Genomic DNA, 60,948 nt, shown 5'->3' with positions numbered 1-60,948 from the left:
AACTTCTGACCTTTCTGCCTCCGCCTCCCAGTGCTGAGAATTTGCACCGTACACCACCATGACTACTCTACACCTGCACCATGCTGAGGATTAAACCCAGGGCTCTGTGCATACTGGGCAAGCATTCTACAGACTGAGCTAGCTCTCCAGCCAGAATGCAATAATTGTTTAAAAAGTAATGAATAAGCCAGGCAGGGGTGGCACACACCCTCAATCCCAGAGTTCTCAGAGTCTCTGAGTTCAAGGCCACCCTGGCCTACAAAGGGAGTCCGAGGACAGCCAGAGCTATACATAGAACAAAACACAACAGCATCCCAGCTGTCAGCCAAGACTGCTGCATGGAGATAGAACTAAATTCAGCTCAAATCCAAGTTCAACAGATTTGCCCCGATCATCTCCATGGTTCCTGCAAGTTCTTAGTACTTACCTGAATAGTGTCTTCATCTCCGATCTTCCTTATGAACAGAAACACTTTTTTGTTCTGTTTGTTTTGTTTCACGGGGGGAGGGGGGACTGCCTACCACTCTCTTGGTCTGTCCTATTCAATACAGTGGTCCTAGAAACACATAGCTATTAAAAATGAAGTTTCATGGGCTGGTGATGTAGCTTAGTTGGTAAAGTACTTGACTAGCATATTTGAGGCCAGGGGTTCAATCCCCACAACTGAATAAAACTAGACATGGTGTCGAGTACCTGTGATCCTAACATTTGGGGAATGGAGACAGAAGAATCAGAAGTTCAAGATAATCTTCAGCTACAAATTGAATTTGAGGCCACCTTGGGAGCTTGGGATACATGAGACCCTGTCAGAGGAAGAAGAAGAGGAAGAAGAGGAAGAGAAGAAAGAGGAGGAAGAGGAAGAAGAGAAAGAAGAGGAAGAAAGGAAGAAAAGGAAGAAGAGGAAGAAAGGAAGAAAAGGAAGAAGAGAAAGAGAGGAAGAAAAGAGAAAGAGAGGAAGAAGGAGGAGGAGGGGAGGGGGGGAAGGAGGAGGAGGAGAGGAGGAGGAGGAGGAAGAAGAAGAAGAAGAAGAGGAAGAGGAAGAGGAAGAGGAAGAGGAAGAGGAAGAGGAAGAGGAAGAGGAGGAGGAGGAGAGGAGGAGGAGGAAGAGGAAGAGGAAGAAGAGGAAGGAGGAGGAGGAAGAAGAGGAGGAGGAGGAGGAGGAGGAGGAGGAGGAGGAGGAGGAGGAAGAAGAAGAAGAAGAAGAAGAAGAAGAAGAAGAAGAAGAAGAAGAAGAAGAAGAAGAAGAAGAAGAAGAAGAAGAAGAAGGAGAGAATTCATAGTTTAATATTCAATTTCTTGTTCTCACTAGTCACTCTCCAGCACCTGTATTTGTGGCACCTCATGGACAGCACAGGCTGAAGCATGCCCATGAGCACAGCAAGGCTGGTGGGCGGTCACAATAATATTGCATGAATTGGTGAGAGTTCACTGAGTGTTGGGGCAAAGGAGGAAAGAGTATATTGCTTCATGGATAAATGCACTTTGGTCTAATTTCTCTCCTCCTCCTTTTCTTTCTTCCTCTTCCTCCTCTTCCTCCTCCTTTTTCTTCTGGTGTTGGAGATTAAGCCAGGTTCTTACACATGCTCAGGAAGTGTTCCGACACAGAGCTCAGCCCTCACCCACCTAAGCACAATTAGATCACCCTCCTCTTTTCAGAAGAGCACCCTTCATGATAGTGACGTAACCATGAGTGTGTTTCCATTTAAGGAGAATTTTGGGAAGCCAAATTGAATTACGACATTGACAGAGGTAGGTGGCTTCCAGTGGGTTTTAAGTGTAAGTTCTCCCCAAAGAGGAAACAAACATCTCTCACTAGAAAGTACCAGAGGCCTTCTAAAGAAACATCATTAAGTGACATCTTTCTGTGTGAGTATCACTTAATAAAAGATGAGTGGGGTGGGGAGGGAGGACTGACCTCAGGAGGCAGTTGATTTGCAAGAAGGGCTCTTTCAGGGGTGGTTGGGCCCATTGGTCCACACTCTTTGCTGAGAATGGTCTCATACAGATGAGGGAGGTATGAGTCCCATTGGGAAATGCACCAGGGAAACGGAAAGAGACACATTAAACACAAGCACAGGCATGTGGACCATGTCACCCCCGTCAGAGTGGACAATAGGAACAACTTCCAAAGGAGGCAGTAACTGGGGCTGGGGAGACAGCTCTGTTGGTAAAGAGCTTGCTGTAGGAGCAGAAGAGCTGCATTTGATCCCCACAGATTTAAGGGTGTGGGTGGACAGCTCCTAAGAAATGAGCCCGAGATTGACCTCCGGGCTCTGAGTGTGCATTCACGTACACAGACGCATCTTCCTGTCCTCTTTCACCTGGTACCTACATCCACCCACCCAGACCCTTGCACTTGATCACGTTCAATGCTTATTGAATTAAATAAGTAGTTCATGTATAAACATGACCAAGGAAGGAAAGAGAAGAAGGTACTGCAGACAGGAAAGGTCTGACCACTGGCCTGAGCGCTTGTGGCCCACCACTGACGTGTGGTATTGATGGGTCGGTGTACCAGTGTGGGAAGCATGAATACCAGGGGAACTGAGACATGGAGGGTTTGATTACTGAGGACAAAAGTCTGAGTGATTGTGGGGCTCAAGGGTGCTCATTCTCTTTTCCTTAAATTTTCTTTTAATTAAAAAAAGTATTTTGCATGTGAGTATTTTGCCTACATGCATATATGCATGTATGTGCCTGATGATTACAGAGGTCAGAGGTCAAGTCAGATGCCCTGGAATTGGTACCATGGATAGTTGTGAACCTCCATGTGGATACTGGGACTCAAACCCAGGTCCTCTTCAAGAGCAGCCAGTAGTAGCTCACCTTCTCTCTCTCTCTCTCTCTCTCTCTCTCTCTCTCTCTCTCTCTCTCTTCTCATCCCCCCTTCCTTCCTTCCTTTCTATTAAGTTATTTATCCACTTTACATCCCAATCTCAGTTGTCCCTCCCTCTTCTCCTCCCGCTTCCTCTCTCTCATGTCCCCTCCCCACTAGTCTTCCTCCTCAGAAAAAGGGAGGCCCTGCATGGATATCAAGCAGCCTTGACGTATCAGGTTGCAGTAAGACTAGGCCCATCTCCTTCCACTGAGGCTACACAAGGCAGCCCAGTCAAGGGAAGGGATCCAAAAGCAGGCAACAGAGTCAGACACGGCCCCAGCTCCTGCAGTCAGGGCTTCCACATGAAGACCCAGCTGCACAACTGTCACATGTGTGCAGAGGGCCTAGGTCTGTGCCACATATGCTCCCTGGTTGGCACTTCAATCTCCATGATTCTGTAGGTTTTATTGTGACCTTGACCCCTCTGGCTTCTTAAATCCATCCTTTCCCCCATTTAATTTTTGGCTGTGTGTCTCTGCATTCGTTTCCATCAGTTGCTGGGTGAAGCCTCTCAGATGACAGTTATGCTAGGCTCCTGTCTGAAAGTATAGCAGAATATCATTAATAATGTCCTGTGGGCTTCTTCTCATGGCTTGGATCTCTAGCTGGACTTGTCACTGCTTGGCCCCTCCCTCAAATTTTGCTCCATCCTTTACCCTTGTGTGTCTTGTAGGCAGGACAAATTGTGGGTCTAAGGTTTTATAGCTGAGTTTCCGTTCGAATTCCTCTGTTGGAAGTCTTGCCTGGTTACAGGAGTTGGCCAGTTTAGACTCCATATCCCCGATTGCTAGGAGTCTTAGCTAGGGTCATAGGTAGATAACTGCTAGTTTCCGTTGTCTTCGGTTTCTAGCTCATCCAAGGATGCACCCACAATCCAGTTGTCTCTCCCAGTACTCTCTCCCTTCCTTCATCCTCCTCTGCCACCTCATGCCTCTGTTCCTATCCCCATCCTCCCTCACCTTCCTCCATCCCCCCTCCATATATATCTATTTCCCCTTCTGTGTGAGATTCAAGCATCCCCCTTTGGTTGCTTGGCTTCTGTGGATTGTAGTGTGGTTATCCTGTCCTTCATAACTAATTTCCACTTATAAATGAGTACATATCTTTCTGGGTTTGGGTTACCTCATTCTGGATGATCTTTTCTAGTTCCACCCATTTGCCTGAAAATTTATGATGTCATTGTTTTTAATGACTAAGTAACATTCCATTGTGTAAATGTACCACATTTTCTGCATCTATTTTTCAGCTGAGGGACATCTAGGTTGTTTCCAGTTTCTACAGCCAGTGCTCTTAAAGGCGGAGTCACCTCTCCAGTCTTATCCAGATGGAAGTGTAACATCAGATTTTCATTATCAAGAGTTCTGATAATACGACACTCAAATATTTGTGTGCATGTATTGGGCAGGGCTGGTGTGTGTGTGTGTGTGTGTGTGTGTGTGTGTGTGTGTGTGTGTGTGCGTGTGTGTGTGTGACGGTCACCTGCTGATGTGGAGGTCAGAGATCCAGGTCAGCTGTTGTTCTCAATGATAATCCACCTGACTTTTCTGAGAGCCCTAACTAGCCAGTGAGCCCCTGAGATCCCACTTGTGTTCACCGCCCTATGGGTGAACTGAGCTCAGCTTCTCATGGTGTGAAGTGACCACTTTATCCACTGAGTCGTGGTCACAGCCTTTAAATGATTGTTTTCTAATAAAGTCAAAATTTAACCAACACTAGACCCTGACAAGGTTCATCCTCATGTGTACTCTCTCTAACCTCGGTGGATGCTGCCTGGTACTCTGGCTTCTGTTTGTATTGAAAATAAAGTACTGCAAATCTTTTCAAATGTCAGTATAATTACTCATTAATAATTACTAATAACACTCAACACTTATTCCTTTAGCATACCAAAGTCTTTGCTTATGGATTTTTTGTTTTGTTTTGTTAAAGACATACTTTAATAGTAATTTCAACAATTCTATGATTCCTTTGAAGTTCTCATAATCTAAATGTCATTATCTTGTATTTATCCTTATGACTGTCTGGCCAGGGTTAGGGTTCTACATGGACAACCAATTCCCTTTATACTTTAAAGGTTACTTTCTAACACTGTCTTCCTTTATTTCTCCATCTAGACGTTACTTTAACTCTTATACTCTTTTGGGGTTTTGTTACTTATTTTCTTCTCTCTCTTTTTTAATTAAAACAGATGTCTTAGAGTTCTATTGTTGTGAAGAGACACATTGACCAAGGCAACTCTTGGCTGGCTTACAGTTTCAGAGGTTCAGTCCATTATCATTATGGTGAGAAACACTGCATTACACAGGATGACTTTGTGCTGGAGGAGCCAAGAGTTCTAAAACTTGATCTGAAGGCAGCCAGGAGAAGACTGTCTTCTGCAGATAGCCAGGAGGAGGGTCTCTTCTGCCCTGGGTGGAGCTTAAGCATGGGACTTAAAGCCTGCCCCTACAGTGATGGACTTCCTCCAACAAGGCCACACCTCTTAATTGTGCCACTTCCCATGGGCCAAGCATTTCAAACCACCACAATAGAATCATATCATTTTCCCACTGCCTTTCCATCCTCCAACCCCCTCATATACCTTCCCTTATGCTCTCTTGAAATCATGGCCTTTTTTTTTCAGTCGAGGTTGCTAGTGTGTGTGTGTGTGTGTGTGTGTGTGTGTGTGTGTGTGTGTGTGTGTGTGTACAACTCATTCAGTCTATCTAGTGTTAGTTGTTTGTTACATACAAGTAACAGGTAATCATGACTGACCATTTGGTATCGGATAACCAATTAGAGTCCTGATTCTTGGGAACGATTATGTGTCCATGTACCACATGTGTGAAATACATGTGTGAAGTACACAAAGAGACCGGCAGAAGGTGTCACATATCCTGACCCTGAAGTTGCAGGCAGTTGTGACTCTCTCTGTAAGTGCTGAGAATTGAACCCAGGTCTTGCACAAGAGCAGTCAGTGACTTTAATAGTCAAGCCAGCTCTCCAGTGCTCCACCCTGATTCTTGACAAGTACTTGTGACTGATTTGCACATTTTAGGCTTCACACCTTCTGAATTTCACATATGATGCATTTATCAGCAGAGTTCCTTTTATATCACGATTTGTTGGTAGTAAAAGAAGCTTTAAATCCAGGCATCTTTCTGAGCCCTCATAGTCTCTGGTTTCGAAGCAGAGCCTCGTGCAGCCCAGGCTGGTCTAGAACTCACTTTGTAGCTGAGGCTGACCTAGGACTTATTATAAAGCCTATCTACAAATTCAGTTTTGCATCAGCCTCTGAGTTCTGAGATTCTGCGTGTGTGCCACCCTCTATGTCAGGTGAAGTTCCCTTTTATCTTTATGTCTCAGCATTATATGTGGTTTCTATCAGTGCTTTAGCTTGGTGCTGAGCAATGGCGGTCCTCCTGAGAGACCTCTCATAGTCTAGGCATAGTCTCATCTGTTCTGACAATCCTTTCGTCGTCTGAAGTCTTGGAACAATGGTATCAATGTCAGAGCAGGGTCATGGTGGTCTGGCACCTACTTACAATATTTTGCAAGACCTTTTCTGTGTTCCTGCTGGGTCCGGTCTTTGGGCCGTGGAAGGCTCTGATTGGTTCTCTATCACACAGTGTGGCAGTGACTTTCCCATCCAGTTCTGAAGGGAAAAGGTGCTGAGTATTAAACTGGGTAAGATCACCTAGTGATACCCTCCTTCGTATGCAGATCAGGAGACCGTGGCTCCAAGAGGTTCAACAAGTCCCTGGTGTTTGATAGGGAGAGAGGAACAGAACTCAAGCCTCAATCAGGAGGGTGGGAGCCAGATCGCCTGCCTCTCTCTCGAGTGTCATCAGAGGGTAGGTGGTGCTGGGGGAGGTAAGCTGGGAAGATATTGGTTTCTCAGACCCTGGTATAAATTTATGCAGAGGTGGGAAGACCCAATGACAGAGGCAGAGCAGCATCTAGAAAACAACACTAGGCTTGGAGCAGGGAGCCCTGACTTCCCTAGTCAGTTACAGCAGCCACAGCTCTTCTCTGGAGTGAGCTGAGCATCCTCATGGCTGCTTTCAGACACAAGGGACCTTACAGAGCCTTTTCTACAATGTGCTATGAGCAATGTCTGACGCCCACAACACAAATCAATCCCTTACCCTCTGCACAGACAAGCAAGCCTCGATGTCCTTTTTAAATAGCTCGATTTTTCAAAACGATTGTGAATTCAGCAAACTAACCCAGGTTAGACTGAGGCCGGGGTTTTCTGTATACCGCTGACAAGCCTTGAGAACAGGGCAGGCCACTGCTCTCTTGGTATTGGATTTCTTTGATTTTCCTTTTTAAGGCTTATTTATTCTTTTTTTAAAATTATGTGTAGGTGTGTGTGTCTGTGTGGGAGTGTGCAGATGGGTGCAGAGGCCTTGTGCAGACCAGAGTCATCAGATCCTCTGGAGCTGGAGTCCCAGATGGTTGTGAGCTGCCTGGCATGGGTGCTAAGAACTGAGCCAGGGGGCTGGAGAGATGGCTCAGTGGTTAAGAGCACTGACTGAGGTCTTAATTTTAATTCCCAGCAACCACATGGTGGCTCACAACCATCTGAATGGGATCTGATGCCCTCTTCTGGTGTGGCTGAAGACCGCTGCAGTATACTCATATAAATAAAATAAATAAATCTTAAAAAAGAAAAAGGACTAATCCAGGTCTCTGGAAGAGCAGCCAGGTGTTCTTGGTCTTAACCACTCAGCCATCGATCTAGTCCCCAGCACTGGGCTTCTTAACTGGGCCTGGGAGAAGCCTGCCCTGTGTTGTCCATAGGGCTTTGGTTAGCATCTCGTGTGATGATCTCAGAAAGAATTCCTATAAACTATTCTATCACTATAAGCTATTTTTCCCGAATTTGCCTATGTTAAAACCTGATTTCAGTACCTTCAGTTCCACAGGAGAAAGACAAAGGGGGAGGGGGGGCTCCTTGGTGCATGCTGGGAGGTGGGGATGGCATGCGCTTCGGGGACATGGGTTTATGTGGCCATCGGTTGTGACCTAAATTCAAATCTTTTCTGCAAGGATAGAAATCTAGCATCTTTCCGGAGAGGAGAGGATGGTAGAGGTCATCTACAACACAAAGAGATAAAAAGGAGAGGAAAAACAGAACCAAGCGACTATGAGGACATCGGACAGCAAGTGGCAGTTTGCAGACGACAGGATTCTGTGGATTTTAATAACGTGGACATAAAAGAAGATTTTGTTTGCACACAGGGAGGGGTTCTGCTCTTGCTTTGACAAAGCTCAATGTGGGTCCGTTCTAAAGTTATCACTCGAACAGTTTAGTGCTTTTTTACTATCAATAAGGTTAATTACTGGTAAACAACACTATTGCTTCATGACTTCAACAGGTCATTACGGCTTCAGGCAAGAAGGTATAAGAGCTGCAGGAATCTCGCCTGGGACCACTCAAGCTGAAGAAGGCAGGGTTCTCGGAGTCTTGGTTCCAATCAGGTAATCGTCCCTGTAGCTGGGACAGAGGGCTTTCTGTGAACGCCGGTTACTCTCTGCTACCTAGTGGGTCAGAAACGACAAGTCCGTCGCTCTTGCTGGGGAGTTTGTGACAGTAATGTTTGATTTAAATTGTTTATTTTTTTCCAAATTCATCAATATTAATTGTTGTGCAGGTATGCATGCGTGTGTGTGTGCGCGCGTGCATGCGTGCGCCCTTGCATGCTTGAAGAGCAGACATTAAGGAACAGCTTTCTGGAGTCAGTGCTTGCTTCCCCTCTTTACATGGGTCCCAGGGATGGAACTAGGTCACCAGGCTTGCACAGCAACCCCCCTTTACCCCCTGAGCCCTTTGCTCAGCCCTGGATTATGCATTTTCTTTCTGCTCTATTGAAAGAGAGTTAGTTGGCTTTGGCCGCCAGTAGTGCTGGGTTCTGTGGTGGCTGTGGAACTGGTCGCTGTGAAACTTAGGGAAGGTTGCAGAATCTCTCTCAATGGATGTCAGTTTGTCTGTCTGTAAAACTGTTCTGTTACTGACATTGCAGTGCAGTCAAATGAGATGTCAGGGCCTCACCGATGTCTAAAATCACTTAGAGTAAGGGAAGAGATGCTGACCTCCATTCATCCAGGCACCCAGAAAGACAGTTGAGTTCCACCATTTGCATTCCAAGGGGTTTCAGGTCTTTGAAGTCACAGGGTACTTTTGAAAGGACTCATCAGCAAAGATAGATAGATAGATAGATAGATAGATAGATAGATAGATAGATAGATCAATAAATAAATAAGTCAAGGTTCATGTGGTAATTTAAAAAGCAAATAGAAAAGAAGGGGTCCCCCCTCTGTGAATGTCATACCCAAGTGCTCACAGGGCTTCAAATTGCAGTTCCCAGAAGTCTCCATTTTAGTCCCATCGGCCCTCCTGAGCCATCAGTTATTTGAGATTTTATTTTTTTTTAATCATAGAGCATTGTTAAATAAGAACTTAATAAATTTGTCATTTATCATAGTTATTTTTTTAAGACTACTATTGCTTTGAACTCTGATAAACGTGGCTAAGAATGGCAGGGCCTATGGGTGGCTAAGCTAACCTTATACCATCGTAGTGGCTTCTGTTCCTCACAGCAATTCCAAAGGTTGTAAGGAGAGCATGCGTAGGACAAAGGCAGTTTTAAAACCGGAACATCACTTCTGTGAAGAGGCCGCTAAGAGATCCAACGAGGCCCAGAGCTCAGCACTTGTTGGCAAATGGGCAGGGAATACGTCGAGGAGGCAGAAAGAAGTAGAGCTTTTGGGGGTCCTGTTGGACACCCAAAACTGTAGGGGTACAATTGTCTGTCTCCCCTCAGAATGGGAAAAAAAAACATAAATGAGAGAAAAATATGAACCGAGACACACCATTAGTGACTTCGCTGGGAGGCTTAAATATACAAAAAACAGCCTCACAAATCATCAAAAAGAAGAGAACCCAACAAATAGAAAAATGTACGAAGCTATAAACTGATAAATCACAAAAGAAATGTTAAAAAGTATATAATTTTTACTTATATAACTTATAAGTAGATAAAAATTATATCGTTTGTGCTCCACTTCGTTGGCAGCTTTTAGATAGGGGCAAAAACGTTCTTTTTAAAAACTGAGTCCACAGCACTTTTTGACAAACTTGAGCATCATGGGATAGGAGGGCAATGGTGTTGAGGTCTAGCAAAGGAGTGGGCAGCTAAGTCTTCAGAAGACAGAGGGCTTACTCTGTGAATGCAGCAGGACACGCGAGTTCATACCAAACGGAAGAGCAACCAGACAAAGAGCTGCGGCTGCGGCTGCAAGAGCGCTCTCTGCAGCCAGTCTGTGTCCGAGAAGTGGCCCGGTACAAGGCAGGGTAATCTAGTTTGTGTAAGACCATACCTCAGTACCGAGGACGCTGTCTGCAGCTGCCTGCCCCAAACTGCTTGTCTCTGGGAGATGGATCGCTTCATATCTCCTGGTCTGTCTTGATGTTTGAATGATTTTTAAGTTTTTTGATAATGAAAAGAGAGACTAGCAGAGCTTCTGTCTTTTTTCTTTAAGTGATATAAACAAGGCTAAGCGTCAGATCTGGTGAACAGCTGGTGTGTGAGCTAATGACGCCCAGTCCTTGTAAACCCCACACTTTCTAATCTATAACTGTATTTGGGCCATCTGTTTACCTTCAACGTTAAAAAAGTTATCTCAGTGCTGGAACCACTTCATTTCATTTTCTGGACTTCAGAAGGCCTAGTATCACCTGTGAGGAAATGTGCCCAGGTCGCCCTCTGCTGACGGCCCTGGAGATAGCCGGGAACTCTGGGTAGTTCGGGAACTCTCTGACCACTCAGGACTTCTCCTACTGTCCTTAGGGCTCTGGCATCGGTGTAGAAGAGTTTGCAGGGAAAAGTAAAATCCCATAGTGTCAGTAATCCTTACGTTAAACTTGAGATTGAAAGCTTTGTTGTAAAATGTTCATCTACCTGAAAATAGTTTGATGTGGTAGCTAAGTTCCAGTATCCTTCTCGCTGGTCCAAATTGCAGGTCTAGGAGAATCCAGGGGGAAAAAAAGAAAAAGAAAAAGCTGGAATAGGCCGCAAGGACCTTGAAATCAAAGCGTCGAAGTATCGTCTCCATCAAAAGAGGAAGATGGCTTCCAAATGCGTGAGGCTGCTCCTTCTGCTGAGCTGGGTAGCTGGCCCCGAAGTCCTGAGTGGTAAGTTCAGTCAGTCATTGGAAGACAGCCACAGGCGGTGAGCACACAGCACACGCAGTACGCCGTCCACTCACCCGCTCAGGAATTCCAGGAAAGAATATCAAGATGAAAATGCAAAACCTTGCGACAGTCAGACAAGAGCCAGTCCGAGATGGTTGGAAGCCACACTTAAGTCAAGGATTGCAGAATCAAGTTTTCGAGTTTGTTGTGAGCAGTGGAGAGCCTGTTTAAAGAACCAGACAGGCCTCAGGCTGTCTGTAGCTCATAGCTATAATCACAATGTCCAAACATTTACGCACTGTTGTCTTATTTGAGTGTATTACAAAGTCCTGTTTACCAGGGACCGGCAGAGCTATTTGCAGAGAAAGTACACTCATAGGCCAACATAAGGACAGGGAGCGTGCCAGCGAGCTATGAAATCTCCACAGAGAAAGCAGGGCAAGGAAAGGTTGAGTGTGCTGGGAAAAATCACCAGAGTATGTGGAATGGGAAGATATGAAATGTGAGGCCCTCTGAGGTAACTGCTCTGCTGAATCTGTGAGGAAAGGGAAGGCAGAGAGTGACAGGCTTGCCAAAAGTCACACTGATGCCCCAGCTCCTAGGCTTGGTCGTCTCCCATAGTAGCCTGTAGCCTCACTGGGAGTTAGAGGTAGCAGGACCTCCAAGCAGCCAGCATTGCTTCTTTGAACATTAGTTCTGTTGAGAGAAGAGGCCAGCAAAAGATCCACTGAGGCCTAAAAGTTCTTGAATGGACTTTGCCAAGAGGATGAATTAATTCGAGGAAGCTTGGAGACAGGTGGAGACAGGTGGAAATTTTGGGGCATTGGCTGAAGGCTGTGGTCCCCATAGCCTACCCTCCACTTGGCCTTGTATGATACTCACTGCCCCTAACCCCACTCCTGCCCCCAGCCATCAGTTCTCTCTCCACGTATGGCTGCTCGGGACCCAGGGGATTCAACCACTGCTCTGCACACTGCTCCCAGTCCCTGCTGCCTTACGGTCATATCTGTATGCTCCTGGGGGAGGGGGGCTGCCCTGACCACTGGCTTCCCTGAAGGACTTGACACTCACCCTGGCTGTATTCTGGAGAATGAGATAAGAGTCTCCAACCCCTTCCCAGGGCTTCACTAATCTCTTTGGGTCTCTCCCCAGGAGGAGAATAGAGCCAAAACATATAGCACAGGCCCTTCCATGGCTCTTTTCCAGACAGATCTTCCTCCCAGCTGTAGAAAACCTTTTTGTTTATTGCTGCATTCCTGAGAACTGTGCCTAAGACAGATCCCATATATTCTTTGCACAAAAGCTTATGGAAAAAACTCTAATCTTGTACTTAAAGTAGATGGGGAGAGCTTAGAAATGGTCTTTTTTTTTCTTTCAATGGAGGCTGATGGCCAAGATCATAGCTCTGTTGTCTGCGCAATGGCTCCTTGCCCTGGCCTGCAGCTGCCTGGGGCTCAGTGAAGAGAAACAGAGAAACATTTAGAGACAATGGAAACTGCATCTGGCTAATATTTTCAGAAATACTTCACCTTGTTATCATAATAATGGTGCGGGTTTCTCATAGCTATAATTCTAGCTGAGTCTGGTATTGCATGACTGGAATCCTGGCTACTCAGAAGAGTGCAGCAGACCTAGGATTCCTGACTGACCTGCCTGGGCTGCACAGGGTGCAAGGCCAGTCTTGGGAGCTTAAACGGATTTTGTCTCAGGTTTAAAAAAGAAAAGAAAAATAAAGGGGGGGAGGGGACATAGGGCTAACCTGCAGGTTACAGTTCTGTGGCAGGATCTTTCCACCACGAACCAGACCAATTCCCAGTATCACACAAGAAAGCTATAGTTCTAACCAGCTGTCGTTTATTCAACAACTACTGTGTGCTGGGCGACTTGCTAACCACTGTGTTCGCATTAGGTATTCATTATCCCACTAGGTCTCCAAGCAATCCTGTGGGGAAAGTGTGTGTCCGTTCAGCATGCAGAGAGGAAGCCAGAGTTGTATGAGGTTAGGAGAGTAGACAGACCACTAGAGGTGGAGAGCCCGAGTGCTAGGACCTGTCCCTTCTTGTCACCCCATGTGCAGCAATGAGGAGCCGTAACCCCTTTGGTAGAGATGCGGTAGATCCTAGGCTGCTGAGAACGCAGCGGCTCCTCACAGGTCCCACCCACTCCACTCGTGTCTCGTGGCCTCAGTAGGTTTCCCTGTCTGTACCATGAGTACCCATTCCCATTTGTCTGCGACAGTCTGGCTGTTAAGTAGGACAGCCTGAACAGATATGAGTGGCTTGCATGTTTTCGTTTTTGTTTTTTAAACATAGCTTGAGCATGACTAAGCTGGCCGGAGCCCCAACTCAGCCACACTGTCTGGATCGTAGCTTATCTTTTTCTTATTTGCTGTGGGAGTGTGAGGAGCAACAACTTCTTTCTGCCTTGTTTCCTCACGGTGGTAATATCAGGAACTACTTAATGGGGCTGAGGGTGGGTTCTAGAGTATAGTAAACTGTCCAGAGCGGAACCGGGTACCAAGGAATGCTGCACCATAAATGTGTCTCACTAAGAGGCACAGCAGCGCCTGGCCTCAGTTGGAAGCCTTTCTAATTGTTCCCACCAGGGGGCGCATGACGATAGCTGCAAAAATGCAAGGCTAAGGTCAGAAAGAACAACGGAGAAAAGCAGAGGGAAGGAAAGAACTGAGGAGGAGGGGCCAACGTGGCACACAAAGGCACGGAAAAGGCAAAAGAGACAGGCGAATTGAAAAGGCAGAGCACCATCCCGTGGGCTGAGAGCTTGGGTTGAATAAAAAGAAAAAAATGAGTTGAGTGTCAATATCTGACTGTGGTTGTGGACTAGAGGCAGATCATAACCGCCGCTACCTCATGTCCCTGCTGCCTCGGCCTTCCTGCTACAAACCAAATAAACCCTTTTCTCCCCCAGTTGCGTTTGTCAGGTATCTGTTCACAGCCATGAGAAAAAGATAATAGCTTTCCTTCCATTTCTTAACTCAATGATTATCCTTCACTCACAGATCCAATCACACATGCAATGGATCTAAACCTGTAAGAAGCACCGTGTTGCAAATCAGCTGGGGTTGGTGCCTGAGAGGACGCATCCAGAGAGGGCACTGAGACCGAGCTGAGAAAGCATCTCGGGTGCTAAGGAGCTGGCGGCAAGGCTCAGTTGGCAGAGGGTGTGCCTAGCATGCATGGCTTTGACCTCCCGCTGCTTTGTAAAACTGAGAATGATGGCAATGCCTGTAATCTCAGCATGAGGAAGGTGTGGGTAGGAGAGTCAGAAGTTCAAAGTCACCTTCAGCCACTTTGTGAGTTCAAGGCCAGTCTGGGCTGCCTTGTCTCAAAGGGGGGGGGGAAAGAAGGGGGGGACAGAGAGAAGAAGTTGCTGAGGGGGGAAGGAGAAAGAGAGAGAAGGAGAAGAGAGAAAGAAAAGGGAAAGAATGAGATATAGAAATGGATGGTAGATTGATTGATCGATCGATCGATTGAGGAGAAGAGAGAGAGAACACTAAGGAGCAGGAGTCTATCTGAAATCAGTATGAAGGCCCTGGAGATTTACGGCAGCAATGAAACAGAACGGAGTGGACTGCAGTAAACAGTGCCGATCAACACTTAAACAGCGCTAGTCTGTGCACCGTGTCACTGTAGAAGTGCTCTGCGCTGGTCTACAGTGTAGCTGTGCAGTCGCGTTGTCGCAGGGCTCGGAATGCCGGCCTGGTAGCCCCTTGGCCATCAGCTCCTCTTCACTTCTCCTCAACTCTTCTTTATTGGTGTCCAACTAATGCTGGGGCAGAGCATTTATCAGCTGACCAGTAAGACACCAGAACTTCAGTTCCTGCCCCCTGCTTCTGCCCATGCCTTTCCTCTAAATAATAAAATTCCCCTCCCCTCACGACAGATGCACAACCCACCCATGGCCACATTCTAGCTAAGTTGCCATTTTGCCCTCCACCTTCCCAAATGACTCTTTCTCCCAATAATGCCCCTGACTCCCAGTTTATGTCTCTGTCTACTCAACAAAGCCTGGCTGTGTCGTTCTACCAGTTGCTTGAGTATGTCCACCTCAGTTACACATCCTGATCTAGTGAAATGGCAGCCGCTGATTAGCACTGAGGTCTCAGAGCACACAGGGCCAAAACTCCAATGGCTACGAGACCTCCTTAAGTTTTTCTTTGGCAGCTGGGCCACAGCAATATTTGGGTTTCTTAACATTCCTGTTGGTTCAGAGTGTTCAGTAGTCCCCAAAAGCTTGATGTCCCCATTCCCAGTAAATAGGCCCCTGGGGAAAAGGTCCTTTGATGAAGGCTGGGAGAAGAGCAATAACAAAGATTTTTTTTTTTTTGGTTTTATTTTGTACTCTCTCTCTCTCTCTCTCTCTCTCTCTCTCTCTCTCTCTCTCTGTGTGTGTGTGTGTGTGTGTGTGTCTGTCTCTCCCTGTCTCTACCTCTGTCTCTGTCTCTCTGTTTCTCTCTGTCTCTGCCTGTTCCTTTGTGTGTGTATGTTTTGCAACAAATCTCATGTAGCCCAGGCTACCCTAAAACTCACAATGTAGCCAAGGATGGCTTTCAATTCCTGATTCTTTTACTTCATAATCTGAGTTAGGATCACAGACATGAACCATTTTAGGAATCAAACCCAGAGCTTTATGCATGCAAGGCAGGCATTCTTCTGTCAACTTACGTAGATCCTGAGCTCTACACAGCACACATTTTAGCAGCTCAGCGGGGTCCTTCCGAAAGAGACTCTTCCCTTTATTCAAGGTGTTCTCATGGCACTGACAGTTTTTGGCATCACAATCTGTAACTGCCTTTTGTTTCTGTACAGATATCTTGAGACCCAGCTGTGCTTCTGGATGGTTCAACTATAGATCCCACTGCTATGGGTACTTCCGGAAGCTAAGAAACTGGTCTCATGCTGAGGTAAGAAAGGGGATCATTTAACTTAAATTTAAGGGTTCTTCCTGGACGTTCAGGAGCAGTCTCAAGGTTGAAGAGAAGATCTATGATTATGGATGATGTAGGTACTGTGTTCAGATCTTCAGTAGACTGCATGGACACAGAGTGAGTAGGGCGTAGCCACGACTTCCAGAAAGCTATAAATACACAGATCAAAGGAGCAGAAAGAGGTAAGGTTCTTGTGCAAAGAATAACAGAATTCCCCTATGAGACTTGTCAGAGAGTGATGTGCAAACATCTGAAACAGATCTCCAGGGTGCCAGATGAAATGCAAAGAAATAAAAAGAGAAAAAAGAGGTGGCCTCATTTGACCCAACCCACATATGCCTGAATTTTATTCTTTCCAGCTATATTAAGACATATCCAAATATCCCAGTCCAAGAAAGGGAAGGATTGGTATTGGTGTCTCTCTAGCTTGTGGCTGATTGATACAAATAGAATGTGGTATGTCACAATTGTGACTGGTTGATACACGTAGATACAATGTGGATCCAGGACTATAGCAGTCTCAAGTCTGTGACTCAAAATCAAGGTGAAGGATCCACCAGGTGACAGCTAATACGTTATCCAGCTGTGCTCTCTGACATCCAGAACTGTGAGAAGACAGGGCCTGGGAGAGTGTGCCTACAATCCTAGCTCTTGGGAGCTGAGGCAGGGTGATTATGAGTCCTTTGAGGCCAGCCTTGGCTACATGGGGATGCTTTCCCTCAACAAATAAGAGAAGTGTGAGAGAATGCGTGGTTGTGACATCAAAGCAGAAAATGTCATTGCAGCATAAGCAAAAATGATCTCCTTTTAATTAGGCCAAGAGAAGTAGTAGAGATAATCCAAGGAACAAAATGTCTTGAGTGGGGTCCTGAATAACTAGGGGTGGGGGGACAGAGAGGGCGAGAGGAAAGAGCAAGAATACTAGAGGGAGATTGAGAGACACCAGATTCTGTAATTATGAGGAAATTGTGCTTCAGAGAGATGAAGTGACTTGTGAAGGTCACCACCCTTTGGCCCTAAATCTCCTGCAAGCTGCCTCTTCTGAGAGCCAACATTGTGGCTTTCTGTCTTCTATGGAACGGAAATTCCAGTTTCTGGAGTTGGGGGATAGATATATCCTGCTTGGCACACCAGGGCTCCAAGGAGAGAGCTGTACGCTCACGGCATCATTAATGCGACCTCTCCTTGCAGCTGGAATGTCAGTCATATGGAAACGGATCCCATCTGGCATCTGTGTTGAATCCAAAGGAAGCCAGCGTCATATCAAAGTACATAACTGGCTATCAGAGAAACCTGCCTGTGTGGATTGGCCTGCATGACCCACAGAAGGTAACCCCAGGTTTGGCTCACAGAGCCTCTTGGGAAACCAGGATGCTAACTTATTCGTGAGAAGGTAGCCTCCTGGTCTACAAACAGGATGCGAGGAGTTGCCCCTCAGCCATGCGCCTCCAATGATAAAAGCCAAACTGAAGGTCAGCGACCCCATTCTTGCCCTCAGTGGAAGAAATAATTAAATAGCTCCATTTTGTGAAACTACCCCTGGATCCTTCAGACACAAAATTACCAATTTTCTAAAACCTTTTCAAAAAAGAGAAAGACAGAGGGAAGAGAGAAAGGATACAAGTCAATAATCTAGAAGGTTCAAATTAATTTATGGCCATTAGGTCTTGATTAAAGGGAAACATTTTCAGCTGATCTTTTCCTTAGACTCTGCCATTTTTTCATTGTTCTTAATTCTTTCCTCTGGATCCTTGTTGTCCTCGCCATCAGCTCGTGACTAGATATACATTACCCATACATATATACATACCTATGTATATACATATATATTCATATGAATATATATATGCATATATAGTCAGTTAGTTGCTTTAAATGGTGTTTGCTTGACTTTCACTATTTTTACTTTTAAAATATTTTTACATTTTTATTTTCTATGTATGTGTGTGTGTGCCTGCAAGCATGTATGTGCCTGGTGCCTGAGGAGGCCCGAAGGAGGCATCAGGTGCCCTGGAACTGGGGTAACACAGTTGAGAGCTGCCACGTGTGTGCTGGGAACCAGGGCCCTCAGTAAAGCAAGTATTTCCAACAGCTGAGTTGTCTCTCCAGCCCCTCCTCCTTCTGAGACGGTCTCACTACGTAGCTTTGGCTGACCTGGAGCTCCCCATACAGAGCAGGCTGGCCTCAAACTCACAGAGATGGTCCTGCTTCTGCCTCCCCAGTGCTAGGGTTAATGGCGTGTGCCAACACACCTGGCCAGATTTTTCATTTTCATTTATTTCCTTTGTTGTCAATCAAAACTCTGCATCCGGAGACAAGCCGTATATTTACATCTATTTCTGTGAGATATTTTTAATTTTTTTTTTTACATGTGCGATTGTGAGACACAAATGACAAATCTTCTAAAGCCGTACCCCATCTCTAATACTCAAAGACATGAAAGCTAAAATGGAATCATTTGACTCAGGTTATCAACATTTTTATTTGTACAATGAATAATATCTTGAAACTGTAGAGAAACTGTCCTGGTGCCTGGTCAGGGAGGATATAAGTTTGTACGAGTGGACAGTGCTTGGAAAGTACTTGGCCAGAGAGTATTGGTAACTGCAAAACAGTGACATCCTCTGACCTGTTCATACTGGTTTTAGAATATATTATAAGGAAATGATTTTGAGAACACAGAGTGATCCTCAACAAAATTAGAGCCAGCAGTGTTTTTCACAGTAATTGGAAATGAGAAAGATACTCGGTAGTCAATAGGAGACTGTTAAGGTGGCCTATAGCACATCCTTATGTTAAGGGAGGGCTTAGAAAGCAACATGGAAGATGATATTTTATAGAGTGCAGTACTTTCAGTGCACTGATAATCATATTTCGTCAGAAGTAAATATGCTAAAAGATTAGTGATGTTTTCCTCCATCCCTGAATGGAGGAGCAGCTTCCCTGACTTTGGCCCTTCATACGTTTCTATACGTTGCCCCTGAGACACCCCATTTCACTGGGCTGAGGGTTGTGGGCAGGCGAGCTGGCTGAACTGCACAGTCCTCTGTTTTCTGTTGTTGCAGAATGCGTCATGGCAGTGGATTGATGGGTCTACAAACCAGTACAGACCCTGGAGCCCCAGGACAAAGAGTGAAGCCAGGCACTGCACTGAGATGAACCCCAAGGACAGTAAGTCCCCTGCGCACCTTCCCTCTCTGCAAGCTGCAGCTCCATCCTTTAACCTATTAGGAGCAAATGGGGTGTCCTTGTCCTCCTTCCCAACCCCCCTTCCACCCATCAACACTGCCCTGCAGGACGGTGGCTTCAACACATTCTGTCAACCCTCATTCTTCTGTACCCACTCCACAGTCTCTGCCGAATCAATTCACCAGAGGAGGAACTTTTTAACAATGGGGGAGTCATGAGCACACACACTATGACAAAGGCCATCAGAGGCAAAAGACTGAAGAAGGGAATCTCTTAGGCCAGCAGATCCCAGACTGCTGCTATGAAAGGCAAGGTAGCCAGAACACAGATAAGCCTATGGGTACAAGCTACTAAACAAGGCTGCCTACCCAAGTTAAAGGGAAACTCTGAATAGTTAGAGCTATCCAAACCCACAACAAGCTGCCCTAGGAAGCGATGAGAAGCCCACCACCAGAGTCAACCAAAAATCTGGGCACTTGGTTTTCAGTGTAGTAGAAATGTGCTTAGAAGACAGACTCAGAGCCACAAAGATCACCTGAAGAGCATTCCAAAAGAACAGATTCTAGGGTCTCTCAGACCTATGGAATGAGACACTCCACTCCATATCTGCCTTTTAGCCCAAACAGCTTTGGGGAAGAGGTTGACCAGATGTTTCCCTCGGTCCCTCTTATCCTCAAAGCTCTCCAGCCCTTTCCTGTCAGCAGAATCCCCCGCAGAAGGAGCCTATAGCCAGTCTGCAGAACTGGGAGCCTGGGTCTTTTTAGTCCATTCCTTCCATCTTGTTTCACTTCGGTTCAGAGCAGTCAGAACACAGGCTGCAGACACAAAGCAACCTAAAGATGGGGCTGAGGAGAATGCGCATGGAAGTGTGCTTGATGTGCAGGCATGAAGACCCGAGTTTGAATCCCAGAATCCTCATAAAGCTGGACAAGTTAGTGTGTGTGCGTGTGCATGTGCATGTGTGTGTGCGTGTGTGTATGTGAGTGTGATGTGTGTGTGTGTGTGTGTGTGTGTGTGTGGGCGTGTGTGTGTGTGTGCGTGTGTGCGTGTGCGTGTGTGCGTGTGTGTGTGTGTGTGTGTGTGTGCGTGTGTGTGTGCGTGTGTGTGTGTAGTGTGTGTGTGTGTGTGTGTGTGTGTGTGTGTGTGTATGTGTGTGTGGGTGTGTGTGTGTGTGTGTGCGTGTGGTGTGTGTGTGTGTGTGTGCATGTGTGTGTGTGTGCGTGTGTGTGGTGTGCGTGTGCGTGTGCATGTGTGTGTGTGTGTGTGTGTGTGTGTGTGCGTGCGTGTTTGTGTGTAATCTCAGCACTTCTACAGAATGATGGAAGGTGGAGATGCTCGAAGTCCAGCCACGTACTGAGGGTAGGGATCAGGGGGAGAACATACACTTAGGTAATTAAGTAAAAACCCCAGAGAAAGTAAGAAGGCTAGTGAGAAGGTGTTTAAGGCTGGTGACGGGTTTAAAGGGAAACCTTCACAAGCCCCACCAGAGCCATTTTATATATGCAGATGGATTTTACCTGTGTACAGCTGTGCACGACCTCTGCTCTCTGTTGCAGGACCCATTCCTGTTTCCTTTCTTTTTAGGAAGAACTTCCTGGTATTTTGTTCCTTGTGTCCCCTTTTCATCCCTTGGGACTCTCTACACCACAATCTAACTGCTTTGTGACCCACTATTTCACCTTGGGATTTTATATTTGAATAGGTCTGTAATCACAAGGCTTAGAAGGCAGAGGCAGGAGGTGCATCAAGTTCCAGGCTAGCCTGGACTACAGAGTGAGTTCAAGACTAGTTTGGGCAACGTAATGAGACCCTGTTTTATAATAAAAAGTAAGACAAGAGTTGAGAATACAGCTCAGCAGTGGAGCTCTTAGCTAGCACATGTGTGGGCCTGGGCTCAACCTTCAGGGCTGCAAAAAAAAAAAGAATGAAAGAAAAAAGAAAAGTCATACTCAGTCTGGCTTGGGGTCAAGGGCAGGAGCTCCGTCCTGAATGACCTTAAAGAAATACAGCATCTTCATCTTACTGAGCTATCTGACTGGCGCAGATGTCTTCCTTCTCTGTGCCTCAGGGCGAGAGCAGGATGTCTACCACCTCAATATTCTCCCAACGCCTTCCTGTACAGGCTGAGCTCACCGCCCAGGTTTGGGGTGCCCTCACCCTCCATTCCCAGCACATTCCCCCTCTGGTGTTGTGAGAGGAAAGTGAGCAGTAAGAGATTAGAATGATACCCACCGATGAGAAAACTGTTCTTGGTCACCTGAAGCTGCTCTTCCAGACCTTTTTGGGGTCCAGTGGATGTACCAAAGGACCCTATACAGCAACTTGTCAAGTCAGGTCAGCCTAAGTTCCAGATCAATCTTCTGGAGACATTTTCTCAGTTGAGGCCCCCTCTTCTCTGATGACTCTGGCACAACCTTCCTAATGCTGTGATCCTTCAGTAGGTTCCTCACGCTGTGGCGACCCTCCAACCATAAAATTATTTTGTTGCCACTTCATAACTAATTTTGCTACTGTTATGAATCGTCATGGGAATGTCTGTGTTTTCTGATGGTCTTAGGTGACCCCTGTGAAAGGGTCATTCAAGACTCACAGGTTGAGAACTGCTTCCACTTGTATAGGTGATATAAAATAAGTTGGTACAGCAGTTACCCAGCACCCACATCAGGCAGTTCACAACCTCCTGTAACTCCAGCTCCAGGCACTTGATGCCCTCTTCTGGCCTACAGAGGCACCCACACACATGTGCACACACATGTGCACGCACACACACACATAAAAATAAGACATGTCTTAAAAAAAACCCACTAACACCACACACATAAGGTAGCCTTTGCTGCTTCCTCTTGAGGGGGACCAGAATGGAGCTTCTATGTGCGAAAAAGCTTGTTTTAGTTAGGGATCCCCAGAGAACAAGAAATGGGGGATGGAGAGAGATGAGGAGGATGTGCTAGAGACTATTGCAAGAGCTGATGTGGAGAGATCGAGTCCAAAGCAATCAGAGGCAGCATTTTCTGGCTCAGGAGACTTAAGGCCTTTGGCATATTAGACACCCACATAATGTAGAGTCATCTGCTTTACCCAATGTCTGTTGAGTTGAGTGTCAGCAATATCTACAAAATACCTGCAGAGCAGCATCTAGACAGGTAGGCAGCTAGCAATTGCTGGACATCTGGATTAAGCAATATCATATCCTGCCCATGTTGACATGAAATAATCACCCTTGGCCCTTGTCCAGGACTTCAATAAAAACCACACGGATAATTCTGGTAAACTCAGTGCTGAACTAGCTTGGTTTAAATGTCTGTTTCTTTTCTTGCAGAATTTTTAACTTGGAACAAAAATGGATGCACCAAGCGCCAACACTTCCTGTGCAAGTACAGGCCATAGAGCAAGAATCAGGCATCTACCAGCTTCGTACAAGCTCTTTCCACTTCCCTCTCACCTGGTGGCTGATCTAATCATTATCCCAGAGAGTAAACACAGCAGCAAACATTGATGAGGCCTCCAGTGCACTGACTATCAAGCCCGGCTTAGCATGGTGGGACAGTGGCTTCCGGTCTCAGAGTTTAGCATGGTGGGACAGCGGCTTCCAGTCTCAGAGAATAGCATGGTGAAGTAGTAGCTTCTGCTCTAAGAGATTAGCATGGTGGGGCAGTAGCTTTCTGTCTCAGAGTTCAGCATGGTGGGACAACAGCTTCCGGTCTCTGAGCTTAGAATGGTGGGACAGTGGCTTCTGGTCTCGGTGTTCACTCTACAATCCTTTCTGGTACTCCTCTTCCCTCTCGTTGTCTCAAAGAATGCTAGAAGTGTGTCTCTGTCAAACCAGTAAAGTTTTGGAGCCAAGAAACAGCCATGAGTGAGCTTCTGTCCCCTTCAGCCTCTGTAACCTCTGACCTCCCTCTGTCATACACACATGTCCCCTGACTTCCTGCTGTTCCTCTGTTTGCCATGGGATGTTCATCACTCAAGTCCCTGCCTGTCTAAAATGGATCCCTGCCTCCTGTGTCCCCCACAGCACTTGGTTTGAGCAGAAGAGATAATGGTGTGCCTCCAGGCTCAGAGCAAGGTTGAGTGAGTGGATGACGTTTAATTATGAGTTCTTCTGGGCCTATGGTGGGAATTGACAGTCACAAATGGTACAGCAGACTGACCTGAAGAGCTTGTGGCTTGCCTCTTCTCTGCCATTAACAAACTCTGTGGCCTTGCTCAGTTCTCTGTGCCCAGAGTTTGGGATCCCTTATAGCATGTTTGCTCCAACAAGGAGGCAATCAAACCATAAAACATATGCACCTCCATTCTCCAGGTCAGGAGTCTGCGTGGCAGTAGGAGAAGTAAATAGGACTTGCTGGCCGTTAAGAAGGGTTACTTTGGTGTGATCGTGACCATGTCTGTCAGAAGGGAAAGTGCCTAAAAAGAAAGTTTTTGGGGCCTGGCTACGAAGTCAGAATAGGTGGATGGTCACGTGCTTTATCCTTGGCGCATGGCCGAGCAGCGAACACAGTTTGCTGCCGTGGTCTGAGGATGCTCTTTTATACCCAGAGCCATCTGAGGGCTGGCTGAAGGGAAACTGAAGGAAGGCTTAGGGAGGAAAGGGCTAACAGATGGAACCCTTCTTTCTCTTCTCAAAGAGGAAAACATCAGCAACCATGCATTGCTCCTCTGAGGCCTGCCAACCACTAAATAAGCTGTAGTGGTGAGATTTCAGAGGAGGTCACAGGCAGATACAGAAGGTCATTTTCACTGAAATGCCAATCACCCACTCCAAAGAGGGATCTGGATGGATCACTGCCGGGAAGTAAAAGCAGGAGATTCCTGGGTAGAGATGATAGTTAAATTGAGAGTGCTGATGGCAGTCACACAGAGCCTAAGCGGCAGACCCTGCATCGTCGCAGTGAGAAATAGACTGTAAAGAAGTCACAGACACTAAGAGAAGCCCTATTGTTTCTGGGAAAGAACCTGGGCCCACTTTCCCTCCTAATTCATTTATTTCTCCATGACTGCAAAAGAAAAAGGAAAAAAAAAATCCGGACAGTAACAGGTAAAACTATATTCTATAAACACATGAAAAGCTGTTAAAATGGGTTTGAATTAGTTCAGTGAGGGGAACCATTGCTGCAGTACTAGGAACCGGCATGCCCTCGGGTGCACGTGACGGACATTCTTCTGCATAGACAAATGGCTCTCGTTGGTTAGAAGGGAGGCTGGTCCACAGCTGACTCTAGAGCTGGGCTGATCTGCCCTTATGCATACAAAATTTCAGTAATTCTTAGGAAGTCACGTAGGCATGCCGTCCCACAAATCTCTAGGAATACATGCTGGGAACCAAGAAGCAAGGCTCTTCTCCAGGCTGACCATCATCTTTTCTCAGGGATTTGGGGATTGAATTCAGATCTGTGAAATAGTGAGGAATGGGGTCTGGTTAATTCTATGGAAGTCCCATGCAAGAGCTGTCATAACTGCTCAAATACTGTGGCAAATTCTAATCTAACCGCCTCTAAAGAGTGTGGGAAGACAGAGGCAGGAGAAATCTTGGTCTTCAGAGAGCTCTGTGCATGAGCCCAGCTCCTAAGAGATGGTCTAGACACAAGACAATGAAGGAAACGCTGTGTGCTAGCATTCTGTTGCATGACAAAACTACCGAGAAAACCAAGTTGAAATGCGGAAAGATGTGATTCGGTTCATGGCTTTGGTTTATGGTCACGTGGTCCGGTTGCTGTGGGCCCGTCACAAGGCAGAACATCATGTCAAGAGTATGTGGCAAAGTGAAGCTGCTTAACTCGTATGGCTGGAAAGGGCTCGCTTTTCCTAAAAAGCTGGAGACCCAGCTGCTCTGTTCTTTGGTTTGGATATGAAATATCTCATTGAAGGCTCATGTGTTAAATGAGCTGGTAGATTTAATATCCGAGAGATAATTAGATCATGAAGGGCAAATCCCTTGATATTTGACAGCAATACAGGGAAGTGAGAGTTAGCTGGAAATACGTCCCTGGAGAAATGCCTTTGTAAGTCTTGACCCTTGTCCCCACCCTCTGCTTCCAGCCACCATGAAGTGAGTAATCTGCTTCTCTGTCTATCACTTTCCACCATGATGGAGATCCACCACTTACTACAGCTCAGAATCAAAGAGCCAGACAACCTCACACTGAACAGGGAGCTGTCAGACGGGGTACTTTTAAGATGATTTCTTCCCAGTATTTGTCACAGTGATTTGAACAACAAAAAAAACCCCAACTGCTAACATACTATGAATCCATAAATGGACTGATTAATTTATGAAGTCAGAGCCCTAGTGATCCACAGCCCAAAGGCCCCATTTCAGAACACTAGGGCCTAAGGCTTCAACACTCATGTTTGTGCATATGATTTAATCAAAACAGATACATGCTGAACATTCATTCGGAAACATCAATGTGCACTTAGTCACTGAGTTACTATGTACAAAAGAGTTTAAGTAAAGAGCTTGAGGTCTCTCCCAGAAGCCATGTGTAGCCAGGTGAAGTGTAGATGAGGATCAGTGTGGCCTCAAGTTAGACTTCTTAGGACTCAGAAAGCACAAGTCGCCAAAGAGAAACATTGATCAATTTGGCTTCAGGTTTTCATATTCTTGTGTGAATGTGTGCTGGTGTGTGTGTGTGTGTGTGCAGGTGCTTGTGAGTAGGTTCAGACACACACATGCACACATACGTGTGGAGGCCCGAGGTCAGCTCTGGGTGTCATCCTTCAGGAGCTGACCACCTTGACTGTTGTTATTGTTTTGTTGTGTTTTTGAGAGTTTCTCGCTGTGTAGCCTTGTCTGGCCTGGGACTCACTGTGCAGACCAGACTGGGATCTGGAGCTCGCTGGTTAGGCTGACGGGCCACTGTGTCCCAGGAATTCATCTGTCTCTGCCTTCCCACAAATCTGTACCACCACCCCCTCCCCACCACACATGGACGCTGAGGACCAAAGTTACATTCTTACATCTACATGGCAGGGATTTTAACGACTGAGCTATTACCACCGAACGTAATGTTCTGTGTTTAAGCCACACCACTGAACATCCGAAAGGTGCTGAAGAGAGGGGGTTAGGTGATTCCCAAACCCACCGTGTGTGCTTGTGGTCAGCAGTCCTCGGCTTCAACTCAGGCAGAATTACTTATTCCCCATTCCCCACCTGCCCATCTCCATCTGAATCTTTTTACATAATTGCAAATACTTTTAAAACCAAAAGACGAAAGCCACATAACCCATGCGGTGCTTCAAACCTCCCTAAGAAAAAGTGAGAGAGCAGTCGACCAATCGTTTTCTCTGTCATCAAACCCATTATGATTACTAACATAAGTTCCTTGAAAAAAGGGCTTCAGATTTTTTTTATGCTTTTAACTTTTTATTGATTATTTGTTTAATATCATACACCCCAGTTCCGCTCATCTCCCCGTCCCTTCATATCCACCCTCTGGCCTTGAAACCTCCCTGCAAAAAGAAAATAAAGAACAAAAGTTTAAAAACAACAACAAAACAGAGCATAGAACACATCTCGTCCTGGAAGCTGTAGTGTGGCAGTGTGTCCCACAGTAAACCTTTTTGTCCACACATCTTTACTTGCAAACATTCACCACAATGCATCATTGGCCTGATTCAAGCTCTGGCTTCTGCCACACCATCAACACTGGGACTTACTGGGACTCCTCCTGGTTATCCTTTTTATTGCCCTGTGTCATGGAGATCCTGCAGCTTTGGATTTGCAGGCCCTTCATATGCTCTAGCAATTCCTGTATGAATCGCTATGGTTGGGACAAACCAACTCAAAGGCCTGGATCTGGGCCTGGGTGGTAGCTAAGCTGGTCAGCCCACTAGCTCTCCAGCACTGCCCAGGCTGGCTCACACAATACTGTAGCTGGCAGGGAGCAGGATCAACTCCTCTGTTCTCATGCCTTTGGGGCAGCTCCCCTGCACCCACACTCATAGACTCAGCTCTACTGTGCTGCCCAGCTGAGGTGCAAGGACCACTCTCCTGACTGCTGCAGTTGGTGAGGGGCAGGGCCAGCTCTCAGGCTCTCATGACCCCAGGGCCATCTCTCCTTGCCGCAGGTGGCAAGGGGCAAAGCAGGGGGAGAGCATCACCCCTGCTCACCTCAGAGGAGTGGTGGGGCCAGCTTTCCCACGCTCATGACCTTGGGCAGACTCACCCCCAACCCCTAACACACGCAAACCAGGGCCAGCTCTACTGTGCTGCCCAGGCAAGGTGCAGGACCTGCTCTCTAGAGTTTAGCAGCCAATGAGGGGCAGGGCCAGCTCTTCACAGATATCTTCTTGGATATCTTCATGGTTCCAGGTGGCTGCCTGGAAGTCTGCATGGTCTTTAGTGGCAATAGGAGCCTCAGGCATCAACACAGACCGTCTGCGTGGCCGTGGACCCTGACAGGATCTTCAACAGCAGCATGGGCTGCGATTTCACCATGGCCTCAGATGGCAGGGCAGGCTACTCACACCAGGCTGTTCCACCCCACCCCTCACATCTCCAGTTCCACCTCTCCATAATGCTCAAATTGTTCTGCTTCTCTTTCTCTCCTATCTGTCCACCACACACTTGCACAGCGCAGTGGCTTCCATTGTGGGTAGTCCATGCAGCTGGCAGGCCTCTAGCTGTCCTGTACTTGCCTGCGCTGTATGTCTCGGTGATAGGCAGACCTCTGTGTGTCCTCTGCCTGTCTAAGCTGTGTGGCATGGAGGCAGGCCGGCCTCAAGGTCTTTGTTTGTTTGTTGTTGTTTGTTGTTTGTTTTGTTTTAAGTGGTCTGTATATGTATGTATCTGTGCACAGGTAGCTGCAGATACTTGCAAAATCCAGAAGAGGGTGTCAGATCCTGTGGAGCAAGAGTTAAAGGCAGCCTGACTTGGGTGTTGGGAGGCAGACTTGAGCCCTCTGCAAGAGCACTATGCTCTCTCAACTACCAAGCCATCTTCCCAACGCCCCATAGGACACTTTCATTTGTTGTTGAGATCTCCGGTGAGGTGACTCCCTTCCCCAGGAGACTTTCTGGTGCCACTAGCCTTTTGCTCCTAGCTTCTAGAGCACCTGGCCTCTGCCTAAGTCTCATTGCCATTTTAACTATTTGTTAACTCAATGTATGCTTGTCCGCCAGACTTCAATTCTTTACCGGATGAGACCCTTGAACTAACGCTTCAAGGTCTAGTTCAACGTGGATAAGTGAAGTGATTCAATGCAAGGCAATTAGGACTTTGGCATTCGAATTCATTTCCTTCAACTAAGTATGAGCCAAACGAAGTAGGTCTGCTGACCTTTGTCCATGGGGACGAGCCGATAACCCTAGAATGAACAACTCACTCTTTTGTTCAACTTGTATCTGGATCACGTAGTTCCCTAAGTCAGGGTCAGCCTCTGAGGTCACTGGGTCTGCTTCAAAAACAATAACAGTGAAAATAAAAATAGAAGAATGTGCACTATAGCCACAGTCGTGTGTCCGGCTGGAGGGCAGACCAGGCTGTTTGCAGTCAGGGGACAGACAAATATAGATGTGTAAACAGGCCTCAAAAGTAGAGTTTATGACCAAGATCAATATCCCGTCCTGCAGCCGGAGGGCCCCATGAAGGCAGCTGGAAAGGTAGATTTAGGAACAAAGTTCAGACAAAGGGGAATCTGCAGGCAGAATTGAAACTTGTGAGTGGATTAGAATTAGAGCCTCTTTAGGTTCTGGAATACTTCATTACAGAAGAGCAAATATCCTGCTGACTGACTGCTCCATGTTGCTATTTTTAAATGTTACATTGTATTTATTTGTTTTGTAAGTGTATCCATGGGTGTGTAGGTGTGGAGGCCAGAGATCAATGTCAGAGACCATCTTCAATCACCTTCTTTTCTGATGCAGGGTCTCCGCTAAGCAAATTTAGCTAGAAAGGCTGGCCAAAAAGCTTTAGCAATTCTCCTGCTTTGTTCTGCCTCCTCCATTCTGGGACTACTGGCACACAAGGCCATGCCTGGGATCTGAACTCAGGTCCTCATGTTTGAGTAGCAAGTACTCTATCAATCCAACCACCTCCCTGTCTGTTAGGTCCCAAACTCCAAACCTCTAAGTATCACTGAAACAGAAGGATTACTGATAGATACAGGATTATATTCAGCATCCCTCAGGAACCTGTGGAACCGGTTTCTGCCTGCGGGGAAGAGCCACTTCCCTCATCTTCCCCTACCTCTGACAAATGGAGCATCTGGCTCCCCATTAGCACATACTCAAAACCCCATGTAGCTCCCAAACTGTGCTGGTTAGCACATCTGTCTCCCGGAAGCTTCCTGCTCTCTTTATAGCTGGCAGGGCTCTCCCCTGCCTTTTTGCTACCTTCCATGCCCCTGAGAGGCAGCCATGGTAGCTTTGGACATCCCCAAATGCCTCTGGCCATTCTCTACCACAGAGAGATAGCCCTGCAGAAGTCTCACATCTCCAATAAACCTTCTTCCCACCCATGGAGTGTTCTAGTTTGTTGGTTTCACTGTCCATGCACACACACTATCCTGAGTTTAGAATCAAACAATGTCTAATTGGTCTAGAGTTGGGTAACCCAGAAAGGTGTGATACAGACATAGCATACATTTTCATTGAATTGTACATTAGCTGTTAAAATTGAATTCTCACACACGTATGAGTAGGTGTTACAATAACAAAAGGTATTGACATATATATGATAGCTGTGTGTAGGGGTGCACGCTTTTTTGTCCCAGCACTAAGGAGATCTCTAGGAATTTGATACCTGTCTGATCTGCATTTCAAGTTCCAGGCAAGCCAGAGCAACAACTCGAGACCCTGTCTCAAAAAGCAAAAGCAAGCAAAACAATGATTAAATAAATAAGTAGCAAGTAAACACCCAAGAAGAATTTCTTAAGTGAACAAGGAGGGGAAACGAAAAATAATTCCTTACTCAGTGAAATGCTTTGTGGACACATGGTGTCCACTCTGTGCTCTGCTACCCAAACCAAGAATGCAAAATCCACTTTTATTCTCCTGTTGTAATTGTCGTCTGGGGCTCACTGCCTCATTCTGCTAACGTAGGCCTACTCCTGGAAGCTCCTAGCATCCATACAACCTTAGCTAGGCCTAGAATGTTTCAGCCTCTGATACTCACGGTTGAATAAGCTCACCCCTTCTTAGCTCTGAACTCTGGCTGGCTGATTCACCTCAATTGTTCTGGCTCAAACTCCTCTCCAAGCTGAATGATCCAACCTGGCTTTTCTCTAGGCCTCTCCTGAATTGCTCTGCTTGGCTTCCAACTAACTCTGGCAATTTGTTCTAATGTTCTGTCTCCTATTCATTCTCTGGTCATTCTGTCTTCACCTGTGTCACTTCAACCTATCTCTATAAAACTGTCTCCTTCCTTCCTTCCTTCCTTCCTTCCTTCCTTCCTTCCTTCCTCCTTCTTTCCCTCCCTGTACCCCCCCCCTTGTAGCCTCTTTCCTCTCTCTTCTCATGAGAGTTGGGTATATCCTATTACATCAAATCTTTCTCTGATTTGTCACTTTGTCTGCCCCTCAATTAGACATCACTTTTATTATTTTGTCTCTCTTTTTTTTTTCGGAGCTGAGGACTGAACCCAGGGCCTTGTGCTTGCTAGGCAAGCGCTCTACCACTGAGCCAATCCCTAGACATCACTTTTAAATATGGTTGCTTCCTTCTACAAACTAATTTTACCTTCATTGTTTGGGGTTGAAGTGTGTACTAAGGTCTGTATTCCAACCAGAGAGATTAAAGGTGTGTGCTAAGGCTAAGCCACACCACAACTAGAAACAGCTTTTTATCAGTAAATAAAACAATCTCGGAGTTCACAGTGTGATCAAATATCTGGCAATAGAAGAAATATAAGGAGACCTAACAGAATTCTGGAGAGAAAAAGAAAGCGTTTTATTTTGGATCTTGAACATCTCCCAAGGCCTATGTTTTGGAGGCTAGACCCTCAGAGTGGTACTACAGGCTAGACCCTCAGAGTGGTACGACAGAGAGGAAGGCCTAGGAGAGGTCTTCCGCTCACTGCCTTTGGCACTAGTGCAAAGGGAACTCTAGGAGCATTGGATTGTTTTTATTATTTAAAAATACTTATTTTTTTTATTGTGTGTTTTGCCTGCCTGCATGTATGTATGTATGTAAATCACACGTGTGCAGTAACTGCAGAGGCCAGACAAAGGCATCTGATCTCTCAGAACTGGAGTAACAGACAGTTGTGGGCGCTGCCATGTGGGTGCTGGGAATCAAACTCAGGCCTTTGCAAGAACAAGAGAACTCTTAACTGCTGAGCCATCGGACTTTAGTCTCTTGACTATTGTTTTTTCTTCTGAACCACAGAAAGAGTGGCTTTGTTCTCCACTTACTCACATCTCAAAGTGTCAAGGCATTGACAAAGCAACCTCATAAAATAAGGCCTCAGACTGAATTGGAATACACCCCCTTTCCTTTATAAGGTTTCCATTTTAGAAGTTTGTTATAGTGATAGAAAACTGATTAGGCAAGAATCTAGGCCTAATTCTGATTAGGTCTAACTGATTAGGCTGGGATGCATTTTAGTGGTGGTTTCCTTGGAATACATGGGGCTCTAGGACTGAGCACACAATAAATAAAGTCACATGAAGATTATAGCTGGAATTGAAGTAACTGAATTCGGGCTGGAGAGATGGCTCAACAGCTCAATGGTTTAGCTCTCTGAGGATCTGGAATCAATTTCCAGCACCCACAGAGCAGCTGACTCACAAGAGTCTGCAACTCCAGTTCCAAGGGACCTGACATCCTCTTCTGACTTCCACAGGAACCACAGGCAGCCATACAGACAAAAAAAAAAAAATAAAAATAAAAATAAATCTAAAAAAACAACAATGAAGAGAAGTAATTGAAGAAACTTATTTCTTCCTAAAAAGATTTTATTTTATTTTTTTTTTTATTTTTTTTGGAGCTGGGGACCGAACCCAGGGCCTTGTGCTTGCTAGGCAAGAGCTCTACCACTGAGCTAAATCCCCAACCCCAAGATTTTATTTTTAAGTGTATATGTGTGTGTGTTTATGTGTGGACATGTGAATGCAGGTGCTTATGGAAGTCAGAAGTGGGTGCTGTGTCTCCTGGAGCTGAAGTTACAGGCAGTTGTGAATCACCACACTCAGGTTTAGTGGAAGAGTAAACATACATGTTCCTAACTTGTGAGTTATGTTGTGGATAGCCCTCGTTCTGTTTGTATTTTTATGCTAATTCTGCTTCCCCAATAGATCATTTATGATGAAGGGAGACCCCCTGAAGAACTAGATTCCAGAGAATCAAACAAAAAAGTTATCTCGATGGTACTAAAATTTTGTTTTAAGATTTATATATTACAGAATATATAGCTTTGATGAGTTTCATCATCAGACATGCTGAACTGACCTGATTGAACTCCTGATCTCAGGGACTTTCAGTCCAATCCAGTTAGGACAGACATCAGAGACTACAACAATTGTTGGTGTGGCCTTCTAAAGTCCAAACAACTCCCCCATTTCCCCTACACCCCCTACCCCCCAAGATATCTCAATGCCCATACTCAGCTGGAAGTAGTTATAAAGAGTTGTCGCCCCAGCTCCCTGGACTTGGGGGTCTGGAGGTGGTTATTTTAAGTTTTCTTTCTGAAGAATTTAGAAATGGTCATGATTTGAACAGGGAGGAAATAGATAGAATTGATGGTGTAGCCATAATCTCATTTGGTAAAAATCTTTACAATAGTTACTAAGTTGAAGTCATAATTTCTTACTTTGGTAAAGAATTTATTTTGATATAGAACCAAGGTTTTCATTGATATAAATTTCTTTTATTGATAAAAAAATTTTAAAGTATAAAGCTTGGACCCAGTCCTTCTATAAATGCCATTGCAAACTGATCTGAGGTGTTTAAGTCTTTGAGTTAAGGACCAGATAGCAAATTGATGATTCTGAGTTTACTGTTCGGGTGTTTTCAAGATAGTTTAATTAGAAATAGCTGAGAGTAGTTAACAGACAACAGCCCAGATTACTTTACACAGATAGTTTTCAAAAATGTCAGAGATCCACAGAATATGACATTATTTACTCACTTGTTGAGACATAACAGCTCCTAACAGCTCCCCATCTGTGGACTCAAAGAGCAGCTGAGCATCTCCACCTCCAGGTGAGGCTGTCCACTGTGGCGAGGTGGCCACTGGGAGAATCGCCCGTTTCTTCTTCAGACCTGTACTGTTCTTGAGAGGATACAAGTTACAGGTTAGGACAGCTCGGTTCTGTCAAGACAGAATAAGCTGGTCCTTAATAATTCCTGTTTCTCAAAGTCTGTCAGATGGTCCTAGGCCAGAAGGCTGAAGACTGATGCTCCAACTTCCTGACATACGGGGGCTGTATGGGTAGGCGGCTGTCTCTTCAATTTATCTCAGTACTGGAAGCTGTGTTAGGTTTCCTGTATTTTCAGATAATATTGGTTGTTCTCAGATTTCTGACAGGGTTTAAAGACTAGTTATTGCCTCATAGCCATTAGACGGCTAATTGGCATCGAGAGAATATATTAAGAGGATAATTTTCAGATGGTATACAAGCTAACAGGACATAATATATGGATTTTAAGCCTTTCTTAAGTTAGGATAGATAACAGTGTTCTATTTAATTGACAAAACTAATGGACTGAGTATTAGGTGTATTTTGTACTTTATAAATTACAAAATAGTAATAGTTTTGCTAAAATTATATCTGAGAAAAGAGCCTTTTAGTTTGACAAAACGGGGAAAGTGTTGTACATAGCCCTGGTGCTGTTTATATTTTGATGCTAATTCCACTTCTCCAGGAGGGGCAGCCTGGGACAAGGAGTGAATCAATACTCAGGTGACTTCCTGTGAACCTTCCCCTAATAAATAAAGATTTCTAGGAACCAATCACTGGTGGAGGAGTAGGCATGACTTCCAGGTTAAAGAGGGGAAGAGAAGAGACAAGAAAAGGTGACTTGCTATTTGAAGGGAGACAGTGTGGAAGCCAAAATGTAGGGAGGGGAGGATTGTGTGGTGTTTTCTTTCACGATGCGATTCCACTGGGTTTCAGGGAAACATAGAGTGGTGGGGCATCCCAGCCAGCCACGGGAATTCTGAAGCATGGGACTGGCATGGCAGTGACTCACCAAGGGAACTTAATGAGTCGGTGGAGAGATTTCTGAGCTCCAGGTCAGAGAGTGCTGAGATGAGAACAGGCGGGCTAGCCTGCTGGTGCCCTGCCGGTGGTAGCCTGGGATTGCCCTTTTTTATTATTTCAAGATATAGAGCTATCTCTCCCAGCCCTGAGAAAAATATTTCTAAGGAAACAGAAGATGACCCTGTTTCAGAAGAGAGAAAAGGAAGAAAGAAAATGGGGCAGTATGCTGAGTTAGCTTGAGAAAAGCACACAGAGAAAAGGGGCGAACCTGATCGTCTCAATGTGTAGATAGACAGAAGACAGTAAGAGTTCACACACACACACACACACACACTCCACACACATACACACACACACACACCACATACACACACACTCCACACACACACACACTCCACACACACACTCTCACACACACACACACACTCACACACACACACACACACACACTCACACACACACACACACACAAATGTGTGTATTTATCTTCCTGTAGAAGAGGATAGAAAAACTAGAAAAAGAAACAAGGGAGGTAAAGTGTAAGAGAACATGAACTAAGTCTGAATCTGCTCACTGGAAAGGAACAGATGATTCCCAGAGAGGCAGAGGCTGAGGGATTCTGGCTTACACAGGCTGACATAAAATCACAGATGACTTAAATGTCTAGATCCCATGGGCCATGTCTGAGAGAAGACGCAGTCCGATGATAAAATCCAAGTGATTTAAACAGGAGCTAGAGCAGAGAGCTTAGAGGAGACCGTATGACTAAAATACTAATAGTGACAGTCACTAAAATTAAAGCACCCGTGGCCATTGGCTGCAAAGCTGGAGCAGTATTCCTGAGCATCAGGAAATACAATGACATGAGACTCCAACCTCAACAGCATTGAAAGTCCTAATGATGTAAGAAGTGCAAAAGGACAGGAAGTGGAACCAAACCCCAGTGTGCTCCCCATGTTGTAGAGAGGACGTAATAGGACGTTGTGCGAGTGACTGGAACATGTCATCTGCATAGTACATGTGTTTGGGGTTCTTTTTTGAAAGATGTATTATTTACGTGTGTGTGAGTGTCTGTGTGTCTGTCTGTACATGTGCCTCAGGTGCCCTCAGAGACCAGAAGAGGGTGTTAGAGCCCCTGGAGCTGGAGTTACAGCTGATTGTGAGCCACCCAACAAGGGTGGTGGGAGCTGAACTCTGGTCCTCTGGGAGAACAGCAAACTTGGAACCACTGAGCCATCTCTCCAGCTGCCCGCTATTGTTCTCAAGATTCGCTTTGATTTTTTTAAACTTTAAGGTTAGGTTTACTTGTAGAGAAGTATAATCTCACAGCAGATGTGTAGAGGTCAGAGGCTATGTGAAGTCAGTTCTCTTTTTGCATCACATGGGTCCCAGGGATCAAATTTAGGTCTCAGAGAGTGTGGCTTGGCCACAAGCAGCTCTACTTGATGCGCCCTCTCACTGGTCCAAGATAGTTTGTAAATTCTCCTTCAGAAAGGAGCACTTACTATTACAGAGAACATAGACTTGAAGATGGGATTCCTGTAGTTTTGCTGTACAGGATTGTTTTCTATTAAAACATTTAAATGTAATGCCTTTATTTTTTTTTTAACCCTATATCTATTATAACCCCACGGCTGTGAAATTATTTCTGTCACCTCCATCTGCATGCATATATAGAGATATTTTAAATCATGTTTTCAAGCCAGGTGTGGTAGTGCCTGCCTGCAATCTGGGTACTTGCAAAGCTGGGAGGAATAGCTCCACTTCAAGGGCAGCCCTGGCAACAGGAGACTTTATCTTAAAAAACAAAAACAAACAAACAAGCAAAACAAACAAAGAACCAAAAAAACCCTAAGAACAACTAAAGAAAGGAACCTGTGCTCACCATTATTAACAATTTTATTTTTGCAGTGGTAGGTCTGACATAACTTTTCAAAAGTTACTTTCCTTATATATTTTTAAAAAGGCTTACACTTTTAAATTTTACCTTACGTTATTTTTGAGACAGTGCATCACTCAGTACTCTCTTTTGGCCTCCAATTCACTGTGAGATTCAAGATGGCCTTGAGCTCACTGTAATCCCCCAGCTTCAGTTTCCTAAGCATAAGATTACTGACCTGTACCACCATACCTGGTTTATACTAAACATTTTAAAATGTATTTCTTGCTTCTACATAGCAATGGATCTAACATTTTAGTTTTAAATTGTTACATTTAAAAACTTTTTTTAAAAAGCTTTACTTATTTATGTTATGTGAGCACACTATAGCTGTCTTCAGACACACCAGAGGAGGGCATCAGATCTTATTACAGATGGTTGTGAGCCACCGAATGGCTGCTGGGAATTGAACTCATGACCTCTGGAAGAGCAGTCAGTGCTCTTAACCACTGAACCATCTCTACAGCTTCTCAAACTGGATTTTTTTAATCTATGGGAAATTATTGTGGTTTCCCAGTTGTGTAGGAAAATCATGGGTGAAATGTATGGAAATACTGAGAAGGCTAGGCTGATTCCATGACAGGCTTCAAATTGGCAGTTAAGGAGACTAGGCCTAAATCTCTGTTTCCAATTCTAGGCAAGTCCCAGCCTCAGAAGCTGCCCCACCACCCGGCCTGAGGCAGGAACAATGGGTCAGCAGCAGTTTCCAGATTTCTTCAACCCCTTCTTCAACCAACAGTTTCCAGACTTCCCCAGCAAGTCTCCAGTCCCCACACCCTGGCAATGGAATGTCCATGGAGATGAACCCAACAGATTAACACAGAGGTCACCTACCCTGGAATTCCCTAATTCCCAAGTGCAAGCTCACTTGGGTGTCTCTCCGTTCTGGTACTGGGAGACCTCAGCATGCTGGACTTCTGCAGAATAAAACACTGTGTTCACATACTATTTGAGTCCCAGGTTTCATTCTTTGGAAATCATAGACCTTTACTATACCAAATCAGGACTATATCTTTTATGTGTAACACCAAGAAAAATGATGTAATAAATACAAGTAATTCATTTCTAAAAAAAAAAAAAATCATCAAACTCACCTCATTTTGAGAAAGCGGGTTTGCTGAGACTAAAGCAGGCTTGCAAAGGGGGCCTGGAATGTCTGTCATTGGTCCAGATTCTTTGAGCGTTCAGCAGGGACTCTGGCTCAAGGACCAGTTTACTACATCCAACCACTGTGGGGCCTTCATCCTTTGAGAGCCCTGCAGCCACACTCGGCTCTACTGGGGACCAGGACACCTAGGAAGCAGGCCTGTGCTGACTCCCTCTTTGTGGTATATACCACTGAAGCAAATATACCACGGAATTTTGTCACAAACTCAGAACAAAGCTTGAAAAATCTCAAGGCATTACTCGGGAAGCAACAGGGATGGATGGGTGTTTCTCAGCTTGCTTGGATAGAGTGATGTCCAGGTTTAGCCGAGCACTCCTCTGGGTAAATCTGTGAGGGTGAGTCCAGCCAGGAAGCAGAGGAAGACCTGCCCTGCACGTCCCCACCTTGATAGAAACCTCTGAAAACAGGAGCAGAATCACCTCCTTTTCCGTGTCCAGCTGTCCTGCTCAGGGCACTGCCACAGCAGTCCAGCACAGCAACGGAGCTGTGATTAGGTTGGTGAAACAGTCTGGATATTCTCTTTCACATTGTGAGATACACCACCACCCCCCATCAAAGGTAGCTAGCGGGGCAAGGCCAACATTCCATAAATCTCCCCTGACTTTAATCTCCCTCACCTGGTAAGACTTTTGTTTACACAAAGGCCCAGTTGCAAACCCTGAGAGTCTGGAGCCTGTGCCCTTCTCCTTTCTTTCATTTCCTTTGCACCAATTCTTTTAAAACTAGTCAATCTGGAAAGACCATGAGGTCAGAGCCAGGGAAGAAAGACAAAGACTGTCACCCCCTGCCTTATAATCAAAACTAAGAGACCCCCCTGCCCCGTGGGCTTGCTGGCTTCCGGGGCACCTTTTTGTAGAAAGAGATCACCTCGCCCAGCCCAGCTACTTTCTCTTTGCTTGCATGCTCCTTTGTGCAACACTGAGATGATCGTTTTTTGAACAATACAGATAGACAAGAAAAATAAAGTGCACAAATCTTGCTATCAAACATATTTTTAATCCTAGATCTGCTAATAGCAATGTGGCTTTGAACCGTTTGCCCAATCTCTCTGAGGCTGTTTTCACATTTGCAAAATAGAAACAAACAAGCAAATAAAAAACTGTCTTAAAAGTCATTGAATAAATTTAATGAAATTGTGGATAGGTATTTAAACTGGGAGCACAGCGACATGTGTCCCTAAGAGCCATGCCTACTCAACAAAGAACAGTGTTAATGGCTGCTGTAATTCTAGTGTCACTGGGCATTATCCCGGGTTTACAGAAAGCTTTGCAGCTTGATTAAAATTCCGAGGGTCTCAGTTGCCAAAGCTGTCACAGGACACAGGTAGGTCAGTTGTATCTGAAACTACAGAGCACTGACATTGGCTACCCACTAGAAAACATGAGGTGGGCAAAATAGAAATAAACAAATAGGAAAAAAAGGACTTTTAAAACCTCGTTGACTAATTCGATGAAATTGTGGACAGGTATTAAATCAACTCGTAGCTGATTCTGCAAAGCCCAAAGAAGCAGCCCGGCTGCGTGGCGCTGCTTCCGGAACCTTTGAGCATGGGCGGAGACTGTGGGAGGGCCAAGCCAAGCAAAGCACTGAAAAGCCTTGACCTGACATTCTTTTCTGTGGAGGCGGACCTAGGCTTCCCGAGCAGGTCTACCTACACTCGGATGGCTGAACCACAGGGAGCTGAGAGCCACTCAAGAGACTCAGAGCCACCGAGCCGAGCGTAACTGTGCTCCGTGCTGAGACTAAGCTGAAAAGGGTTGTCCTGGAGACCAGGCTTAGGAGGGGCAGATGCAATGGAACCTAATCGGGAGTTTTCAGACTTTCAGTGTGACGATAGAGCAGAAAAATAGAGTTATTGGGGGGCTTATGGGGCACCCCTAAATGGTTTTCTTCTCGCTGCTAAGGCAGAAGTCTGCTCTGAAGTAGGCAGCCTCACAGCTGTGCTCACACAAGCAATCCTAAATAAACTCTGTGGGTCATGAAAGTAAGACTTGTGAGAGGGGACAAAAGAGAGAAATGGGGTATGACGTGTATGGGACAATAAATATATATTCTATATGAAATTGTCAAAGAATACATTTATTTATTAAAACTTACATTTTATAAAAAAAAACTTGTACATAAAAAAAAATCAAACACCAAAATTAACTAGATTCAAAGACTCAATTAACTTCTGGACAGTTAGGAAAACCATTCTGAAACTGTGGAGCTCGGCATTGGCTTTTATATCTTCACTACCAAATATATTCTTTATGTATTCATCACAACACACACAGACACACATACACACACACACAAGACACACACACACACACACACACACCAATGTGCACACACACACACACACACACACACACACACACACATGTGCACACACACACACCACACACACACACACACACACACACCAATGTGCACACACACACATCCCATAACAAATGATGGAAATCATCTTTGTATCTTTTTTTCAAGACTTGAGTGTCTGGTACCTGCATTCAATCCTTCCTCATCAGCAAATATTAAATAATAAAGTCTAATTTTTTATTTTTGTTTCTTTTTGTTTTTTGACCTGGCCATGGTGGTGTGTAACACGTTGATCCTTGCACTTGGAAGGCAAAATCAAGGGGATCTCAGTGTGTTTGAGGCCAACCTGGTCTGAATAGGCATTCCAGGCAGCCAAGGTTTAAAAACACACTACACCTTGTCTCAAAGAAGAAAAGAAGAAGAGAAGGAAGAGGAGGAGGAGGAGGAGGAAGAAGAGGAGAAGGAAGAAGAAGAGGAGGAGGAGAAAGGAGAAAGGAGAAAGGAAAGACAGTAGAGAGAGTTATTATGCTCCTAACTTCATCGTGGGACCTGGGCAGCAGGCTGGGCTACCCAAGTGTGCCTGTGGCCCACACTGGGCACAATGAACAGTTGACAGCTCGGTGCCAGGGGAAGCTCCATTCAGCTAAGGTGCCACTAGCCAAGTTGCCAGAAGGACCGTCCCCACCATTCCTCCAGGGAGTAAACCCTTGAACTCTGATTGGACTGTGGGCTGAACTGTTAGATGAAGCAAATATCAGAACCCCAGGCTGGTGGGGTTCCCTTCCAGACCGTCTGCAGCTGCAGGAAGCCCAGGAAACAAGCCCAGGGAAGTGCCGAGTGCTGCAGCTGGAGTCTCACGGGAGTGGGGGGTGGGGGTGGGGGTGTGTGGGTGTGTATGTGTGGGTGGGATGGGGGGGGGAGGGGTGGGGTGTGGGTGTGGGGTGGGGTGGGGTAGGGGGTGGGTGTGGGTGGGGGTGTGGGGGTGTGTGGGGTGGGGTAGGGGTGGGTGGGGTGTGGGTGTGGGTGTGGGGTAGCGGTGTGGGTGTGGGTGGGGTGGCTTCCACTGGCAGCACCTTCCCTAAGTGATGTATATACTTGAGAGGAAAACACCTTACATGCCAAGCTACAACCCAACAGACATTTGAAGGGAGCCCAGAACAACATGCTGGGAACCTTGACCTAGTCCTGACATTGAAGAAGCCAGGTTCAGCCAGATCAAGCTTCCTAGAAACCCTTTGTGGAGAGACGCTAATGAACACACCTGTCACTGGACACCTGGGTGCCATCCACATTGTCCTCTTCTGGTCCCCACAGGCACCGAATGCACATGGTGCGCAGATACAGATAGGCAATAGACTCACACACAAAAAATAATAAATCTAAAAAAATTGAACAAAACGAAACACCACAACCATCCCACAGAGGAGCCGTGTTAGGAAAGTGCTGGCCCAGGACTTGAATCTGATTCTCAGAATCCACATTTTAAAAGCTGGGTGCAGTGGCCTGTTTGCAGTCCCAGCTCTCGGCAAATGGGGCCAGGAAATTCCTTGGGGCTTACAGGACATCCAACTTAGCCTGCTTTGGAATGGTTCTGAGAGTGGGTGGTGGCTTGGTTTTTTTAAAGGGGGGGGGGAGTGAATCACCTGAAGAATAACACCTGAGATTGTCCTCTGGCTTCCACTCCATCATACATGTGACATGCACACACATGCGCCCCACATGAGAAGACTCCACAAAGGGTGTGGTTGTTCTCTGTTGGTACATTAAAAAAAAAATTCCCAACCTGCTGCTACGAGCAGCATAGTTTGTTATCTCAAAGTTTCTGTGGGTCCAGAGGCACGTACTTAGCTGGGGGCCCACAGGCTGCAAACGCAGTGTCAGCGGTCTGGGTCCTCAGCATCAGTTTGGTGCCAGAATTCATTTCCTTATGGTCACAGGACTGAGGTCCCTGCCTGTTCCTAGAGACACCTGCTGTGTGACTTTCGCAGGGCACCTCAAGTGGGGCAATCCGTTTCTTCCCAACCAACAGGAGACCCTCCCAGTAGTGTGCAGCACAAAACAACCATGGGACTACTTCAGCTGCAGCTGCTGGCTAGAACCAAGCCCCAAGTTCCATCCACACCAGGACTGATGGACAGCATGAGTCACTAGGAATTGCCCTTCAGATGTGTCCTCTACACTTTAAAGCACTTCACTATGTGTGTGGTGTGTGTGCACATGGACTGAGTGCAGAATTCTGGGAAAGTGAGAGGACTACATTGGCACAGGTTTCCTCTGGATCAGATCCTGAAACAAAGCTTCAAATGGGGCAGTTCTATTTGGGATGTGTTCCTCAGAAACACCAGCAGAGGGGCAGGGAGAGGGAAATGAAATGGGTGTGTGTGTGGGGGGGCTGCTAGTAAAGAGTATTAGTTACAAATTGTGGGCAATGTGAGTTTAAGACGCTCAAGGCTCTCCTAATATACACAATACAGGGCCCTTACAGTACCACGTGAAGAGTGAGGAGCTCAGGGCTTTATACACTAACAGCAGGCATGGAAAATAAAGAGGCTTGGGGGTAGAGAGACAGCTCAGTAGTTGAGAGCACTGGCTGCTCTTCCAGAGGACCTGGGTTTAATTCCCAGCATGTACATGGTGGTTCACAGTGGTCTATAACTCCAGGTCCAAGGGATCTGGTACCCTTTTCTGGCCTTGGGGGAGGGGCACTGCAAGCATGTGGTACACAGACATATATACAGGCAAAATATGCCCACCCACCCCCCATATATAGGGAGAGATGAGAGGGTAGTTGCCCATGGAGGGAATTTGGAAAGGGCATGGAAGTCTAATAAAATGTCTTTAAACTTTTTAATGAGCTGTGTAGGATCCAAACAAAGCCACACACATATCCCAAATCTTGGAACAATATCTTCATGCCAAGTTTGCACCAAGGATAGAGAAATTAAAGATTCATCAACTGAAATGTGGTGCCAGGATCCCTTAGGCTCTTACGCCTGTCCTGGGGATGAAAGGTCACAGTACAGAGGAACGACAGGGTCTCAGGCCTTGGTAGGTAAGGTCAGAGCTCAATTAATAAGTATAGAACGCTGTCCATGATTGGTCCCCGGGTACGTGACTTACAGGATGAATGGCAGGACGCCCCATGAGAAGCAGATCCTGTGAGAAGTTAGACTGGCTTGATCCCCCTCCTCCATATACAGGAGCTTCCGCTGAAGGAGTTGGGATGGTATGGCACAATGGAGAAAGAGTAAGAGAACAGGACCTTCTCCTCAGGGAGCTCAGGAGGAGAACCGGTCCATGTTCTCAGACTGAGGCACATAGGAAAACAACTAGGAGACAGCTTGGTTCTTAGCTAAAAGATACAAAGACTGCATCACGTGCCTTGAGGAATGGGTTTGTTTCTCAGGACCCAATGTCTGGTAGCTCCTGACCACAAAGGTGGAGAACACTCAGCAGAAACCATAAAGGAGCACCTGGTGGGGTGGCCGAACCAGGGATGCTTGTGGGAGCGAGTGGGGGTCGGAGATGGGGAATGGAACACTGAGGAAAAGGGGCCAGAGAAGTGGCCCTGATCAAGAACTTGCTCTGATTCTGGTGAGCTTTGCTTTCCGTCCCATGCTAACAGGCTGTCTCCTGATTGGTTTTTATCTTCACTTTATTTGCAAACACTGGGCTTGCCTAGATCTTTTTTTTTTTTTTTTTTTTTAAGATTTATTTATTTAGTATATACAGTGTAGCTGTCTTCAGACACACCAGAAGAAGGCACTGGAACCCATTACAGATGGTTGTGAGCCACCGTGTATTAGCTGGGACTTGAACTCAGGACCTCTGGAAGAACAGTCATTGCTCTTAACCACTGAACCATCTCTCCAGCCCTGCCTAGGTCTTTATAAACCAGCAACTCTCAACCTTGTGGGTGAGACTCATTTTGGGGTTCGAATGACCCATTCACAGGGCTGTCTAAGATCATCAGAAAACACAGAGTTTTACATTATGATTCATAACATTAGCAAAGTTACAGTTATGAAAGAGCAACATGAGGAACCGTATTAAAGGGTCGCAGTATTAGAAAGGTTGAACCACTTTAAAGTATAAACCCTAGGTATATCCTCTCCATCTAGTTGGATAAAAGCCTATCAGGCTTTTCTCGGACAGGGAAAACTGCTTCTGCCCTTAGGACCTGCAAGAGGTCCAGCCCCAGAGAGAGGCACTGGGTACCCGACCCCACCCCCCACCCCCATTTCTTAGATATGCTGTTCCCACTTAAGACAGAAATTCACTTCCGCTTGGGGAACAACCAGCACTCCAGATCCGCCAGAGGCCCACTATTCCCAGCAGAGGATTCCTTCCTGCCTCACAGCAGAGGCTACAGTTCCTGCTGTCTAAGACAGGTGGTTGGCAACCTGCTGCCTCAGACTTGTTCTCCGTGTTAGAAACAGATACTTTTGGTATTGCACAAAGAAACGTAAGAGTGAAGTGAGAGTAAGTTGGCAGAACAGTTTCTTTTTGTGAAAAGAGTACACCATGACCCGAAGTGATCCAGCAAGGCAAAGGGGCAGGGAGTTCGGTTGGTTTTTGTTCTAACACAGATGGCCGCTCTATCGTTTTCCCCATTGGCTTGTGTCTGATCACAGCCTTTCAACATTGGCTAGTTTCAAAAGAGTCATTGGAAAGGGAAGGGGAAGAGGCCCCCACTCCAGGCCATTAAGTTCTGAGAACGTAACCACCGGCCTTGTGTAAACAAGTTTTACCAGGTGAGGAAGATTAAAAGATTTTCATAAAAGGTTTACAAGGCAGGGAGAGTGGAATATTGGCAAGGGCCAAAGGTTAAGGAACCTTTGAAAGGGGAGGGAAACATCCCTCACATTCAGAAGATTACCCTTGGCCATCCCAAGGTCCATCAAAGATTTAGAGCTATGGCATTGATCAAAACATCTATTGGGGGCTGGAGAGATGGCTCACTGGTTAAGAGCACTGACTGCCCTTCCAGAGGTCCTGAGTTCAAATCCCAGCAACCACATGGTGTATCCCAGGGAATCCTCACAACCATGTATAATGAGATCTGATACCCTCTTCTGGTGTGTCTGAAGACAGCTACAGTGTACCTGTATATAATAAGTAAATAAATTAAAAATAATCTATTCTTGGCATCTGGCTGGCACCAAGAGTTTGGACCTTCTCAACAATTGACAAGCGGGACTTCATAAACCTAAAAATCTTCTGCACAGCTAAAGATAGACTCATCCAGTGAGGAGGAAGGCTGCCGACTGGGAATTTGCCAGCTGTACATCTGATGGAGGAATAATGTCTAGAATGTACAAAACAGACAAACAAAACAACAACAACAACAACAGCAAAGAACCCTCAGAAATAGGGTCAAAACGCAAATGATCCCTTCGAAAATCGGGCTTGGAATCTAAACAGAGAGTTCTCAGAGGAAGAAATAAAAATGCGTAAGAAATATCTCAAAAAAAAAAAAGTGTTTATTGTGCCTGGCAAATAGGGAAATGCAAATCAAAATTACTTTGACATTTCATTTCACCTGAGAAGAATGGCAAAGATCAGCAAACGACCGCTGGAGACGGCCGTGTGAGGAAAAAGGACGCCTCGCTGGCTGTTGGGATTGCAAACTGGTACAGGCAATCCGGAAATCAGCGTGGAGCACCCTTAAAGAGCTAAAAGTAAACCTACCTTGTGACTCTGCTATACCACTTCTAGGCATTTACGCAAAGGCCTGGACATCCACCCCACAGATCCTTGCTCCCACAAGTTCATTGCTACACAGTAGCTGCTTGTATTCTCATGTTAATTAGGTCCCCCCCAAACTGTTTGCATAAGAGGGTCTAGCTTCTGGGACCCTGTCCCCAGTTAATTCTGATTGGTAAAGGTGCCCACAGCTACAACTATTCACAGAAACATCATTTATTAATGAATTCAGCTCTCATGTGAGCCGTAAAGAGACTGAGAATAGATCATTGAGGGTTATGGTGAGGTGGTCTGGCATGTGGTAAGCCTCTAGTTGTAAATCTATGGCACTGTCGGCCTGTATGTCTGCCATGGCCTCAGTAGCAACAGCAAGCCACTCAGGGATGCAGAACACAGTCAGTGGCAGAGGTTCCAAGCCTGTGTTTCCAGGGTGTCAAAGAGCAGGGGCCCGGGCCGGATGCTGTGGTTCCCAGTCTCCTGAGTACCTAGGATTCACTGGGTACCTCTGGGAGTTGGGATAGGGGCTGTAGACTGGTGCTTCCCCTCAGGGCGTTTACTTGCCAGGCAAGACTGGGAAGGCAGAGCCCGGGGACAGAATCCGGTTTGGTTCCGAATCCGGTTTGGTTCCGAGTGAGTGCCTAGAGTAAGAGGCTGGGAGAGATTTAGGTGCCCCTCTTTATGACAAAGGCCTCCCCTGTCAGCAGTCTGCAGTCCTTGATGAAGGAGGCGGTCCTCGGTTGTCCAAACTGCTTTATTTGATGGCGGATGTAAACGTATACACCTAACTTGAGGTGAAACCCGGACTAAAATACCCTTTGCGGGAAGGAATGCCCCGGAAGGGAAGCTCATTGGCTAAACACTCAGGGCCTATCTATATACCTCTTAGCACGGAGAACTCCAGGTTCCTATGCTATGTGACCGATTGTCTTGGCCCTCTCAGTGGGGTGTCATGGTTACCTAGTTTGGCAGGGAGCTGGCTCCATGCCTGCCGTTCTCAATCCCGAGATTTCCGAGTTTGGGCCTACTCAACCGTATCAGGTTTTCTGTCAGGTGGCACAGCCCCCTTGTCCCACATGGCAACTGGGAGGAAGTTCAGGATGAACAGGAAGTTGCTGATTGAGTGGAAGGAGGAAGCCATAGTGAGCATCATAGCTTGCATTGGGCTATTTTAACTCACTGTAGGTAGTGGGGAGTGTACCAGAATAGATAGCCTAGGGTGCGCGTATCTTGGTTCGATTTCTGTTTCTAGTAATTCTTATTAGCATGACTTTTTACAGTAACATTTTACAGGATTGCACCAGTATTTTCTATTTTCTTGGCTTTCCCGGTCATCAGAGGTTGGTTTGATTTGAAGCCATGCTGGTTTTGCCGAGCACCTTCCTGTGTTTCCTCAGTGTTCAGAAACTTGCTAGTGTTCTCTGTAATTCCCTGGCTCTGTTCCATTCCCCAAGAAAGGAAGATTTTCCGGCCTTCCTTTCCCTGTATCTGTTTTGTCCTTCTGTGGCTCCCTGTAGGTTTTTCTCTCAGCACTTGGTACTCAGTGTTCAGCCAGGCCTGGAAAGGGGCCATGGCTGTTCCCGCAGCCAGCTCCCACTTGCCAGAGTCGTATACAGCTCTTTCCAATAATATGCTCATGTTGATACCTGCAACTGACTCCGATGAGGGTGTTTATACCGTGAAACCAGTGAATGCTACCAATCAGGCTGTTAAAGTATAAACGGTACCTGGGTGATTGTTCTGTTCCAGCCCCAGGGTGTGGAGCCTACACTTACTAGCACTGGTGGTCCGCACGGCTTTCAGGTTCAGCTCCGGTGTCAGCCTGCCGGCTCTCCCAAGGTTCTGGCAGATGGCTTAGGGGTTTTTTCTATGCTCAGAGCCTCATCCAAACCCTCCTGTTCTATCTGCTGCATGATCTTGCCCTCTTGCATTTGGGAGACCACAGGGAAATGCCAGGACTTCATTTTATTGCCAGTCTTCATGAGCTTTTGAATTTCCTTTAACCATTTTTATGTGAGGATCAGGGATTCAAAATCTGTCACTACTGCTTCTCAAGAAGCTGCCAACTAGGTGGTGTATAAAGTTCCACCTGCCTGGTTCCTCCTGCTGTGTGTACAAACCACAGCAAACACTTTTGTGGATCAGTAAATAGAGCCAGAGATGTCCTTGGCCATGGCTGAGGTCTCCTCCTGTTAGAGGAAACGTCTTCTGCTAACTTCTGTGGAAAGTGCTTCACTTAGCTGCTAGCTACTGGGGTCCCACAGGCTTCTTCTTACAAACTATTGAACCTTTGCCTGCGTTCTACACCTCCAATGTTCCCCTACCTTTCTGGTCACTGTTTAACTTATCGGATAGGAAAGCAATAATAATAAAAATGTAAAAACTGGTGTAAAACCTTGACCTTAAAGAGGGAAAAGGCTACTAATCTATAGCTCCTTCTTGAAGTAAAGAAGGCTCCAGAACTCATGGCCTCAGAACACTTCTCAAAATTCATGTCAGTTCCTTGTTTTGCAAACAAAACAATTTTCCACAGGACTGGAGACTATCACTTTGGAAAGGAACACAAACTCCCATTAAATTATAAATGACTGCATTGGTCAGGGCGTCCTAGAAAAGCAAAGAATTGGGCACATGTGTAGACATGTGTGTGCATATATGTGATTTCTCATAAGGTATTCGTTTACATGATTAGGACATGAATAAGTACCCAGATCTGTGAGTGGGAAGTGAAGACTCAAGGGAGCCCGGGTAAAGCTCCAGTCCAAGCTGCTGAGAACCAGGAGACTTCTGACATGATTCCAGCACAGAGGCCGGCAGGCTGGACACTCAGGAATTGCTGACCGTTCAGTATGAGGCCAGAATGGAGACCGACGCTCCAGCCGTTCCCCAGGCAGGAGGCAGCCCGTCTTTCTTACTTATGGGAGGCTCATTTCTGTTTATTTGGGCTTTTAACTGATTAGATGAGGTCCACCCTCCTCACCATTATTAAGTCTATTGCCTCAAGTGTTAAACTTAGCTGGAAACACACAGAAATATGCAGACCGTCTTACCAAGTATCTGGGTGTTCAGTAGCCCCACCAAGCTCGTTCCTAAAATTAATCATTATAAGTACTAACATTGATTGAATACTTCTCAAGTACTTATTACTTTTAAATTATCTCATCCAAGCCATTTGTGCCAGCAGCCATTGGGTAGATGGCACCGCCTACAGTGATCACTTCTAGAAGTCAAGGGAGAGAGAAGTGGGGGGCTCCGATGGATTTTCTGGAAGCGCCCAGAGTGGTGTCTCACACTTGGGAAGCTGAGACAGGAGGGTGATGAGTGTGAAACCAGCAGAGGCCACATTCTTTGTCCTCAAACAACCAAACCAGCTATCTAATTTAACCGTCAAGTTTTATGGATTAGGGAGGTGAAGGAAATCGGCTGAGATGACAGAGAGAGTGAATAGCACAAACCCAAATCCATAATTTCTCCAGTCCCTCCCTCTACTTTTCTCCCCTCCTTTCTCCATTTTTTCTTTTCCGTTCTCTGTTTTTTCTTTCTTCCGTCTAGGGCCACTGCCTGATGAAACGGGCAGCCGTTTCTTTTTTGTTCGTTCGTTTGTTTTTTTGGTTTTGTTTTGTTTTTTGCAGATGGATGTAGCTCTTCATCCTGACATCTGTACACCAGGCATGGGCTTGTGTCTGTTGACTGTATGAGGGAGGAATGGAGGTCTTCCATGTGCAAGGAGGTAGGAGTGTCTCTGACAAGCTTCACCCCAGCTCTGCAGCAGGGCAGGCAGTGGGTGGGGCTGGCGCTGTTTGCAGAGCCGCTGTGTGAATTCGGGAAAAGATGGAGTTGGATGGACTCGGGGCCAGTGGGAAGGTGGTCCAGCCTTGAGTTGATCCGTTCCAGATGTCTGGGGAAGTGGGGGTTGGGATGAATATTCTGGAAGGGAGAGGAAAGCTGGGGCCTGGGTGGCCTTGAATAGATAAGGGAAAGCACACAGTAACTTGGAGGAATGCAAACAAGTGAGGAAAACAACTTTTAGATAATAACCCTTAGATAAGGATAAGAAAACCCCTCCCCAGGAGAAATGGATGCCCGGGAAGTCACACATTTTCTACCTGCTCTAGGTGCCTTGAGCATCAATCAGGCTGTCACAATCCCAAAGTGCTGGTATGTCTTTTTCAAGATTTATTTATTTATTTATTTATTTATTTATTTATTTATTTATTTTTTATTTAATTTAATAGATGGCTGTGAGCCACCATGTGGTTGCTGGGATTTGAACTCAGGACCTCTGGAAGAGCAGTCAGTGCTCTTAACCACTGAGCCATCTCTCCAGCCCATCAACATTGAAATTCTACTAAGAAGCTATCTATACAGATGCACAGGAAGGCATTGATCACAAAGGTGACTGAGTTGTGAGGTCTTTCTTCTGTTTACTTATTTGCACCTTCTTTTTAAAATTTGTATTCTCTCTCTCTCTCTCTCTCTCTCTCTCTGTGTGTGTGTGTGTGTGTGTGTGTGTGTATGTGTACGTATGTGTTTGCAGAAAAGAACATGTTTTGTGGTCAGAGGACAGCTTGTGGGAGACTGTTCTCTTCTTCCACCGAGTGAGTCATGGCCTAGAACTCAGGACTTGAAGCTTGGTGGCTGGCACCTTTACGTCTAAGCCATACCTCACAGACCCTCTATTTCTATTTTTCTGAGATGAATTTCATCCTTACGAGAATAACAATTAAGGAAAACTCTCTTTGGGAACAAATTTACGTATCTGGCTAGAGTATTAAGCCAGGTATTTACCAATAGTTTGTAGACACTAGACTTTTCACAGGAGTGAGAGTCCAAAGTCCTGGACCAGCACTGACCAGAATGCACATGTGAGCAAAGCCTGCGTACCCTGTCCAAAGGCTTACATGTTGACTTTTCCTCTAGATCTGTGTCACTGTAACCAAACACAGCCTGATTTCAGGGGGGGGGGAGGGGAGATGGGAGCTACATTCAATTTACAAACGTTTTCTACACAAGTCGTATGTTGCCTTGATTCAGCTCACTTCCAGTTATTATTTTCTTGCTGTTGTTTAAATTTTCTCATGGGTTAATGCTGGTGTAGAGAAATGCTGTCGAGTTTTAGAAATTGAGCTGTCTCTGGAAATTTCGCTGAATCAACAAAACATTTTCTGACGTATTTGATCACCTGTGTTTCCTGTGGCTCACAACACGTGCTCTGCTTGCTTTTAGTTTCTTCCCAATTCTGTTTTCTTTACAGATCTTTGAGAACCTGAGAATGTATTTATTGTTCACTGCCTGTGATTGTGTGTTTGGGGTGTGCTCTGCAGCTGTCCTGGGGACCCCGTGTGCTAAGCGAGTGTTCAACCAAGGATCTATTTTCTCAGCCCTGCCTCTTTCTCTCTGAGAGAGGTTCTCAGTGAGTTACCCAGCCTGTCTTTAACTCTCTGTGTAGCACAGAAAGGCTTGGAACTTCCCACTCTCCTGCTTCAGCCTTATTACTTCCATGTCTGGTGGAGCCCAGTGTTGCCATGGTGTGATACAGTTCCCCTGAAATTTCTTTCTTTTTTTTTTTTTACATTTGTTCAGTTTGTTTAGTATGATGTGTGACAGTGTGTGTGTGTGTGTGTGTGTGTGTGCGTGTGCGTGTGTGGTATGTGTTCATGTGTGTGTTGTGTATGTGTTTGTGTATGTGTGTATATATGAGGTGTGTGGTATATGTGTGTGTTGTATATGTGTTTGTGTCTGTGTGTTGTATATGTGTTTGTGTCTGTGTGTATATATGAGGTGTGGTATATATGTGTGTTATGGTGTGTGGTATACTGTGTGTGTGTGTGTGGTATGTGTGGTGTGTGTGTGTGTGTGTGTGTGTGTGGTGTGTGTGTGTGTGTGTGTGGTATGTGTGGTGGTGTGTGGTGTGTGTGTGTGTGTGTGTGTGTGTGTGTGTGTGTGTGCACTTGCAATTCACAGCTCTCCACAGTGAAAGTCAGAGGATAACTTGAGGGAAAAGGGTCTCTCCTGGGATTGAACACATAGACTTGGCATCAAACACCTTTACCTCCTGAGCCATTTTGCCAACCCCTGAATGAATCATCTTTAGCGGACATTGTATTTTTGATGGCTCTGTATTTCCTTTCCAAGTCCTCCCAGCCATTGTAAGAGTCTAGTGTTATTAAAGGGCTGACAACCTGAAATGTGTCTCAGTATATCTCTCTCTCTACCAAACCGGGAAAAACCTTCCTTATATAAAATATTTGGTGTAAACTTGGGGGAAAGCTTTGATTTTTTTCTTTTGAGAAGTTACTTTTATCTTAATTACTGTTCTATTGCTGTGAAGAGACACCATGGCGAGGCAGTTTGGAGAACAAAGCTCCATTTATTGGGAGCGGGACTTGCTTATAGTTTTGGAGGGGACGTCAATGGTGGGGAGTGAGGTCTCGGGCAGACAGGCACAGCACTGGAGCAGGAGTTGGGGGCCTATGTCTCAGTGACAAGATGGAGGCAGAGAATTTGGCTGGGCCTGCAGTGGCCTTTTGAGACTTCAAAGCCCATCCATCCCCATTAACACACACCTTCCAATAAGGCCACATTCTCATATTCTTTCTAACTAGCCAGTTTGTACCCTCCATCTCCTGACTTGGCTTTTGTCCTGCGGCCAGGGTTCCGGTGGTCCCTTGGACTGTGTCCTGTTACTGGGTTTTGGTGATCCCCCTGGCTTTGTCTACTGGTGGGCTCTGGTGGCCCCAAGAGTGTTGCCCTGTTGTCTAGATTCTGTTAACCCCTCTTTTTTCCTGGACTCTTCATACTGCTCCTGGGGTTTGTCTCCTCCTTCCCAGGCTCCAACCCCATCCGCAGCTTGGAAAACCAAGAATCTGAAAGCTAAAAGATACTGAAAGGAAACCCAGGTGCCATCTTTTGAACCAAAGGAGGGCTGAATGAGATGCAGGTGACGCATCTTTTGAGTTCCTGGTTTCACCTGGATTTCCTTTACTTTTTTATCTTAGTCCACCCACTCAGGACTCACTTTATTTAAAAACCCTAAACCCTAAACTCCAACCTCTGTGGTAAGGACTCCACCTGGGCCTCTCTATCACCTCTACTTCCACCAACCTATCGGGTCTCAGTTCATTTCGTTAGGCTAAAAACGTCTACGGGGCTGCAAGCAGACACCCGCTCTTAAACCAGACATTAGTTCAACTCTTGGTCCCATTCAGAGGACAGCTCTCGGTGCATTACCCTTCAGCTGACTCTACTCACAGGTAGGAGCTCAAATCCCTATTTAAAGACGACCCCTTTCCAGTTGAACTGTAGGTTGATTCATCTAAACCCGTCCAGCATGCCACCAGGCTAACATAAGTAGTATCCTCTTGGTGAATTACAGAGAGATACCAGCCCCTGACCTAAGGATCACCAACTGACCAACTGGCACAGGATGAAGAGGGAGAGAGGCTTGACATTAACCCCCAGGATGCTCTAATTTCAGCAGGAAGTAGCTAGAGTGGAAGTCGATACCCACACATCCCTTGGGCCCCACCTCCCTCTAACCCATGTTCTGTGAAGTAACTCACAGAGACTGCCCCAGTAGAGGTGATAAGCCTATAGCTACCCTATAGCTTACCTATGTCCTTCAATAAACTGCTAAGCTCAGAGACTCCTAACCTCTAATGTCTATAAACATAAGGACTTTCCCAGTTTCTTTGGGTCGATGTTGGATCCCTCTCCCAGCTTCCCTTGCTTTGAGTAGCTGGAACTATCATTAAAGGATTGATCGCCTCAAAATGATAACTTCATCCGCTCTTTCAACGTTCCTCTTATGGGGCTACCCATTATTCAGATATTATATTATTGATATTTACACACTTATTTTTCTAGCATCTTGGAAATGTATTTTCAACATTATAGAAAATTTCCCTTTTTTTCTTCCTTTCTTTCCTTTCTTTCTTTCTTTTTTTCCTTTTCCTATTGGTTTTTGGGTTGGGGAGGGATGAGGTTAAGCCAGGGTGTAGCTGATGCTGCTCTTGACTTGTGATCCTCTGTCTCCTCCTCCTATGTGTGGATTACAGGCTGTGCCACCACACCCTGCCTATTAGCCTTTCTTTCAAAGTTCCCCAATCAAATATTCCTGATAATTATTTTGATTGTGTTCATGTTATAATATTCCTCATATAGTGTATTTATATCAACATTTTGTCTGTGTGCTTAGGATTTCTTTCCAGTGAAATCATATTGAGACCAGTCTAAATTCTTGCTCGCACCGTCTGCCTCCTACCTGTTGGGCATGTTGCTATTTTAATGGCTGAGCTTGGTTTTCCATGGTTACTACCTGCTCTGTCTGGTGCTCTGTGTTGGAAGCATCAATGGCCAGCTTGGTCAGTGGCATATTTAAGGTGAGAGTCAAGGCCGAGAACACATGGAGAGCCACAAACCCTGTACAAGCCCTCTGCCACTCCTGCCTTCTGGCTGTAGGAGCCACCTCTGACTGGGAACTCCCACAATGCTTCTGGGAAACACAGCACTAGGAGAAAATACTGTTAGACTAGCCTTGGGGAGTAGAAATGGAGACCTTTAAGAGGGACTGTCAGGCTATGGTCGGTCCATCTGGAATTCTTCTCATCTGAGCTTTGACAATTTTGACAAGACTTTTGTTGCCCCCAGCCGATCTTCTTCTAAACTGCAGCCCCACTTCCACTGATGTACCCAGCCCTCCCCGTACTCTTCTGACCCCTCAAGGATCTCTGCTGGAGTTTTCAAATACACACTGTTAAAGTTCATGCTTTTCCCTTTCCTCTAGTACTTTCCAGGTTGATGTGGGAGGAAGCTTCCGACAGCCTGTGGCAGTTTTCTGTATAACCGTACAGAGAAGTTTTGACATGACCTAAGTTATTATATAAGCAAGACAAACACGGTGATTGTTAACAAATACTGTGAATGTTATCTATCCATAGAATTCTAAGAACGCAAAGACAGAGAAAGCAAGAAAGCGATCAAGGCTGACCATCATGCAGATGAATGTGTTGGGATGTTTTGCTTTGCTAATAACATAAAGTGACTGTGAGAACAGACTTTTTTTTCCTTTTCATCTGTTTCAAGGTTTGCAAAGATGGAGGGTTGATGGTAGATGCCAGAGAAAGGATGGTATATAGCACCCAGGTTGTTTCCTGAGAATCATGGGCAACTGTGTCTCTTCTACTCAGGTCCCCCCCCCCCATACAAATATTGAGCCCTTCCCGTGTGTGACTCCTTGGCACCTTGTTCCTTCTGTCTCATAGAGGATGCAGACCATAAGCGAGGGGGAGGCACCCAAAAGTGGAAACACGCTTCAAAAACCCCAAGAGCGATTGTTTTTCTTCTGTGAGCTTTCTCAGACTCCCTGCCCTTTCCCCTACTTTCCTTTGGAACTCTGACCTACTAAGATAGGAATCTAAACACACTCCCCACAGCCTTCTCTCACCAAGCTCTGGAGGCCTGGGAATCAAAGGTCTGCCTTTCTTTCCTGGCAACCACAAAAGACAAGGTCTGGCACACAAGAGATAGGAGGAAACAACAGAATCAGAAACACTGCCTGCCTTTGCCTCCCACAGCAGGAGCCATGCCAGGGGAATGAAAACCTTCACAAGCCCCGGCCTTTGAGGTGTGGTTTTACCCACTCCCAGTCACAGGCCTTCGTCACACACCCACAAGCTAGGCCACTTAATCTGTTACATCTCAATGACAGTCTCCCAAATGGGGCTAAGAATTCAAATCAGCCTCTGAACTCTCTGTAGGGATGGTGGGCATCTGAACTGACAGCCCATGAACATGCATGAGGATGACACAGAATTCATTCCTAAAAGTATAAAGAGCCCTTAAGGTCTAGACTTGTCATAAAAATACTGTTCTTCCGCCAACCCCTTTCCTGGTCCCTGTAATTCCGAAAGCCTTTGGTCCTGTGGAAAGTACCACCTGCACGGGAGGACATTGCTTTGATTCACTGGTCCCAGCCTCTCTGAGTGCGTTTCATGGTCTGCGTTGGAAGGATTATGACTTCTGGCTAAGAAGAAACACTGGCCTTACCTGAGCTAAAAGGGCCTCATCTAGGCTAAAAGGGCCCGAGATTCTCACTTATAACCTTGCTCCTGAAGCAACCCTGGTGGCAGGATTGCCTAGAACACAAACACTGATTGGGCAAGACTTCATCTCTGATAATCAATTTCTCTTTTAATGTTTGTCTAACTCGTAACAGATTTCCTTCATGGGTCTTCTATCCTCGCACACTCTGTAGGGCTGCAGGATCCAAATCCCAGAGAAAAGTGAAAATGTCTGGGCGTCTTTAAGAAGCAGTAAGAGTCTTTTTAAGAGACATAAAAGTAGAAGGGAGAGTGCAAAGGAAGTCGGGGAGAGGTTTGGGGACAGGGAAATGGCGGAGGACCGAGATTATATGCTTCTGGGAATACCCAGAAGAACGTGCTGCTTTGAATAATTAACACGAGTTAATATTGTAATATAAATAAGTATGAAATGTGGGCTTAGGACTGAGGCGATGGCTCTGCGGGTGAGAGCTCTTGCTATAAAGCAGGAAGATCTAAGTTCAAATCCCCAGCGCACTTGTAGACAAGCATACCCACAACCAACCCTGCTGCCGTGCAGATCAAAGAGAGCAAGATGGCGGAAGCTCGTTGGCTGCCAGCTTAGCTCAGTGAGAGACCCTGTCTCAGGGGACTACGTGGGCACTTAGATTAGGACACTGGACATCTTCCTCTGGCTTCCACGTTGTATACTCACAGACACACACACCTGCACACACATGCATATATACCACACACGTACCACACGTGCACATTATACACACTCTCACACGCCAAAAAAGTAGGTTCGTTTAAGTGTTGGGAAATGGAATCTTTTTAGGACATGATTGTGATCGGGTCCCTTTAACAATTTGGGCAACTGGCAAGCAAACTGGTTACTCAATAATACTTGAGTACAGTTACGTGACTCAAGGTTCCTTTCAGTGTAGACACTTACCACCTGATGGGGTCTTGCTGTGATCCCCCCATTCTTACTTAATGCCCTTCTGTACCGTTTGATAACTCCAGAGGACCAATCTCATAGGTGGGATCATATGAAATTGATGGGCATGTGATGAGGAAGTGAGGGCACCCCAGACAGGACACTCTTGACAAATCCAATTCCACTCAAGCCTGGCTCAATGGGTTTGTTGACATTGTTTACAGGCACCGGAGTAATTCAGAGGCGGCTGCATCAAAAGGTCAACCCCAGTATGGGTGACAATAAGCAAAGCTGCATCCCTAAGCGTGAGGAGCAATAAGGGCCCATTATGGGAAACGGCCTTGGTCAGGAGAACAGACTCTCTGGGCTGGTTGGCGACCTACCATTCCAGTTGGGTAGGCCAATCCTGGCCAAGGAACTACCGCTCAGGAAGGAGAAACTACCCCTAGGAAAGTGCGCCCACCTCAAGCTATGTCAAAGAGATTGGTAGAATAATTACTCCTCTGAGATGGTGCATTCTTCCTTTCCAGAATTCCTAGGCTGTAACTCAGTTGCTTACAGAGTAGAGCCATAGTGTAATGTTCCCTTCTTTTCTGAATTGCTCAGACAAGTGAACCTTCTCCTTCTCTTCCTATCTCTGTTCTAAGCATGCTTTCCCTAACACCCCAGGCTTCACTCTTTAACGCCTGCTTGAAACCATGTGGGTGAGCTTCATGTCCCTTACCTCATGCGGCATGCCCTTCCCCTTCCTTTCCTCATTCTCCTTCTCTGGGCTGCTGACATTTACAGCTTGCTTACCCTGGTGTGGTTCTCACTTAATCTCTAATTGACCTTGTGTTAGGGTTTTGATTGCGGTGCTAAAACAATATGAGCAAAAGCAACTTGTGGAGGAAAGGGTTTATTTCTTGAAGACTACAGTCATTGAGGGGAGTCATGGCAGGGACTCAGTGAGAAACCTGAAAGCAGGAACTGGAGGTGAAGCCATGGAGGAGTACTGTGTATTCACTTGCCTCTTGTGGCTTACTCAGTCTGCTTTCTTACAGCAGTCTGGACCAACTACCCAGTGATGGCACCAGCCACAGTGAGCTGGGCCCTTCCAACATCAATATACTGGGAGCATTTTCTCCATTGAGGTTCCCTCATCCAAAATGATTCTAGATCATGTCAAGTTGACATAAAACTACCTTGCACAACCCTCAACTTCCATTTGAGTCTGTTCTGGAACTATTTTATCAGCAAATCTAAGAAGCCCAAGATATTCCTTCCACAAAATGACACCTGCTCTTTTGTAGGGAGAAGGCATTTTCTCTTCACAGCAGGTTTCTACACTCTTAAAGTCTGGGGACCTTTATGGGTCTTGTAAATTTATGAACTTTCTGAGCCTTCTGAATTTTATCAGCTTCCTATATTTTCAAACCTCCAAAGCCTCCTTCCAGGAGGAAATGTTTTGGTTATAGGGAAATAGTTACACACAAGTCTATTATGTGGAGAGCCAGATTCTGATTCCTGCATTCAAAGATCATCACAGGAACTATATCTGTACTACCTCCAAACTTTTTTTTGTCAATGCAGAAAAAATGAAACACCCACTTTCACCTTTATTCTAGAGTCAACTATGACTGTGTGACTAGGGCTACCCAATATTCAGATATTATTGATATTTACACATTTATTTTTCTAGCATCTTGGAAATGTATTTTCGACATTATAGAAAAGCATTTTCCCTTTTTTGCCTTTTCCTATTGGTTTTTGGGGTTGGGGAGGGATGAGGTGAAGGCAGGGTGTAGCTGATGCTGCTCTTGACTTGTGATCCTCTGTCCCCTCCTCCCGTGTGTGGATTACAGGCTGTGCCACCACACCCTGCCTGAGATAATTTGGTTTGGTTTTTGTTTTTTAAGACAGAGTTTCTCTGGGCAGCCCTGGCTATCCTGGAACTCATTCTGTAGACCAGGCTAACCTTGAACTCAGAGATCTGCCTGTCTCTGCCTCCCAAGTACTGAGATGAAAGATGTGTGCCACCACTGCCCAGACACCTGAGATAATTTGACCTACAGCATTTTCTAACTCTCCATAACCACAAAGTTCAGTTGTTTGAACTTATGGGATCTTTTTACTTTGGTCTTTTGTTTTTTGTTAGTATATCTTAATTATGCAAAATGGGTCTTACTATATTTTACACAAATATGATGTATTTTCATTGTATTTACTCTCCTGTCCTCCTATTACTAGCTTCCCCCACCCCATGATCCAATGGGTTTCTCCTTTAGATCTCTCTCCTTTTCCTGCCAATCATTCACTAACCGCATGGAGAGGTAGGGCCCACGCACCTCCCCCGTTTCATATAAACTTTCTACAATCACCCCTTGAGTGGGTTCAAAAGTGTAAAGGTCAAGTCATGTCTGGAATCAGGATTTTCCACTCTTTTTTTGATCTTATAGTCTTCCTGCCCTTCCCCACCATGTCCCCCTAGCTATGGAGGGAGTAATGTAGATGTGCCCTTGTGGTTGAGATTCAACAATCAACTTATCCTTAACCCTTGGGGCAGTTACAGTTCCCTGCAGTTCCTGCCCACTGCAAAATGAAGCTTCTCTGACCAGTCTTAATCTATGAGCAAATGCGTAGCAATTTAGAATGGTCTTGTAAAAAAAAGGCCAAAAAGGATGGTCTTCAGAATCTTGAGCACAGCTCCCCTGTACCCAGGGAGTCTAGCTCTCCTGTCTGTAACAACATCTGCTTTTCAGGCTCACTTTGAAGGCACCACTCCATCTCTGCTGGGAACACCATAGACTATCTTGTTACTATGTACCATGCCTCAGCTCTCCCTGCTCAGCTCAGATCACCAACCCCGCTGCGTCCCCATCAGCGTCTAACTCCCAATGCACACTTTGCTGTTCATTCACTCAGACCTGCTGAACTTTTGACTGTGGCTGAACCCAGCTTTCAATCCACTTTATTCTGTTTGGTTTTGTTTGTTTTGAGACAGGGTTTCCTTGTGTAGACCTGCCTGTCCCAGAATTCATTTTGTAGACAAGGCTGGCTGACCTTGATCCACTCAGAGATCCACTTGCCTCTGCCGGCATGAGCCCCCACCCCTCAGCTATCCACTTTATTCTTGAAGCTGGGCTGAATGTTTGGCTTTGATTTACAGGTGTGCATCTCAGGTGTGGAAGGAAAGTGAGGCAGGGTCAGGATGGGAGCTGGCCAATTACCACTCAAAATGAGGTTTAGTAGGAGAGACAGTCACAGGACCAAGGGTATGGTTAAGTGAGATAGAACGTTATATCAGGGACAACATAATGGGTCCTTACGGAGAGTGAGGGGTTTCCCTTTAAGAGAACTGGCTCAATGTGCAAGCAGAGAAGATGGATGGCATGGTAGAGGAACCTGAGGGAGGGAAGGAAGGAGGGGAGCAGGGAGCGGGAGGAGATAGGGAGGGAGAGGGACTGAGTCTGGTCACAACTCAAACCCAGTTCTGAGTAAGCCTGGGAGTTGTTTCTTGTTGGGGCAGAACTAAGAACATTGGTTTACAAATTCCTGTTTCATTTGCAGGAGGTAGAGTTGAGCTGCATAAGTCTCTGGGGGAAGGGGGTGAGAAGAGAGAGAGAGAGAGAGAGAGAGAGAGAGAGAGAGAGAGAGAGAGAGAGAGAGAGAGATTTAAGTTCTGAAATCCTCATTCTCTGCTGACTCTTGTTTCCCAAGAATTCAATAACTACCCAAAAGGACTGCTTCCCTCCCCCTCTGCCTGTGCCCCACCCTCTTGTTACAAGAGAGGAATGGTGCCTGCCTTGGGCTCACAGCGAGAGTCCCTTGAGCAGCGATGGTGTTGCCTCTCTGTACAAGGCTCTTCCACAGCAAGCTCTCTTCCTCGCTCCTGTCTAACTTCCCATTTCTACTGTGTTGTCTTAGCTTCCTGTTTCTGCACAACTGACCCCATCTTGGAAAACACTTCACAAACCTCTGTTTAACTGGGGTTGCCACCTCGTCTACATCCACTCTGTAGCAAACCATGGCCAGTACAGCCTCTTTAGTCCTTTGTCTGCATCGCTCCACTGAAATCTCTATCAAGATCACTAGTGACTTCTTATCAACAAATCCAACGGCAGGCCCTGAGCCTTCAGTGTCCCAGAGTTGCAGGAGAAATAGCACGGCCATTCTCCCTCCTTGTCAAGGCACTACTAAACCAGACAGCCTCATGTCTATCCTCTGGCTGCTTCTCGCTCTCTGGCCTCTACATTTGGACTAATCCTGGCAGTACTCACATCTGCTTGGTGTCACTAAGATAGATGGAGCTGAATAGGAAAGGCTTTCGCACAGATACACGGGATTACAAACATATAATGTGTCATTTTGATAGCACTAGGAACCATAAACATCCAGTCTAATAGATTGGATTTTTGTGTTGTCAAAAGAAACAGCTCTCACATCAAAGGAATAACAGGCATGTTTCCTTCTGGACAAAATTTGAGTGACTATGACCTGAGAACATATGTTTAGGTCTCCCCAAATACAGGACCCAA

The 60,948-nt window shown here is 45.8% G+C and overlaps 1 protein-coding gene across 1 annotated transcript; it reads left to right on the top strand.

The window, feature by feature from the left end:
• Nucleotides 1–8,249: 8,249 nt before the first annotated feature.
• On the top strand, nt 8,250–23,037 carry Reg4 (regenerating family member 4). Its single transcript, XM_032897647.1, has 6 exons — nt 8,250–8,344; nt 10,886–11,057; nt 15,887–15,981; nt 17,197–17,334; nt 19,071–19,176; nt 22,514–23,037. Exons 2-6 carry the CDS (start codon nt 10,991–10,993, stop codon nt 22,579–22,581), a joined length of 474 nt encoding a protein of 157 aa, XP_032753538.1. The 5' UTR covers nt 8,250–8,344; nt 10,886–10,990; the 3' UTR covers nt 22,582–23,037.
• Nucleotides 23,038–60,948: the final 37,911 nt, after the last annotated feature.

Source organism: Rattus rattus, chromosome 3 (genome assembly GCF_011064425.1).
Source record: "Rattus rattus isolate New Zealand chromosome 3, Rrattus_CSIRO_v1, whole genome shotgun sequence".
Classification (NCBI taxonomy): domain Eukaryota; kingdom Metazoa; phylum Chordata; class Mammalia; order Rodentia; family Muridae; genus Rattus; species Rattus rattus.
Note: the sequence above shows the minus strand (reverse complement) of the source record. Positions and strands in the feature narration are given on the sequence as shown.

Bases quoted from the DNA above. Each gene is read 5' to 3' on its own strand.
- Reg4 (XM_032897647.1), top strand. From the start codon at position 10,991: ATGGCTTCCAAATGCGTGAGGCTGCTCCTTCTGCTGAGCTGGGTAGCT. The intron at 11,058-15,886 runs GTAAGTTCAGTC...GTTTCTGTACAG, and splicing joins TGGCCCCGAAGTCCTGAGTG to ATATCTTGAGACCCAGCTGT. The intron at 19,177-22,513 runs GTAAGTCCCCTG...CTTTTCTTGCAG, and splicing joins TGAGATGAACCCCAAGGACA to AATTTTTAACTTGGAACAAA.